Genomic DNA, 72089 nt, shown 5'->3' with positions numbered 1-72089 from the left:
AAAGCACTTGATTGTGCTTAAAGGTACACTCGTACAATCCCGTTCCAAATGACCTCGTCCTCCACACCTAAAGCACGTAGGCCCATAACCTCCCTTAATCCTCTTCTTCACTTTTTCAACACCTTCGGGCATACTTCTCGCCCTCTTACTAGGAGCACCTCTTGATTCCAACTTTCTCTTACCCAAAGAGTGATCCGCAAATTTTGGAGCATGAGATTTAATCCCCATAGTTGCTCCTTTGTCACCGACACCTTGAGGTTTAGGAAACCTCTTTTCTAACTCTCCCTTCACGACCTTAGGCACTTGGTCTCGGACCATCTCGGTCACTATTCCCTCGAACGACTCTTGGAGAACTTGTTTAACCTTGTCGGCGAAAATCGAAATATAGCGTTCGAACTCGGCCTCAATCCTTAACGTTAACTCATCCTTCCCTTCGTGAATAGGCTCACTCGTTCCACATCCATCTTCCGTTTTCATTCTAAGGAATGCAAACGATTAGATCAAGAGTGTGTAAACCATATGCACAACACCGTTCCATCTTGCTAAACACTCGTCGTACATAACTTGTTAGACATGATTTGCACACGTAATAAGGTTTGCAAGTCCTTATTACGCATACACGCCGTATCAACTTGTTAGTACAACGACCGCCCCGCTCGATGATATAAACAAACACAAACAAATTCTACACGACAAATCACACGCGAGAATTATTATCACAACACAATAATATATTAATAATATCCGCATTACTAATATAAACGTTAGTCCACTTACAAACGAGGCATTAACTATAACCCGTTCCGACCCGTAATCCTACAAGTCTCGCAACAAATTAAGCACACACAAAAGTCTAAGTCTAGGCACCTATCTCAAGTCACCTAAATCCCTTAGACCATGCTCTGATACCACTTGTAACAACCCAAACCAAACCACGAACAACCCGTGTAAAAATACAAAACAAAAAAAAAAATTTGCTCGTTCAGCAAATGGCGCGGCGCGCCAAACTGGTCTGTCCCAAAAAGTTTGGAATGCGAAAAAGATCGACTAGTTCACGACATTTTTAGACGAAACTCTTTTAACCACACATTCAAATATGTAAAACTACCACGATTCAAACATAAAAATGATGTTTTACAAGCGGGGCCCACACGACCCAAAATACAAGTTTAATACAATTTATGAGTTTCGACCACCAAAAAGTTTAAGTACCAAACTACACTATGAGCATGGCGTTTGGGATTAAACTACCCACGTCTCGGTCAAACTCCCAAAATTCAACACATCCAAAAGCGTCCCCTACAATAAAGCGGGATCTCTAGTCCAAGGTAATGCCCTTACCCTTGTCCACAACCGAACCTATAAAAATAGTAAACAACGAGAGGGTAAACAAAGCTTAGTGAATGCAATAATTATACGAATAAATATATAATTATACCTACTTGCAAACACTTACACAAACCGCAAACATGCTAGCAAACACAATTAGCTTATCGTCACAATAACAAGCTATAAATCTCCAATACCACAAGCTAGCATAACAACCGCATATAAATATAACTCGAATAATATAATATGCTTACAACACAAATAACCATGGTTAACCAATAGTACAAGGGAACGGCGCTCGCGAAAACGCCATCGGTGTTTGTAACATCCGTTAGGGCACTTAACACCTCGCACCACTAACCCCTAGGGTAGCACCTTAACACCTCGGCACATCACCCCGAGTGGCATCTTAACACCTCGATGCATCACTCATTATTTTTACGGAGTGGTGTCTTAACACCTCGACACTACACTCCTAGGTGGCATCTTAACACCTCGATGCTACACCCGAGTGGCATCTTAACACCTCGATGCTACACTCTTCACGTGAAACGTGGTGTCTTAACACCTCGACACTACACATTTCACGCTACAACAAATAGATACATTATATACCTACACATATAATTATTCCACTCACCTTGTCGCCTTGAAGAATGCTACCGAATAATCTGCAACTCGTCAATGGAAAGTACCCATTCCATTATCACAAATTCAACAACACACTTAGATTGGATTTACAAACCAAACCAATTTGACACTTAGTGCAAATTTGACCCAAATGCACTTCCAAGTACAAACCGCGCCCAAAATTAACCAATAATCACTAACATAAGTGAGAATGGTCTTAATACGCCAATTAAACCCAATCATAGGTGTTAAACACCTATCTTTCCCATAAAGTCACTTAAACCCTAATTTGACCCATAAGAAGTCAATAACACGCCATTAGCAAGTTTTGACACCAAAACATATTTAACTCGGTTTTATACTTCAACTTAATCCATTTTAAGTTTATAAACCTTACTAAATCGACAATTGGGTCATAACCGTCACCAAACCCTAATTTTGACCCATAGTCAAAATTAGTCAACCAAATAACCCTAAATGGGTTCCAATACTTCCATAATCACTAAACCTAGTGATTAAACCCAAATTCAAGTTCTAAACATAACCAATTTGTTCACCAACCCAAAATCCACCAACACTAACAATAAACCCGATTACTAGCATCACTAAACCCACTTCATGAGTCTAAATGGGTTTATCAACAAATCAAGTTCAAACCCTAACTTTGAATAGCAAAATCAACAATGAAATTTGGAGTTAGAACTTACCAATACCGCCAAAATGATGCCGTTGACGAGTAGAACAACTTTAATGCTTGAGGTTTGACCCGAAACAACCTCCTCCTTCTCCAAATGGAGTTCTCTCTCACTAGAACTCAATCTCTCTCTAGGGTTTGAGGATGGGAGTGTTTGTGTGGGTGAGAAATGAGCTCCAATGGAGTTCTAGGTCAGTCTTGATGACCCCAAACCGACCCTAATTGAAAAGACCAAAGTACCCCTCATTTAAACCTTTTAAAAAGGCTGAAATTGCCTCTGCAGCAATCGGCGCGCCGTGCCAGAAGGTGGAGCGCCGCTCCAAATAACTGGAAATTGTGGTCGAGCCCAAAACAGGTTTCAGCAACTTGTTTTTGCCATAACTTTTCGACCGTAACTCCGTTTTCAATGAATCAAATATCGTTGGAAACGTAATAAGATATTATATCTAATGGTAAGGCTTTGAAACATCAACTCAAACTTTATTTGGGGTTGAAAAGATACGTACACACCTTGTCACTTCGGACAACGTCCAGTTTCCTTCGACGTTCGAGCAAGCAACACGTACACTTCATACACGCATCATACACCATAAATACATTATGTACAATAAATATTTGGGTCTTACATCAGTCGAGCGATATTAAGTAAAGTGATCCAAACTTATGTGATTTTAACATAAACGAAAGCTCATTAATAGACTACGTAAACTTTAGACTAGTTGAAAATACATTTACTTTCTTATTTTGAATTTTAATTAATTTATTTTAGTTGGGATTGAGCTTGAATGACAGGTCAATTTTATGTCGATAGATATTAACTGGCGGCTTACTATTCTTGTGCACGTTTTAAATCATTCAATTGATTTAGTATATATTATTATTAATAATATTATATTATCCGTATTAGTTTACTGTTCTCTCAATCAATTGAGTTTGAGATATTTTAAGTATATTATTATACATATGTGGTAGGTGGTATGCGCAGACGCCAAAACCCACATCAATTCATTTCCTCAAACTTGCATTCTCTACATTGATAATTATTATCACAACTCAATTTCAGAAACTAGATAACAATTTCACATACAAGATCATCCTCCCCAACGAAAAACAATTTACAGATTCACCATCTTAATCGTTCATCTTCTTATCCTTCGTTGAACAACCCTCCACCATCACCACCATAAAACCACCATGATCGACCTTTATTGCTATTACATTTTTCTATTATAACCATCACGAAACAATCACCAAACATCTAATATTCTGTTGAACATGTTAAACTACCATAAGATTTACACAACGACTGTTATGCTTCTGTTTTGTGATGATTACTACAACAAATCGAACCACAAAAACATGCAACCCAAGTTTCAACTTCCTGTTTCTAATCGAGAAAACACCCACTTCCTAGATCGTGTTTATATTTGTGATCACCACCTCTCCTGCCACAACCGAATCATCATCCATCACTTCTGAAATGTCCCGTTCTTATTGATTAAAAACGTTCCATATTAATTGATTTCGTTGCGAGGTTTTGACCTCTATATGAGACGTTTTTCAAAGACTGCATTCATTTTTAAAACAAACCATAACCTTTTTTTCATAAATAAAGGTTTAAAAAGCTTTACGTAGATTATCAAATAATGATAATCTAAAATATCCTGTTTACACACGACCATTACATAATGGTTTACAATACAAATATGTTACATCGAAATCAGTTTCTTGAATGCAGTTTTTACACAATATCATACAAACATGGACTCTAAATCTTGTCCTTATTTTAGTATGCAACAGCGGAAGCTCTTAGTATTCACCTGAGAATAAACATGCTTTAAACGTCAACAAAAATGTTGGTGAGTTATAGGTTTAACCTATATATATCAAATCGTAACAATAGACCACAAGATTTCATATTTCAATACACATCCCATACATAGAGATAAAAATCATTCATATGGTGAACACCTGGTAACCGACATTAACAAGATGCATATATTTAAGAATATCCCCATCATTCCGGGACACCCTTCGGATATGATATAAATTTCGAAGTACTAAAGCATCCGGTACTTTGGATGGGGTTTGTTAGGCCCAATAGATCTATCTTTAGGATTCGCGTCAATTAGGTTATCTATTCCCTAATTCTTAGATTACCAGACTTAATAAAAAGGGGCATATTCGATTTCGATAATTCAACCATAGAATGTAGTTTCACGTACTTGTGTCTATTTTGTAAATCATTTATAAAACCTGCATGTATTCTCATCCCAAAAATATTAGATTTTTAAAAGTGGGACTATAACTCACTTTCACAGATTTTTACTTCGTCGGGAAGTAAGACTTGTCCACTGGTTGATTCACGAACCTATAACAATATATATATATATATATATATATATATATATATATATATATATATATATATATATATATATATATATATATATATATATATATATATATATATCAAAGTATGTTCAAAATATATTTACAACACTTTTAATATATTTTGATGTTTTAAGTTTATTAAGTCAGCTGTCCTCGTTAGTAACCTACAACTAGTTGTCCACAGTTAGATGTACAGAAATAAATCGATAAATATTATCTTGAATCAATCCACGACCCAGTGTATACGTATCTCAGTATTGATCACAACTCAAACTATATATATTTTGGAATCAACCTCAACCCTGTATAGCTAACTCCAACATTCACATATAGAGTGTCTATGGTTGTTCCGAAATATATATAGATGTGTCGACATGATAGGTCGAAACATTGTATACGTATCTATGGTATCTCAAGATTACATAATATACAATACAAGTTGATTAAGTTATGGTTGGAATAGATTTGTTACCAATTTTCGCGTAGCTAAAATGAGAAAAATTATCCAATCTTGTTTTACCCATAACTTCTTCATTTTAAATCCGTTTTGAGTGAATCAAATTGCTATGGTTTCATATTGAACTCTATTTTATGAATATAAACAGAAAAAGTATAGGTTTATAGTCGGAAAAATAAGTTACAAGTCGTTTTTGTAAAGGTAGTCATTTCAGTCGAAAGAACGACGTCTAGATGACCATTTTAGAAAACATACTTCCACTTTGAGTTTAACCATAATTTTTGGATATAGTTTCATGTTCATAATAAAAATCATTTTCCCAGAATAACAACTTTTAAATCAAAGTTTATCATAGTTTTTAATTAACTAACCCAAAACAGCCCGCGGTGTTACTACGAAGGCGTAAATCCGGTTTTACGGTATTTTTCGTGTTTCCAGGTTTTAAATCATTAAGTTAGCATATCATATAGATATATAACATGTGTTTAGTTGATTTTAAAAGTCAAGTTAGAAGGATTAACTTTTATTTGCGAACAAGTTTAGAATTAACTAAACTATGTTCTAGTGATTACAAGTTTAAACCTTCGAATAAGATAGCTTTATATGTATAAATTGAATGATGTTATGAACATCATTACTACCTCAAGTTCCTTGGATAAACCTACTGGAAATGAGAAAAATAGATCTAGCTTCAAAGGATCCTTGGATGGCTTGAAAGTTCTTGAAGCAGAATCATGACACGAAAACAATTTCAAGTAAGATTTCCACTCAAAATAAGATTGTTATAGTTATAGAAATTGAATTAAAGTTTGAATATGATTATTACCTTGTATTAGAAAGATAAACTACTGTAAGTAACAAAGGTTTCTTGATCTTGGATGATTACTTGGAATGGATTTAGAAAACTTGGAAGTAAACTTGCAATCTTGGAAGTATTCTTGATTTTATGAAACTAGAACATTTGGAATTTATGAAGAACACTTAGAACTTGAAGATAGAAATTGAGAGAGATAATTTAGATGAAGAAAATTGAAGAATGAAAGTGTTTGTAGGTGTTTTTGGTCGTTGGTGTATGGATTAGATATAAAGGATATGTAATTTTGTTTTCATGTAAATAAGTCATGAATGATTACTCATATTTTTGTAATTTTATGAGATATTTCATGCTAGTTGCCAAATAATGGTTCCCACATGTGTTAGGTGACTCACATGGGCTGCTAAGAGCTGATCATTGGAGTGTATATACCAATAGTACATACATCTAAAAGCTGTGTATTGTACGAGTACGAATACGGGTGCATACGAGTAGAATTGTTGATGAAACTGAACGAGGATGTAATTGTAAGCATTTTTGTTAAGTAGAAGTATTTTGATAAGTGTCTTGAAGTCTTTCAAAAGTGTATGAATACATATTAAAACACTACATGTATATACATTTTAACTAAGTCGTTAAGTCATCGTTAGTCGTTACATGTAAATGTTGTTTTGAAACCTTTAGGTTAACGATCTTGTTGAATGTTGTTAACCCATTATTTATTATAACAAATGAGATGTTAAATTGTTATATTATCATGATATTATGATATATAATATATCTTAGTATGATATTTATACAGTTAAATTCCGTTACAACGATAATCGTTACATATATGTCTCGTTTCGAAATCATTACGTTAGTAGTCTTATTTTTACATATGTATTTCATTGTTAATAAACTTAATAATATATTTACTTATCATTTAACATAATTAACCAAGTGTATCAATATCTTAATATGATTCATATGTACCTAGTAAGACGTTGTTATAACGATAATCGTTATATATATCGTTTTCGAGTTTCTTAAATTAATAGTCTCATTTTTATGTATATAACTCATTGTTAAAATACCTAATGAGATACATACTTATAATAAAATCATGTTAACTATATATATAACCATATATATGTCATCGTATAGTTTTTACAAGTTTTAACATTCGTGAATCACCGGTCAACTTGGGTGGTCAATTGTCTATATGAAACCTATTTCAATTAATCAAGTCTTAACAAGTTTGATTGCTTAACATGTTGGAAACACTTAATCATGTAAATAACAATTTCATTTAATATATATATATATAAACATGGAAAAGTTCGGGTCACTACAGTACCTACCCGTTAAATAAATTTCGTCCCGAAATTTTAAGCAGTTGGAGGTGTTGACGTATCTTCTGGAAATAAATGCGGGTATTTCTTCTTCATCTGATCTTCATGCTCCCAGGTGAACTCGGGTCCTCAACGAGCATTCCATCGAACCTTAACAATTGGTATCTTGTTTTGTTTAAGTCTCTTAACCTCACGATCCATTATTTCGACGGGTTCTTCAATGAATTGAAGTTTTTCATTGATTTGGATTTCGTCCAACGGAATAGCGAGATCTTCTTTAGCAAAACATTTCTTCAAATTTGAGACGTGGAAAGTGTTATGTACAGCCGCGAGTTGTTGAGGTAGCTCCAGTTGGTAAGCTACTGGTCCAACACGATCTATAATCTTGAATGGTCCAATGTACCTTGGATTTAGTTTCCCCCGTTTACCAAATCGAACAACGCCTTTCCAAGGTGAAACCTTAAGCATGACCATTTCTCCAATTTCAAACTCTATATCTTTTCTTTTACTGTCCGCGTAGCTCTTTTGTCGACTCTGGGCGGTTTTCAATCTTTGTTGAATTTGGATAATTTTCTCGGTAGTTTCTTGTATTATCTCCGGACCCGTAATCTGTCTATCCCCCACTTCACTCCAACAAACCGGAGACCTGCACTTTCTACCATAAAGTGCTTCAAACGGCGCCATCTCAATGCTTGAATGGTAGCTGTTGTTGTAGGAAAATTCTGCTAACGGTAGATGTCGATCCCAACTGTTTCCGAAATCAATAACACATGCTCGTAGCATGTCTTTAAGCGTTTGTATCATCCTTTCACTCTGTCCATCAGTTTGTGGATGATAGGCAGTACTCATGTCTAGACGAGTTCCTAATGCTTGCTGTAATGTCTGCCAGAATCTTGAAATAAATCTGCCATCCCTATCAGAGATAATAGAGATTGGTATTCCATGTCTGGAGACGACTTCCTTCAAATACAGTCGTGCTAACTTCTCCATCTTGTCATCTTCTCTTATTGGCAGGAAGTGTGCTGATTTGGTGAGACGATCAACTATTACCCAAATAGTATCAAAACCACTTGCAGTCCTTGGCAATTTAGTGATGAAATCCATGGTAATGTTTTCCCATTTCCATTCCGGGATTTCGGGTTGTTGAAGTAGACCTGATGGTTTCTGATGCTCAGCTTTGACCTTAGAACACGTCAAACATTCTCCTACGTATTTAGCAACATCGGCTTTCATACCCGGCCACCAAAAATGTTTCTTGAGATCCTTGTACATCTTCCCCGTTCCAGGATGTATTGAGTATCTGGTTTTATGAGCTTCTCTAAGTACCATTTCTCTCATATCTCCAAATTTTGGCACCCAAATCCTTTCAGCCATATACCGGGTTCCGTCTTCCCGAATATTAAGACGCTTCTCCGATCCTTTGGGTATTTCATCCTTTAAATTTCCCTCTTTTAAAACTCCTTGTTGCGCCTCCTTTATTTGAGTAATAAGGTTATTATGAATCATTATATTCATAGATTTTACTCGAATGAGTTCTCTGTCCTTCCTGCTCAAGGCGTCGGCTACCACATTTGCCTTCCCCGGGTGGTAACGAATCTCAAAGTCGTATTCATTCAACAATTCAATCCACCTACGCTTCCTCATATTCAGTTGTTTCTAATTAAATATGTGCTGAAGACTTTTGTGGTCGGTATATATAATACTTTTGACCCCATATAAGTAGTGCCTCTAAGTCTTTAATGCAAAAACAACCGCGCCTAATTCCAAATCATGTGTCGTATAATTTTGTTCGTGAATCTTCAATTGTCTAGACGCATAAGCAATCACCTTCGTTCGTTGCATTAACACACAACCGAAACCTTGCTTTGATGCATCACAATAAATCACAAAATCATCATTCCCTTCAGGCAATGACAATATAGGTGCCGTAGTTAGCTTTTTCTTCAATAACTGAAACGCTTTCTCTTGTTCATCCTTCCATTCAAATTTCTTCCCTTTATGCGTTAATGCAGTCAAGGGTTTTGCTATTCTGGAAAAGTCTTGGATGAACCTTCTGTAGTAACCAGCTAATCCTAAAAACTGGCGTATGTGTTTCGGAGTTTTCGGAGTTTCCCACTTTGCAACAGTTTCTATCTTTGCCGGATCCACCTTAATACCTTTTTTGTTCACTATGTGACCGAGGAATTGAACTTCTTCCAACCAAAATGCACACTTTGAAAATTTAGCATACAATTCTTCCTTCCTCAATACTTCTAACACTTTTCTCAAATGTTCACCGTGTTCTTGGTCATTCTTTGAGTAAATAAGTATGTCATCAATGAAAACAATGACAAACTTGTCAAGGTATGGTATACACACTCGGTTCATAAGGTCCATGAACACAGCTGGTGCATTAGTTAAACCAAACGACATGACCATAAACTCGTAATGACCGTAACGAGTTCTGAAAGTAGTCTTTGGAATATCATCTTCTTTCACCCGCATTTGATGATACCCGGAACGTAAGTCAATCTTTGAATAAACAGACGAGCCTTGTAGTTGTTCAAATAAGTCATCGATTCTCGGTAGTGGGTAGCGGTCTTGATGGTAAGTTTGTTCAACTCTCGGTAGTCGATACACAACCTGAATGTACCATCTTTCTTCTTGACAAACAAAACAGGAGCTCCCCACGGTGATGTGCTTGGTCGAATGAAACCACGCTCTAAAAGTTCTTGTAATTGGCTTTGCAGTTCTTTCATCTCGCTGGGTGCGAGTCTATAAGGAGCACGAGCTATTGGTGCAGCTCCTGGTACAAGATCTATTTGAAATTCAACAGATCGATGTGGAGGTAGTCCCGGTAATTCTTTCGGAAATACATCGGGAAATTCTTTTGCGACGGGAACATCATTGATGCTCTTTTCTTCAGTTTGTACTTTCTCGACGTGTGCTAGAACAGCATAGCAACCTTTTCTTATTAGTTTTTGTGCCTTCAAATTACTAATAAGATGTAGCTTCATGTTGCCCTTTTCTCCGTACACCATTAAGGGTTCTCCTTCTTCTCGTGCAATGCGAATTGCATTTTTATAACATACAATCTCTGCTTTCACCTTCTTCAACCAGTCCATGCCAACTATTACATCAAAACTCCCTAACTCTACTGGTATCAAATCAATCTTAAATATTTCGCTACCCAGTTTAATTTTTCGATTCCGGCATATATTATCTGCTGAAATTAATTTACCGTTTGCTAATTCGAGTAAAAATTTACTATCCAACGGCGTCAATGGACAACTTAATTTAGCACAAAAATCTCTACTCATATAGCTTCTATCCTCACCCGAATCAAATAAAACATAAGCAGATTTATTGTCAATAAGAAACGTACCCGTAACAAGCTCCGGGTCTTCCTGTGCTTCTGCCGCATTAATATTGAAAACTCTTCTGCGGCCTTGTCCATTCGTGTTCTCCTGGTTCGGGAAATTTCTAATAATGTGGCCCGGTTTTCCACATTTATAACAAACTACATTGGCATAACTTGCTCCGACACTACTTGCTCCGCCATTACTCATTCCGACACCATTTGTTCCTTTCGTTCTGTTAACCCCTGGTCCGTAGACCTCACACTTCACCGCGCTATGACCATTTCTTTTACACTTGTTGCAAAATTTGGTGCAGAACCCCGAGTGATACTTTTCACACCTTTGGCATAGCTGCTTCTGATTGTTGTTGTTGTTGCGGTTATTATTGTTGTTGGGATGATTGTTGTAGTTGTTGTTGTTGCTGTTGTTGTTGTTGTTGTTGTTGTTGTTGTTGTTGTTGTTGTTGTTGTTGTTGTTATTGGGCCGTTTGTTGTTGTTGCGATTGATGTTGCGATTGTTGGGATAGTTGTTGCGATTATTGTTGTAATTGCTGCTGTTGTTGTATTGGTGATTCTTATCACCGTTTTCTTCCCACTTTCTTTTGACTTGCTTCACATTGGCCTCTTTAGCAGTCTGTTCTTTAATTCTTTCTTCAATCTGGTTCACTAGTTTGTGAGCCATTCTACATGCCTGTTGTATGGAGGCGGGCTCGTGTGAACTTATATCTTCTTGGATTCTTTCCGGTAATCCTTTCACAAACGCGTCGATCTTCTCTTCCTCATCTTCGAACGCTCCCGGACACAATAGGCACAATTCTGTGAATCGTCTTTCGTACGTGGTAATATCAAATCCTTGGGTTCGTAACCCTCTAAGTTCTGTCTTGAGCTTATTGACCTCGGTTCTGGGACGGTACTTCTCGTTCATCAAGTGCTTGAATGCTGACCACGGTAGTGCGTACGCATCATCTTGTCCCACTTGCTCTAGATAGGTATTCCACCATGTTAACGCAGAACCTGTGAAGGTATGCGTAGCGTACTTCACTTTGTCCTCTTCAGTACACTTACTTATGGCAAACACCGATTCGACCTTCTCGGTCCACCATTTTAATCCGATTGGTCCTTCGGTTCCATCAAATTCCAAAGGTTTGCAGGCAGTGAATTCTTTGTAGGTGCATCCTACACGATTTCCTGTACTGCTAGATCCAAGGTTATTGTTGGTATGTAGCGCAGCCTGTACTGCGGCTATGTTTGAAGCTAGAAAAGTACGGAATTCCTCTTCATTCATATTCACGGTGTGTCGAGTAGTCGGTGCCATTTCCTTCAAAATAGTCAAATGGAACAAGTTAATCATACAGAATATTAAGAGTAGTTAATAGTATTTTGTAGCATAATATGAACTCATTTATAAAAGCTTTTCCTTCATATTAGCGTTTTATAAGTTTAAATTCGGGTAGTACCTACCCGTTAAGTTCATACTTAGTAGCTAATATACAATTTAACTACTACAATTCTATATGAAAAACTGATTATAATAATATTTCGCATTCAAACTTTTATACAATATTTTACAAACTTACAATACCGCTTATTTTACATAAAGCATGAAATATAGCACACAATAACTTTGATACAAGATAGTTGTGAAGATAATTCTAGCTAGTACACAAGTCGTTCAGCAAAGGCAATAAAGACACGTAATTCATACGTCCAGAAACAAGTCATGCATTCTGGTTTTACTAGGACTACTTCCCATCCTTGTTCTTGTGGAACATAACCGTTATGGCCGTTGATAAGACAGCGTGTTGTAACGTCGTCAAAGGGACGAGGGTTACGTAATGTCCAACAGTCCTGTAACAATCTAAAAACCTCATTTCTTACCCCAATTACCGACTCCGTTACTTGTGGGAACGTTTTGTTTAATAGTTGTAGCCCGATGTTCTTGTTCTCACTTTGGTGAGAAGCGAACATTACTAACTCGTAAGCATAGCATGCTTCTTTATGTTGTATGTTAGCCGCTTTTTCTAAATCATGAAGTCCTATATTCGGATACATTGAGTCAAAATAATTTCTTAACCCGTTGCGTAAAATAGCATTTGGGTTCCCCGCAATATATGCAGCAAAGTAAACACATCGTAACTTATGGGTTTTCCAATGTGATATCCCCCATCTTTCAAATGAAAGTCTCTTATAAACCAAGACATTCTTGGAACGTTCTTCGAATGTCTTACAAACTGATTTCGCCTTAAATAGTTGTGCCGAGGAATTCTGACCGACTCTAGACAAGATTTCATCAATCATGTCTCCGGGTAGGTCTCTTAAAATATTGGGTTGTCTATCCATTTTGTGTTTTTAAACTGTAAAATAGACAAGAGTTAGATTCATAAAAAAAATTACTTATTAATACAAGCAATTTTTACATATATCATAAAGCATAAGCACACTATATTACATATATTACACCACACGAATACAACTATCTTATTCCGACTCGCTCATTTCTTCTTCTTCAGTTTTGGTTCGTTTTGCCAAGTTTCTAGGGATATATGATGTTCCCCTAATACGAGCCGTCGTTTTCCACATTGGTTTAGAAAAACCTGGTGGTTTAGAGGTTCCCGGGTCATTGTTACAACTTAAGGGCTTCGGGGGTTGACGATACATATAAAGTTCATCGGGGTTGGAATTAGATTTCTCTATTTTTATGCCCTTTCCCTTATTATTTTCTTTTGACTTTTTAAATTCAGTTGGGGTAATTTCTATAACATCATCGGAATTCTCGTCGGAATCCGATTCATCGGAGAATTGGTAATCCTCCCAATATTTTGCTTCCTTGGCGGAAACACCATTGACCATAATTAACCTTGGTCGGTTGGTTGAGGATTTTCTTTTACTTAATCGTTTTATTATTTCCCCCACCGGTTCTATTTCCTCCTCCGGTTCCTCCTCTTCCGGTTCTGATTCTTCTTCCGGTTCCGACTCTTCTTCCGGTTCCTCTTCGGGAACTTGTGAATCAGTCCACGAATCATTCCAATTTACATTTGACTCTTCATTATTATTAGGAGAGTCAATGGGACTTGTTCTAGAGGTAGACATCTATCACATAATATCAAACGCGTTAAGAGATTAATATATCACATAATATTCACATGTGAAAAATATATAGTTTCCAACAAAATTTGTTAAGCAATCATTTTTCAAGTAAACACGGTCGAAGTCCAGACTCACTAATGCATCCTAACAAACTCGATAAGACACACTAATGCAAAATTCTGGTTCTCTAAGACCAACGCTCTGATACCAACTGAAATGTCCCGTTCTGATTGATTAAAAACGTTCCATATTAATTGATTTCGTTGCGAGGTTTTGACCTCTATATGAGACGTTTTTCAAAGACTGCATTCATTTTTAAAACAAACCATAACCTTTATTTCATAAATAAAGGTTTAAAAAGCTTTACGTAGATTATCAAATAATGATAATCTAAAATATCCTGTTTACACACGACCATTACATAATGGTTTACAATACAAATATGTTACATCGAAATCAGTATCTTGAATGCAGTTTTTACACAATATCATACAAACATGGACTCTAAATCTTGTCCTTATTTTAGTATGCAACAGCGGAAGCTCTTAGTATTCACCTGAGAATAAACATGCTTTAAACGTCAACAAAAATGTTGGTGAGTTATAGGTTTAACCTATATATATATCAAATCGTAACAATAGACCACAAGATTACATATTTCAATACACATCCCATACATAGAGATAAAAATCATTCATATGGTGAACACCTGGTAACCGACATTAACAAGATGCATATATTTAAGAATATCCCCATCATTCCGGGACACCCTTCGGATATGATATAAATTTCGAAGTACTAAAGCATCCGGTACTTTGGATGGGGTTTGTTAGGCCCAATAGATCTATCTTTAGGATTCGCGTCAATTAGGGTGTCTGTTCCCTAATTCTTAGATTACCAGACTTAATAAAAAGGGGCATATTCGATTTCGATAATTCAACCATAGAATGTAGTTTCACGTACTTGTGTCTACTTTGTAAATCATTTATAAAACCTGCATGTATTCTCATCCCAAAAATATTAGATTTTTAAAAGTGGGACTATAACTCACTTTCACAGATTTTTACTTCGTCGGGAAGTAAGACTTGGCCACTGGTTGATTCACGAACCTATAACAATATATACATATATATCAAAGTATGTTCAAAATATATTTACAACACTTTTAATATATTTTGATGTTTTAAGTTTATTAAGTCAGCTGTCCTCGTTAGTAACCTACAACTAGTTGTCCACAGTTAGATGTACAGAAATAAATTGATAAATATTATCTTGAATCAATCCACGACCCAGTGTATACGTATCTCAGTATTGATCACAACTCAAACTATATATATTTTGGAATCAACCTCAACCCTGTATAGCTAACTCCAACATTCACATATAGAGTGTCTATGGTTGTTCCGAAATATATATAGATGTGTCGACATGATAGGTCGAAACATTGTATACGTGTCTATGGTTTCCCAAGATTACATAATATATAATACAAGTTGAATAAGTTATGGTTATAATAGATTTGTTACCAATTTTCACGTAGCTAAAATGAGAAAAATTATCCAATCTTGTTTTACCCATAACTTCTTCATTTTAAATCCGTTTTGAGTGAATCAAATTGCTATGGTTTCATATTGAACTCTATTTTATGAATATAAACAGAAAAATTATAGTTTTATAGTCGGAAAAATAAGTTACAAGTCGTTTTTGTAAAGGTAGTCATTTCAGTTGAAAGAACGACGTCTAGATGACCATTTTAGAAAACATACTTCCACCTTGAGTTTAACCATAATTTTTGGATATAGTTTCATGTTCATAATAAAAATCATTTTACCAGAATAACAACTTTTAAATCAAAGTTTATCATAGTTTTTAATTAACTAACCCAAAACAGCCCGCGGTGTTACTACGACGGCGTAAATCCGGTTTTACGGTGTTTTTCGTGTTTTCAGGTTTTAAATCATTAAGTTATCATATCATATAGATATAGAATATGTGTTTAGTTGATTTTAAAAGTCAAGTTAGAAGGATTAACTTTTATTTGCGAACAAGTTTAGAATTAACTAAACTATGTTCTAGTGATTACAAGTTTAAACCTTCGAATAAGATAGCTTTATATGTATGAATCGAATGATGTTATGAACATCATTACTACCTCAAGTTCCTTGGATAAACTTACTAGAAATTAGAAAAATATATCTAGCTTCAAAGGATCCTTGGATGGCTTGAAAGTTCTTGAAGCAGAATCATGACACGAAAACAATTTCAAGTAAGATTTCCACTCGAAATAAGATTGTTATAATTATAGAAATTGAATTAAAGTTTGAATATGATTATTACCTTGTATTAGAAAGATAACCTACTGTAAGTAACAAAGGTTTCTTGATCTTGGATGATTACTTGGAATGGATTTAGAAAACTTGGAAGTAAACTTGCAATCTTGGAAGTATTCTTGATTTTATGAAACTAGAACATTTGAAATTTATGAAGAACACTTAGAACTTGAAGATAGAACTTGAGAGAGATCAATTAGATGAAGAAAATTGAAGAATGAAAGTGTTTGTAGGTGTTTTTGGTCGTTGGTGTATGGATTAGATATAAAGGATATGTAATTTTGTTTTCATGTAAATAAGTCATGAATAATTACTCATATTTTTGTAATTTTATGAGATATTTCATGCTAGTTGCCAAATAATGGTTCCCACATATGTTAGATGACTCACATGGGCTGCTAAGAGCTGATCATTGAAGTGTATATACCAATAGTACATACATCTAAAAGCTGTGTATTGTACGAGTACGAATACGGGTTCATACGAGTAGAATTGTTGATGAAACTGAACGAGGATGTAATTGTAAGCATTTTTGTTAAGTAGAAGTATTTTGATAAGTGTCTTGAATTCTTTCAAAAGTGTATGAATACATATTAAAACACTACATGTATATACATTTTAACTGAGTCGTTAAGTCATCGTTAGTCTTACATGTAAATGTTGTTTTGAAACCTTTAGGTTAACGATCATGTTGAATGTTGTTAACCCATTGTTTATTATAACAAATGAGATGTTAAATTGTTATATTATCATGATATTATGATATATAATATATCTTAGTATGATATATATACAGTTAAATTCCGTTACAACGATAATCGTTACATATATGTCTCGTTTCGAAATCATTAAGTTAGTAGTCTTATTTTTACATATGTATTTCATTGTTAATACACTTAATAATATATTTAATTATCATTTAACATAATTAACCAAGTGTATCAATATCTTAATATGATTCATATGTACCTAGTAAGACGTTGTTATAAAGATAATCGTTATATATATTGTTTTCGAGTTTCTTAAATTAATAGTCTCATTTTTATGTATATAACTCATTGTTAAAATACCTAATGAGATACATACTTATAATAAAATCATGTTAACTATATATATAACCATATATATGTCATCGTATAGTTTTTACAAGTTTTAACGTTCGTGAATCACCGATCAACTTGGGTGGTCAATTGTCTATATGAAACCTATTTCGGTTTAATCAAGTCTTAACAAGTTTGATTGCTTAACATGTTTGAAACACTTAATCATGTAAATAACAATTTCATTTAATATATATATAAACATGGAAAAGTTCGGGTCACTACAACTTCCAATTCCCTAACCGTCATCCACCGTCATTATAACCATTAACAACCAAAAACCACCCTCTTTTCTTTTCGTTCTTTCTTTCTGTTTCTAATATACGAACAAATACAAACAACACCATGAATTAATGACAACTGCGATTATTTCGTGGTTCCTGTTCAGTTTGAAAAGCACCTCAGACCACCACCATCTGTCTATTACTGTTTCAGTTCCGTTTGCAATCACCCCCACTTTGATCAACACCCTCTCCACCACGTAATCTTTTTCTATTACTAACCCGATTGTAATACAAATTCGAAGCACGCCCTTCTCATTTTCTTGATCAACCATCCTTCTCTTTGTCTCTCTGAATCGAAGGCCTCACCATCGAGATCACCTCTACCATAACTACAATCCACAACCACCATCTTCGTGAACTTTCTTCTCTACAACTATCTTCAATAAACAACTATGGTTCACAACCACTTCATCATCACCGTAGTTACTCTTAAAGAAATCAAAGGCTATTACTCTATCTTTCTGTTTCCTGTTTTCATATGAACCCAAAAACAGCCTACACTTCTGCTGTATACATGCTGCCGCTGCTATGCAATCTATTTTCCTGATCGTTGTTCATCAAACCAACACCAAGAACTAGCTACTACTACTGTAACAATTTATCTATTTAAAATAAATGGCTGTTGCTTTGTTTACTATTCGAAAACCCACCTGCAATTTCCTTCGGCTTCTACTTCTATTTTTAGCTTCTGTTTACAAACCCAAAACATCATCAAAGATTATTACGGCTGTATGCACTCGACTGCTATTAACCGATGACTAAAACTGCTATCTGTTTGTTTCTGTTTCCTAACCCAGACCACCGTATACTATTGGAAACATTTTTGTCTTAATAACTAAGCTGCAACAGTGAAATAAATGAAGAAGACGATGAATAGTCGACTTCTGCTACTAATATCTTCTTCTTACTACTGCTACGTTACTTTTATTCTGTTTTTCTGTTTTCCTTTTTCTACTTCCGTCCGAACATCATACACCACCACGACACTCTTGAACACCACCCGTTGACACCCCAAACCCTTGTAAACTGCTGCTACATTCCTTCCACTGTTTCCGGTATGATAATGATGATGTACGGTTATGTGAATGGTGATTATAATTGTGAGAATGAAGATGAGAATTGTTGATGATAATGTACTGTGATGATATAATAATATCAAATATTATGATGATATAGGACCCAGGTTAAATAATCAATCAATTTAAGAAGTGGCAGACAAAAGGGTTGTTGAATTCGTACGTGGATATGATAGAGTCAATAGCTGCTATTGCAAACTGCCGTTCTAATTTTTTTTTATCAAAACAAAACAACGGCTTTTGGATCGTGTTATGTAATGGGCTTATTAATTTTACTAAATGGGCTTGTGAAGCTGATGTTGGGCTGAATTGAAACTGGGCTTCATGAACTGACTGATGGACGGGTTAAGTAAATTTTTAATCCGGATTATAATAGATAAAACAAAATACACGAATGGTTAGGGTGTTTTGTTGTTTAAACAAGAGATCTCGAGTTCGGGCACGGGCATTTGTTTTTAGAAAAAGCTTTAAAGGTAGTTTCAATGTTATTATTATTTTTATTATTATTATTATTATTATTATTATTATTATTATTATTATTATTATTATTACTATTATCATTATGAACATAAGAATTATTATTATTAAAAATTATTATCATTATTATTATCATCGTTATTTTTATTACTAGTATTATCATTATTATTATTTTTACAACAAATAAATATTATGCATATAAAATTATACTTATAATAATATTACATATAATAAACATATTATTTTTATAACAAATGATGTATTTTTAATATGATATTAGTCATATATAAATATTAATATAACTATATAAATCTTAGTCATTCTTAAAGATACATACAAATTAAATATATATAATATATAATTTAAGATATAATAAATTTGTTCGATTACAAATATATGTGTTAATATATATAAATGATATAGGTTCGTGAATCCGAGATCAACCCTACACTTGTTAAATGACATCATATGTATTTTTACTACAAAATACAGTATGGTGAGTTTCATTTGCTCCCTTTTTAATTGCTTTTGCAATATATATTTTTGGGCTGAGAATACATGCACTGTTTTATAAATGTTTTACGAAATAGGCACAAGTACTAAAACTAATTCTACGTGGGTTTAAACCAGAAATATACCCTTAGCTTGGTAACATTAAACTACTTGTCTATGTACGGTAGGCGCGAATCCTAAAGATAGATCTATTGGGCCTGACAAACCCCATCCTGACTATGGGATGCTTTAGTACTTCGAGGTTATTTTAAACACACCTGATCTGGTGTACTTCAGAGGGTAAAACATGAACGTTAAGGCTTGTTACCGGGTGCCTACAACTTATAGAATACTTTTATACACTTGCGCGTGTACATATATTTATGAAACTGAAATCTTGTGGTCTATCAAAATTACTGAATTTTATGATTGTATATGATAAACTTATGAACTCACCAACCTTTTGGTTGACACTTTTAAGCATGTTTATTCTCAGGTACGAGTTAAGTCTTCCGCTGTGCATTTGCTCAATAGAAAGATATTACTTGGAGTCATTCATGGCATATTTCGGTCAGTACCTCGCAATGGGACCAAATGTTGATGCATTCGTCCAGGAGGATTAGGACGGGTCATCACACGTTACTACGTCAAGAGTTAAAACGAATCTCTATTCCCTTATTTCACTCTTTTACGATAACTTCTCTCATACGCTTCGAGTAATTGGATTGTTTTATCCATATTATTCAACGGTGATAAAACTCTATTTATCGACTCATATACGTCATGAAAACATTTTTATTGTTAGCCATGACAACCTCACTCAAATTTCGGGACGAAATTTCTTTAACGGGTAGGTACTGTAATGACCCGGAAATTTCTGACCAAATTTAAACTTAATCTTTGTATGATTAACGTTTTCGACACGATAAGCAAAGTCTGTAAAACTGAATCTCAAAATTTTTGAACTACTTTCACATATTCAATTACCCTTCGACTGTTCTCGACGATTCGCGAAAAATTATATGTAAATAGATACATATATATACGCTATAACTTGAAAACGTTAACAAAGTATTAAATATGTGATACTGTGCATTAAAATTATTGGTTTAAATATCTATTTGAATATATATGATAAGTTGAAATATTAATTGTATGAATAACTTGCGACGTGTATTTAAAACGTGTTTATGAATATTGAATATATATTAACTTAGTTATAAAACGTTTGATAAATACTATTACATTAGTAAATAACAAGACGATGATTTATAGAAGCAAATGACCAAAACAATCAAATGTATAAGTTATATTTCGAATGATATAGTTTATTGATAATTTAAGTCTATATTTTGACAAAGGTACGAGTTACGAAACGTAAAGTACAAGTTTTCTAAGCGTATGAAAGGACGTTCGAAAAACCAAAACCGGGACATAAGTCGAGTGACGACGTACGACTTATCGGAATAAAAATTACAAATCAACTATGCACGAGAATATAATATAATATATAATTAATTAATATAAATTATATAAATTATATATTATTTTATTATGTCGACGAACTACAAAACAAAAACAGATGTGAGCTGGAACTGAAGGCCATGCGATCGCATGGCCATAAGCCTTCAGACCCATGCGATCGCATGGGGTGGCTGGCCAGGAAATGTCTATAAAGCTCGATCGAAATTTGGTTTTGAAACACACGCATATCTCTTACTTCCTCCGTATTTATTATTATTATTATTATTATTATTATTATTATTATTATTATTATTATTATTATTATTATTATTATTATTATTATTAAGATTAATATTATTATTAATCTTATAGTCCGGAGTATTATTATTACATAAAATATTACGACGAGGTTATGAGCGGGTTATTTTCAAAACGAGTTTCGAGCGGGATAGAACTAAGAAAATAATGGGTTATAGCTATGGAGGTTATGGGTAATGTTCGTGGGTATTGTTCGTAAGTCAAACCAAGTGTTTATCATCTCTGTTGCGTCTACGTATTTTCCTGCAATATTGAATCACAATATTGATACGTGAGCATTCATATCTTATCTTTTATATATTAATAGTGTATCCATGTCTAGTGCTCGAGTATATATGTTTATTCATGCTTGTATGCTTTAATTTTGTCGTTAGCTAGTTTATGATGAATCACAAAATTGATACATATGCTACTGATATAAAGTATATGATATGCATGTCGTTAGAAAGCTATCGAAAAATTAATAACTTTTCATTTAGATATCGTGTGTTTTCGAGAAACGGATTAAAAGTTATGGTCAACTGAATTATGATTAATATTAATTGAAATTGTTTTTGAATCTACAATTGATATTTAAACAACTTGTTTGTGAGATTGATAAATTGAATTTCCAATTATTATTAGTCGAGTAAACAAAATTTTATATAAGGCACGTTGTAACATCCCGCCTTTTTCCGTTTACTTTCCGTTTAAATAATTTAAAGTCCGTTATTTAATTATAAAATCTCCCGTTGATACGCGTTTTAAATTAACTCGTTTAGGTAATTCACGCACCCGAATGAAACTTGATGGACCAAACTCGCCAAGGGACCAAACCTTTGACTAGGTCAAAGGGTCAACCCTTCACTCTCATCAATTCATTTCTCCTCTTTCTGTTTTTACTACTTCAACTTTCTCTCAATCATTCAATCCAAAGAATCATCATCCAAACCCGATTTAGCAAGTGTTTTACAAAACAAATTACATATTTTGAATCCTTGCATCTTCCTCTTCGATTCCATACCGATTTCATTACATTTGGGTAACTTTCTAAAATCACTAGATTTTGTGTTCTTGATGTTTTTAACTTATAAAAGTGTTAATTAGTGTATATGGCTCAAGTCTAACATGAATATATGATTTGTATGCTCGATCTTGTTGTTTTGAAGTAACTAGCATGAACTTGAATTTTGGTGTGTTGTTCTTGAGATTTAGTTGCTTAAAAGTTGCTAGATGTTAAAAGTTCATGTTTTAATTGTGTTACTAGTATCACTAGCTTCAATTTGATGTGTAGGTTGCTTTAGAAAACTTCATAAACTTGATTATTGATTTTGGTGATGTTGGTTAGGGTTTGATAGAACTAAATGTGAATATTTGATGCATTGAATGCCATGAATTGTTGTTGGTAAGTGTTTGGTTGGATTGTATGCTTGATTACCTTCGGAACGGCATATCATACATGTAAATTGGTTGCCCGAATCATGAAATGAGATTTATGAACTTGGATACAATTAAGGATGAGCATTTAATGCGGTTTTGCTTGTTGTAAGTGGTAGATTGATTGATGAAATATGCTTAGTTGTTTTGCTCGTCAAAATACCTTTCCGATGATATAAGATACATGTTTTGATTGTTTGCGGGTCATAAATTGGGATTGTTTGGGTTTTGGTTCGTGCACTTGAGAGTTTCAGCAAACAGGACCTGGATACTAATTTGGACGCCGTCCAGATATTGGGACATCGTCCAGTCCTTCAATACTAGACGCCGTCCAGCATATTGGGATGCCGTCCAGATGAACTGTCAGGTTCTGATTTGGTTGGTTATTTTTCGTTTAATTCTAAGTATGCTACGCACCTCCGATTCACATGTAACTTGTTCTAACATGCTTATATATGATTAAAAACCTTAGAAAAATAGTTCAGGACTCGACCTGAACGTGTTGACTTTTTCGTTGACTTTTACCCTACCAAAGTTGACTTTTGATCAAACTTAACCAAATACTTACGCAATCGTTCTAACGTGCTTTCATACTTGTATATTGCATGAAACTTGACAACATGACTCACATGCTATATCATCGAGTCGTAACGAGCCATAAGACTAATTGAACACTTTGACCAATCGTGTTTACCGTTATTGATACGACCTACTTGTTTAGGTCAAGACTAGCATTCGTTCTTGCACACGTTTACTTGCGAAGTACTTTTATACGCTTGCACTCAAGGTGAGATCATAGGCCCACTTTTACTCTTTTGAACTTACATTTGGGATGAGAAAACATAAACGTTTCTTTTTACTAAGTGAACACAAGTACAGGAAAACAAACATTCTACATACGAGTTTGAACAAAAATCCTCAATTCGATTATCATTAGTTACACTTGCCGGGTGTAAGCGAGAACTTATGTTATATGGCCATATGGGTTTGACAAACTCTCATTCGGACGGTTCGCTACCGTTATTCGGCTCGAATATATTTTCGAGAAACAGTGTATGTTCTAACACTATTGTGGTGGGGTTCTATGGATGGAAAGTTAAGCCTTGATAATTGGGTGCTCGTGATAAAAATTTTAGAATGGTTTACTATTATTTCAATGATATAAATCTTGTGGTTCATTTGTACTTACTTACTTAAACCTATGATTTCACCAACGTTTTCATTGACAAATTTCTATGTTTTTCTCAGGTCCTTGAACGTTTTGTGATACATGCTTCCGATCATTACTTTTGATACTTGCTTGGATGTCGAGTATACATGCATACGTGGAGCGTCTTTTAACTTAACTTAATTTGTGTCGCATAGGTTTCAATTGTACTTATAACATTGTAACATGTTTGGTCGTCGAACCTACTTTGTAAACCTTAAAACATCCTTATAATTGAAATGAATGCGACATATTTTGGTCAAACGTTATTTTAAAGACTTATGACCACGTGACGGGACCTAAGTAGACGGCGCCGTCAATGACGATTTTGTCAGGTCGCTACACACGTCTCGTTGAACAATTGTCAAAGTTGACTGTTTTATCATATTTCAAAGCCTTATAAACACTATAATCTGATTTTACAAGTATTGAAAAACTATGTGAAATAGTAAAATATGTTCGATTGCCATGACAATTCAAATATAACATAGCTCCTGAAATAAATAATATTTTGAGTTTGATAAACTATAAATTCATTCAATTATTAAGACTTATACTATGTTAATAGACATGTATAGATTTAAAGATCATATTGGGTCAGGTTAACTTTTGAGATGTCTTTTGTTAACTTTTGTATGACTATCTCCAGCATTAGGATTGTGATACACTATGACCCGACCTAGCTTATTAGACATGTATTGACCAACATATGTTCTCTAGGTTGAGATCTACGGTTATTTTGCATTCCGAGTTTCGGTCACATTTCAGTGAATGACCTTATGTGCTGCTAAGGTGAGTTTCATTTGCTCCCTTTTTAATTGATTTTGCAATCTATATTTTTGGGCTGAGAATACATGCACTTTATTTTAAACACAATGGATACAAGTAAATACTAAATTCTACACCGAGTTTGAACCGAAAATCCCTTAGCTTTGATAACTAGTAACTACCAGTTATAAGAACTGGTGAGCGCGAGTAGTTGTATATGGATCCATAGGGTTTGACATCCCCGTCTGTTCCAGGTAGAGAAACCCTAGCCTGAACTATAAAACAGACGTATGCTATTTGAGTTTAATACACGTTGGATTACGTGTATTGTACATGTTGGTTACATGTATGTTAAAACAGGGGTACTTATTATAACATTAAAGCTTAGTTACCAGGGTGCTCAATTTGGTAGAATATTTTGATAAACGTTTCTGGATGAAACAACTGAAATCTTGTGATCCACCTTTATATACAGTTTATGCGAAACATTAAAACTATGAGCTCACCAACCTTTGTGTTGACACTTTCAAGCATGTTTATTCTCAGGTTCCTAGAAGTGTTCTGTTTATACGTTATACAAGCTATGTGCATGGAGTCATACATGCTTTATTCGAGAAAATGTTGCATTCACAAAATCATCACCATGTATCTATTTTGACTACATTGTCAAAGGAAGTATTATTGTAAACTATTATTTACGGTGATTGTCTATATGTAGAAATCATCAGATGTCGAAAACCTTGGATTTAAATATTCATTTATGGTGTGCCTTTTCAAAAGAATGCAATTTTTACAAAACGTATCATATAGAGGTCAAATACCTCGCAAAGAAATCGATGAATGATGTATTCGTCTATATGGATTTGGACGGGTCATCACAGAAACAGATGCATCTGGCATTGGAATTGGGGCAGTCTTACAGCAAAATGGTCATCCTATAGCTTACCTCAGTAAGACTTTATCTCCTAGATACCAAACTCTTTCCACATATGAAAAGGAGTTTCTAGCTGTTATCTTGGCATTAGAGAAGTGAAAAGGTTATCTTTTGGACTTTAAAATTAAGACTGACCATATAATTATTAAATACTTGTTAGATCAAAGGATTTCAACACCTACTCGAATGAAGTGGTTACCCAAGTTACTAGGGTATGATTAATTTACAAGAAGGGAATAGATAATGCTGCTGCAGATTCATTATCAAGATTGGAGCATAGTGTACAGTTGTATGAAATAGTGGTCTCCACAGTTCACACTGACATAGTAGATAGAATTCAAAGAAGTGTTGAAAATGATGCAGACTTGCAGCAACTAATTACTAGGCTTATAGCTAATCCTACTTACTCTGAGCATTATGTTTGGCACAATAACCAGTTGAAATGGAAAGGCAAGCTTGTGGTGGGCAATGATGTGCAGCTAAGGCAAGACTTAATGAAACACTATCATGATAGTTCAAATGGTGGACATTCAGGGGTTAATGCTACTATACAGAGGCTTACTAGTTGTTTGTATTGGAAGAAATTGTGAAGACAAGTTAAGAATTTCATCAGGGAATGTGCTAAATGTCAAAGGTACAAAGCTGATTTGGCAGCCTACCCAGGTTTATTACAACCTTTACCTATACCAACTAGTGTGTGGACTAAAATCTCTATGGATTTTGTAGAGGGATTGCCCATATCACAGGGCAAAAGTGTCATTCTAGTTGTGGTTGATAGGTTAAGTAAGTACAGTCATTTCTTACCACTAGCACACCCTTTTACAGCTCAACAAGTTGCTTATGTGTTTCTTAACAACATTTACAAGTTGCATGGCTTGCCTAAGGCTATAATAAGTGACAGAGATAAGGTGTTTCTTAGTCGCTTTTGGCAGGAGTTATTCAAACTATTGAGAGTCAAGCTGCACATGTGTACAGCCTATCATCCTCAATCTGATGGCTAGACTGAGGTTGTTAACAAATGTTTAGAGTGTTACTTGAGGTGTATGGCTGGAGACAATCCAAAAGAATGGGTTAATTGGTTATCATTAGCAGAATATTGGTACAATACCAATTTTCACACTGCCATCAATGTTACACCATTTGAAGTGGTGTATGGTCAACCACCACCTGCTACAATCTTGTATACTAAAGGGGACAGTCGAGTTGATGCTGTGGATAGAACATTGGTAGCTAGGGAGGAAGCAATCAAACTGCTTAAATTTCACTTGGCAAGAGCACAAGATCGAATGAAGAATGTGGCTGATAAAAGGAGGCCTGATAGGTCATTTACTGTGGGAGATTAGGTTTATCTCAAGCTACAACCATACAGACAAGTTACTTTGAGGGGGTCAAGACACCATAAGCTCATGCCTAAATTTTATGGCCCTTTTCAAGTTACAGCTAAGATTGGAGCTGTAGCCTATAGATTGGTGTTACCAGATACTTCTCAGATTCATCCTGTATTCCATGTCTCCCAATTGAAGTTACATAAAGGAGTTCCACCTAAGTTTTCAGGTTCATAAAAAATCGATTGTGACTAAAGAGAACGGAAAAGAGTGAAAGCAAATGATAATGACGCTAGTTTGTCTTCCCAATCGCAACAAATCAAATATGAAAACCAAAGATGAAGAGAGAACTCTTCATTTATCTTCCGAATCATAAAAAGTAATGAATGTGAAGGTTGTAAAACACCATAATAAAATGACGATTGTGTTATGGTTATGTCGTTTATAATAGTGTCTTAATACTCAAACGACCAAAATTCAAGTGCTAATTAGTATATAAGAGTAATAGCCATCCCTGTTCGACATAGATTCAAATGAAGAGGCAACTTATTGAAACAAAAACACCATAAAAACATATTTACTTTACCCAGAAGAATTTTGTACCAACGTATGTGAGGACCTTGCACAGGTCACATAACTTGGTTCATATGTCTTTTAGCCATGCTAACAGAGTACACTCCATCGCCTGTAAGGGACTATCTCTAATAATACATTATTAGATCGATTTCAATTCCAAACCTACAAGCCTTGGGAGCATCAACTAGCAACATCATCTTTCTCAGCTTCCAAATGAAACTATTTATTATAACGAATTCATAACGAGGCACTACCAATCTACAAATCCTTCCATAAATGAATATGTCTAACATCTCCAAATTTCTTGGCAATAACATCATTCATGATTAACCTTTTATCCGTTAATGTTGCTGCATTGTTATATAATATTGGCCCAAACTCCCTTGATAGTGTAATAACACGTTAAAAGTCATGTTTTTACATACATTATCAATCACAATTTTAACTTAAATAATGACATTATGATCCAAAAATTGGTGCTTATTCTTAATAATATGTCAAAGTGGTTAAAATATATACAATATTTGAATAATCACTAATACCGTGCAAAAAACGAGTATAATTGAGAAAAACTGATGAAGCATATCTTTTAAATTATCTAAACATAGCCCTATTTGTACTCATTTTGTACATCATGAAATTACATATGTGTGGATTCAATAATCATTGAAAAAGTTCAAGGAATGAAGAAGTTATGACCAAAACAAGAACACAAACACACGAGAAGATAAAGAACTGTATATGGTCCGTGACAAGCCGTGTACGGCCCGAGACTTTCCCTATGTGTATATGGCCCAGGCGTATACGGCCTCCACATACTATATACGACCCTCCATTAGCCGTATACGACACAAGCAATAACTGCACACACCGTATATGGTTTAGAACGGGTCGTGTACGCCCACTGTCAGCCGTATGCGCTAGGGATGACAATGACCACCCGATCCAGTGGAAATCGGCTCGATCCACCCGCTTCGTGATGGATATGGATGAACCTAAATGGATATGAATATGGATATAGATGAACTTAAATGGATATGGATATGGATATGGATGAAAAGTTTCATCTATGGATATATCCATTAACACCCGAAATACATATACAAATACATAATACATAAATATAAATAAATGCTTACTTATTTACTATTACAAATGCATTTACCGTAAGATTTACATTTTGCTTTCAACTTTATAAGAAAACAATCATGATATGTTACAATAAACACGTACATCTAACAAAATTAACATAAAAATTACATATTTAATTTTTCATAATCTATGTTTAATAGTAAATTTAACAGATTGTGGTCTATCTTCGACAAAGATTACATATTCTTGTGGATTATATTTATATTAGTTATACTACGCTTTTGTTTTCATCGTATTTTAGGAAATAATATAATACTTTTTCAATATCTAGTGAATATTCATTAATCCACTTAATCCAATGGATATGGATATGAATGGATGAACTTTTATTAAATGGATATGGATGCAAAAAAACTAAATGGATATGGATATGAATACGGCATCACCGATCCATATTCGATTCGTTGTCATCCCTAGTACACGCCCCGTATTGGGCCGTATACGATCGTTGCCTTTATACCCTCAACCGTATACGGCATGTTTCAGGTCTTATATGGCCATGTTAGTTTGACGTATATTCTCCACAAATAGGAAACCCTGTTGTTTCCATATCAAACAATTCTCATATACCAAAAAACACAGATAAACATGTTTTCTCTCTAATTTTGTTCTAGGTAATTTTCTTTTGGTTATATCTCTATTCTCTCTATATTAGTAATAATAGTAGCTAGTTTAGTATTGTAATGTTTTGGATATTCAAAATACATTTTATTAATTGGTCGACGACAACCAGAAAATAAAAAGATGTGGTCTTGTTATCGGCGACAATTTCCCATCAGATGACAAGGGGTGGTGGCCAAGTTTATGTTTGCAGCATCGGTTACTACATATGGCAGAAACAAAACAACTATTTTTTAACAAAACATCTTGTAGGACAAACAAAGTATTTAAAGTTATATATTCGAATGTGAGGTTGAAGCTTATGTCTCAGCGGTTAAAGGACTCTCGCAAAGTACAACACGTGAAGCGTATATGGAATATTTCTTAGTGTTAGTTATTGATAGTTGTTGCGCCAGGTTTATTTGTTCACTTATGGTAATTTTGTTAGTTTGATTGTTTTATTGTTAAGAAATTTTCAATTTTATTATTATTTATTAATTTATCGGGTTAATCCCTTAAAAAACATAAACACATATTATAAGATTGTCTGCACTAATATCGGACAATTTTTCGTCGTCTATTATGCCAAAAATATTTTCTCGATTTAAGATGAAATCTTAGGGTTGGTTTGGTATATCATTTTAAAAACCTACCAGAGATTACAATAGCTCGAGCTTATAATTATATTAAGCTACAAATTATAAGCTTTATTTGGTACATCATAAAAAATAGAGTTTATGTATGTTATAAGCTCTTCATAAGTAACTTATTAAAAAAAGTAGAGCTTTTGAAATCTAAAAATACTTAAAGCCCTACATTTAATTATTTTACATATTATACAATTGTCATTATCCCTATATACTAAAAAACTCCCGAAATTTTGTCATATACTAAAAAACGCCCGAAATTTTGTCGTTTCTGATTGTTGTTTTGAGTTTGCGTTCACACTGTACTCGGCCCCTCAACTTTGACTCAGTTTACACAACGGCCCCCAGGTTTTCATTTTCCTTAGGGTAGAAAGTGTAAATATATAATTTTATTAAAATAAAAAAAACTAATTCCACCCGATTTTTTTACGGGCCGTATCTTCTCGCTCGGTGCGAGTTAAATTTTTCCGAGACCACCGTTCAACTTGAAATAATCTAACGAACTCAACGGGACTAACTATACGCGAAACGGACAACGTTAAAAAAAACACTAAATATTTCGGATTATATTTCATACATATACATAAACGTACAACAAACAACCCAAATTATTAGATATATTAGGTACCAAACAACGTATATCCAAATTCGACCGCGCGTTGAATATAACCGCAGCAATGCGCGGTCGAATTTTTTTCTAGTTTTAGTCATTTTACACAAATAAACTTCAGTTATAACTATGGGATCAAACATTTATAAAAAAAATAATAAGCTCTAGTAGACAACTCTAGCTCTACCTACTTTATTTAAGAAATAAATTTTATTTTCAAGTAAATGGGTTAAAATTGTCAATAATTTTTACCTGGAAAGACCCACAGGCCCAGATTGTTACCCAACTGAACCGGGCCGCCCATATTCAGTCGGATCATCAACCCTTGTTTGGATCCTAGTACTCACAAAGAAAATGGCCTCTTCATCATCACCGTCAGCTGCTGCACGAGATTTACAGAAGGACTTGGAAGCCAAAGCCAATGATCTTAGCAAAATTCAAAAGGGCAAGTCTTTTACTCTTTCTTTGTTCTTCCATAATTTTAAAGTAACAAAAGTTATTACTTACGGTATATCGATCGATGATATATGTTTTATTGGATGGATATTTGCTTGATAACTATTGCTACAGATATATCAAAAAATCACCAAGTAAGAAAGAAGTACACTATCCAGCTTGGTGAAAATGAGCTTGTTCTTAAGGTACCCTACTTTATTTTATTTTTTTGAACGGCAAGCTTGCATCAGTCCGGACCGAAGCCTAGTCATCATTTGCGCACACGCGTTCGGGCAGGAAACCCGAACCACACTCAGGGGATCCGACCCTTAAACCATCCCATACGGGGCAGGCGGGCCGGACCTTAGTCCCGGAGCGGGTCGGTAAAATCTTCGCTTTGGGCCACCCTCAAGGAATTTCTTTCAAATAATATCCTTTGTAGGTGACGAGGCTCGAACCTGAGACCTCTAGCCCGGCGGGGGTGCTAGGCACCACCACATGTCCACTGCCAAAGCTGCGGGGACAATACCCTACTTTATTTTGGGATTATTTATTCAAGTAATCGAATTTGTTAGTTTTTTGCTTGATGGGTACGGGAATGAGTAATGAGTTTGGTATTAGAAAATAAATAAACACCCATAGAGATTCCATATTTTAATCTAAACATCACCTTTTATTTTATTGTCTTCAATTATATGTAGCATAGAACATGAGTGTCTGGGATTGCATATATTGATTTTACAACAGCTAGAAAATAAATTTTTCAGCTTTTGGTTTTGTTTCTAAAATGTTGTCTTAAGAAAATTAAAATAAGAAAGGATATTAAAATTGATGATAATGGGTTTCAAGTTTCAACAATTCATAGTTTTTGGAATTTGAGAGTTGAATAACATTGTTTTTAATTTGTTCCAAAAAATCCATGTTGAGATGAATTAAAAATAAAAATAAAAATAAAGTTTTTAATATTTTTTTAATGCTAGATACTACAATCTTTGATAAATGGTTGCATTTATTTTTAACTGTTCACTATTTTATATTGTGGTTTCATAGGAACTGGAGCTGTTGAAGGAGGATGCAAATGTCTACAAACTAATAGGACCAGTGCTGGTAAAGCAGGATCTTGCGGAAGCAAATGCAAATGTTCGAAAGAGAATTGAATATATCTCTGCTGAACTGTATTTTAACAGCTTATCGGTTTTTGTTTTAATAATTAAAAATTTAGTTACGTAAATCCTTGTTAAAGAGTTCTATTAATTAGTTTGATGATGATGTGATTACATCGTGTAATAGTTTTGTGGAGGCATCATTATGCACTTAAGTCGGCGTCTTTTTTTTTTTTTTTTTTTTTTGGATTTACGTTTTAAATAGATATCCAACCATCAAACAATTTAACAATGCTATGCTTGAATTCTCATTTATGTTTGTTATTTTAGTTAATTTTTTAAACTGTGAAATTGAATTTGATATAATTATTACAACAGGAAGCGTCTTGATTCAACTCTTCAGGATATGGAGGAAAAGCAAAATAGCAAGAAAGAAGCGGTGAGTTACAACCTTTTCTCTTTACATGATGTAATATTTTATATTTTTTATATCTGTATCTTATATATACAATGTATGAAGATTCATGGGGGTCTCATTATCACGTCTATACGTGAATTGTATGCATCAAATTTAGCGTCACATGGTTTACGAGAATACTAGGGTTCTATAGATTTGAATTTTGCATTTCATGCTGTACATCTCTAGTGTGCAATGCGCTTATTTGATTCCCCGTTACCGTTTTCATGAACTCTTATATTGGTTAAAATTTGTTTTGTCATTAAAATTTGTTTTGGGTGACATTCAACGCTTGCCTGTGTTGACTAGTTCTTTTGACTTGACGCATTTGACCCGTTTGGGGTAAGACGCAACCCATATCGACCTATTTTTTGCGTTAGTTGGTCGAAATTTGCATCATTGCTTGAGACCATAGTGGTTTTTGTAGCAAAACGGTTAGTTAACGAAGCACCTGCCGTGTTATACATTGTGGTGTTACTAAAAATACATTAGCAAACCTAACACTTATCACCACATTTTTTGTTTCTAATTTAGGACAGTTTTATTAGTGTTTTTATATCATTTTTCATTGTTTCTTTCTTCATATTAATAATAAAACAAAGTAAGTAAATTGTAAACCATCATTTATACCAGGTTTGTTATTGAGTTCGTTTAAGTATTAACATTAAGTGGATGTTCATGTAGATAGCTACAAATATCATCATAATTTGACTTGTCATAAGATGAAGTTTCTGTTGGAGATATGGAGAACTTTAAACAATTAGAGGGAAAATTTCAGGAAACTCACACGAAGCTTCCACGAAGTTGTTAGGAAACTCACATGTAGCTTCCACGCAGCTGTCAGGAAACTCACATGTAGCTTCCACGAAGCTGTCAGGAAACTCACATGAAGCTTCAAGGAATTGTTTTTAGCTTACTCCTTAAACCATTTTATAAATAGACGCTCTTGTAACTCATTGTAAACACACCACAAATATTCAGTAATACATTCTCTAGTTGGTCCGTGGACTAAAGCAATCACAACGATTGCATATAACCACGTTATCTCTTGTGTCGATTTACATTTCTTGCATTTATAATCTTTCGTTCATTAAGTGGGTTAGTAATCTTGTAGAATTACTATCGGTGAGTGATCTTGTTGAATCACTTGCGTTGTTTTGGGTCCTAATATCCTTACAACTGGTATCAGAGCAAAAGGTTTCGTTAAGGGAACGATGGCGGAAGACGGGGAGTTTAGAATCGACCGATTCGATGGGAGAGACTTTGGCTTTTGGAAGATGCAAATTGAAGATTACTTGTATCAAAAGAAGCTACACCAACCCTTGTTAGAGACCAAGCCTGAAAGCATGAACGATGCCGATTGGACGCTTTTGGATCGTCAAGCTTTGGGCGCTATTCATCTTTCACTTGCTAAGAACGTTGCATACAACGTTGTGAATGAGAAGATGACGTTTGCTTGCTTGAAAGCACTCTCTAACATGTATGAGAAACCTACCGCTTCTAATAAGGTATTTCTCATGCGTCAGTTGTTCAATACAAAGATGAAGGAAGGTACGAGTGCAACGGATCATATTAATGAATTTAATAATATCGTTTCAAGGCTTGAATCGGTAGAGATTAAGTTTGATGATGAACTAAAAGCACTAATCTTGCTTTCATCATTACCGGAAAGTTGGTCGGGTACGGTTACCGCGGTTAGTAGCTCTACGGGAACTACTATGCTAGCGTTTGAAGCAATAAGGGATTTGATTCTTGGTGAAGATACTCGTAGGAGAAACTCGGGGGAATCGACATCCGGTTCTTTGTTAAGTACCGAAAACCGTGGTAGGAAATTTGATCGCGGTGAGAAGAAGGGTAGAAAGAAGTCTAAGAAGAGGTATCCATCGAAAGATAGAAGTGAAGCTGTTTGTTGGGGTTGTAATCAAAAAGGGCACTTTCAAAGGAATTGTAAAAATGGTCTGGCGAAAGGTGTGAACTTGACCGAGGAAGAAAGTGATGATGCACTTTTATGTAGTGTTGAAAATTCTATGGAGTCTTGGATTTTGGATTCGGGAGCTTCGTTTCATGCTACTCATGTCAAAAGCATGATGAAGAATTTTCGTTCATATCAAGGCAAGGTGAGATTGGCGGACGACAAACAACTCAATATAGAGGGCATTGGAGATGTTTTATTGAAGACTACTCTTGGCTCTAATTGGACCTTGAAAAACGTAAGGTACATTCCTAAATTAAAAAGGAAACTTATTTCGGTTGGTCAATTAAATGATGAAGGTAACGCGGTTACTTTTGAAAACCGCCAATGGAAGGTGGTTAAGGGTAGTTGTGTCGTGGCTCGTGGACATAAAAGGGGAACTCTTTATATGGTTGAAGTGTTTGATGAAGACACGGTGGTTGCTATGGTTAATGTTGAGTCTGAATCAACTCTATGGCACCGAAGACTCGGGCATATGAGTGAGAAGGGTATGAAGATGCTTGTTTCGAGTGGGAGAATTCCGGATTTGAAAAAGATAGAACTTGGGTTTTGCGAACCATGTGTATATGGGAAGCAAAAGAAGGTGACTTTTGAGAAATCGGGGAATGATCCTAAGTTGGAGAAATTGGAGCTTGTTCATACGGATGTATTTGGTCCAACGAATGTAGAATCACATGGAGGTTCTCGCTATTATGTCACCTTCATTGACGACTCCACTCGAAAGGTATGGGTTTATCTTCTTAAAGCTAAATCTGATGTATTTAATACATTTGTGAAGTGGAAAGCTATGGTAGAAAATGAGACTAATTTGAAAGTCAAGTGCTTGAAGTCGGATAATGGAGGGGAATATGGTAGTCTTGAGTTTAAAGACCATTGTGCAAAGCTCGGTATTAGAATGTTGAAAATGGTACCAGAGACACCGCAACACAATGGGGTCGCCGAACGTACGAATCGTACGTTAAATGAAAGGGCTAAGAGTATGAGACTACATGCCGGTTTGCCTAAAATATTTTGGGCGGATGCGGTTAACACGGCGGCTTATTTGATAAATAGGGGACCCTCAACACCGTTGGGTTTCCGAATTCCCGAAGAAGAATGGCAAGGTAAGAAGGTGAGTTATAATCACCTTAGGATCTTTGGGTGTAATGCTTATGTGAAGACCAAAGATGCGGATAGAGACAAGCTTGAAGTTAAGTCAAAGAAGTGTATTTTCGTAGGCTACGGGTCGGATGAAATGGGTTATCGTTGTTGGGATAACGAAGCTAGAAAAGTGATTCGTTCTCGTGATGTTACCTTTGATGAAGATTCGGTTTATGGCAAACCGGAAACGGGGAGTTCTAAACCGGGTCATGTTACTTTTGACGATGTTTCTATTGATGATCTTGCAGGTTCTAGTGGGAGTACGGGTAACAATGAATTGCCAATTAACGGTGAGGCGTCGGAAAATGCTAATGATGGAGATGGTTCGGAAAGCGATGATGATTCCGAACATAGTGCGAGTTCTAGTGATGAGGAGGAAACAAATGAAACCGGTCCAACCATTTCGGTTGCTCCTACACTAAGATGCTCGACTAGAGTGCCCAAACCTAATCCTAGGTATTCTCCATCAGCAAACTACTTGCTCTATACCGAGAATGGTGAACCCGAAAGTTACTTTGAGGCAAGGAAGACAAAAGAATCCATACAATGGGAGCTTGCCATGAAAGAAGAGATGGGGTCACTTGAGAAGAATAAAACTTGGTCACTAGTGAAATTACCTCATGATAAAGGGGCGTTGCAAAGTAAATGGGTGTATCGAATCAGGAATGAGTTGGATGGCAAGAAAAGGTACAAGGCTCGTTTGGTGGTTAAAGGCTTTCAACAAAAGAAAGGAGTTGACTACCAAGAGATATTTTCACCGGTGGTGAAGATGACTACTATTCGTTTGGTACTTTCTATGGTTGCATCTGAGGACTTACATCTAGAGCAACTAGATGTGAAGACCGCATTCTTACATAGTAACCTTGATGAAGAGATCTATATGAGGCAACCCGAGGGCTTTGAGGTAAAGGGTAAAGAGAAGTGGGTTTGTAAGCTAAAGAAAAATTTGTATGGATTGAAGCAAGCACCTCGGCAATGGTACTTGAAGTTTGATGATTTTATGAAGAAGATTGGTTTCTTAAGATGTGAAGCGGATCACTGTTGCTACTTGAAGAAACTCAAGTCTTCTTATATAATCTTATTGTTGTATGTTGATGACATGTTACTTGCAGGTCTCAACATGTCCGAAATTAACAAGTTGAAGGGATTACTTTCCCGTGAATTCGAGATGAAAGATCTTGGTGGTGCTAGGCAAATACTTGGCATGAGTATTGTGCGTGATCGTGTGAAAGATACTCTATACTTGTCTCAATCCAAAAATATTGAGAAAGTAGTAGAGAGGTTTAATATGGAGAATTCAAAGGCTCGTTCTATGCCTTTGGGTAGCACGATTAAGTTATCAAAAAGTCAATCACCAAAGACGGTAAAAGACAAAACGGATATGGAAAAGGTTCCATATGCATCGGCCGTGGGTAGTTATGTCATGGTTTGTACAAGACCCGATATTGCTCAAGCAGTGGGAGTTGTAAGTCGTTATATGTCTAATCCGGGGAAAGAGCATTGGGAAGCGGTCAAATGGTTGCTTCGTTATTTAAAAGGTACTTCTAATATGGGATTGTGCTTCTCTAAAAGCAATGTCATACTTAGGGGTTATGCGGATGCTGATTTGGGTGGATGTGACGATTCGGGGAAAAGCACTACCGGTTATGTTTTCACAATAGGGAAGACGGCGGTTAGTTGGATGTCTCGACTACAAAAGAGTGTTGCTTTGTCAACCACCGAGGCCGAATATATGGCTATTGCAGAAGCTTCTAAAGAGCTTGTTTGGTTGAAAAACTTCTTAGGTGAGTTGGGTAAAAGACAAGACTATTGCGTCTTGAATTTTGATAATCAAAGTGCGGTTCATCTTGGGAAGAATTCGGTGTTTCATAGACGTACGAAACACATCAAGATAAGGTATCATTTTATTCGACAACATATAAATGATGGTACTTTATTATTGGAGAAAATCCTTGGTACGAAGAATCCTGCTGATATGTTTACTAAGGTTGTTACGACAGAGAAATTGAGGTTTTGCATTACCTCAATTGGTCTTCTAATGAATTGATGAGAGAAGACCCCAACTAGAGAATTAGAGAGTTAATGTTTCAATTCTAACAAGTAGTGTTGAAGACCTTGTATCGAAAGTCTGCTCATCCAAAGTATGTGTTGAGTGTGCGTGTCCCAAATGGAGTTTGGCGGTATAATGGTGGTTTAACGTTCTTGGTTAGATCGTTGATATATTGGGTTGACGAAGGTTGGGTTTGTTCAAAGTCTCCAAGTGGGAGATTGTTGGAGATATGGAGAACTTTAAACAATTAGAGGGAAGATTCCAGGAAACTCACACGAAGCTTCCACGAAGTTGTTAGGAAACTCACATGTAGCTTCCACGAAGTTGTGAGGAAATTCACATGTAGCTTTCACGCAGCTGTCAGGAAACTCACATGTAGCTTCCACGAAGCTGTCAGGAAACTCACATGAAGCTTCAAGGAATTGTTTTTAGCTTACTCCTTAAACCATTCTATAAATAGACGCTCTTGTAACTCATTGTAAACACACCACAAATATTCAGTAATACATTCTCTAGTTGGTCCGTGGACTAAAGCAATCACAACGATTGCATATAACCACGTTATCTTTTTTGTCGATTTACATTTCTTGCATTTATAATCTTTCGTTCATTAAGTGGGTTAGTAATCTTGTAGAATTACTATCGGTGAGTGATCTTGTTGAATCACTTGCGTTGTTTTGGGTCCTAATATCCTTACAGTTTCGTATGCTATTATCCACTCAGTATGTCAAGTTGAAACATGTTATATACGATGTATGGGTAACGTAGTAGTGGGATCATGTGATTTTAGTTGAATAATGATAGCATTATTTTCTAAAAACCATTTACACTTACAATGTTATAATGATAATATTATTTGTTTTTGACTTTATCATTATGGTGTGACTTATATATGTATTAATCATGATCCATCAGTTCTTAAATCTTGGTGCTCATGCATTTGCACATTTACCATATGACGACAATTACACCAAAAAATTAAAACCTTTTTATGTTGCAGATATTCAAGCTACAGCAAAGGATTCAATCTCTCCAAGCTGGAAAAGCTAAGACCTAATAATAATAATAATAATAATAATAATAATAATAATAATAATAATAATAATAATAATATAATAATAATAATAATAATAATAATAATAATATGTATCATTAGAAGTGTGCTCTTTCTTTGTTTTCTTGTATGTTGATTATGATTGAACTTCTATTTTTAATCAAGAATGTTATATGTAAGTGAGATCAATGTGACATCTTGTTCTCATATTTTGAATAGTGATCTTACCTAGGGTGATATGTCGTCTCTTATTTCAAATTTCAAAAACTGCTGCCGTAATTTCAATCTTTGATATTTATGTCAATATACTCTTACATATAATTCAAGCATCCATCCATAGTAACCCAACCATTATTTGTCGCTGTTGAATTTGCTACTCAGGTTCAGGAGCCAAGGCTTTGGCTTTTGGTGGTTCATATAACTTATCGTATGTGTAAAGTGAATAGTGCACATCATGTTGTTATATGGGCGTGATTAGATTTTAATCCAACAAACCAGGGAGCTAATAAATATAATCAGAGAATAATCAGGAGTGGCTCAATTTATTTCTTAATAACATTTTAGTTCAACATGTGGAAGTAAATCTAGATCGATGTTAATAAAAAAATAAACAAATAAAAGAGGTTTGCATCTCATCACTGTCGAGTCATATATTTTAAGACAGATCAACTAAAATTTCATCAACATAGATATTTTTCTTTCCCTGACATATTTATTAAACTTTGAAGCACTAAAGTTCCTATAATAGTTATTATTCTGAGACAGTTTCCTACATCTGTTTATCCTAATAATAAGAACAGGCAAAAAAGACTGAAGATAATTAATTCAGAGTGAGTTCTTCTTCACTTGGTATAACTCAGCAGTTTCAACTATTCGTCTTAATGCTTCCGCACCCAAATGCACAAGAACCTATATATATGCAACAGACATATATTACCATACAATGTCAATTTCAGGTGTCACATAAGTTTTGAAATGAGTTGGTGAATAGATAATGTGTAACCTCATTAGCATCCTTGTAACAACTGAGATCGTCTTTCTTAGGCCACGTTACAAGCCAACATCTGGAAATAGTTTAAAAAATATGAAAAGACAAGATGTTATATCATATATAGTTTCAAGGAGAAAAGAGTAAATATCAGTTAGTAAACCAAGAAAGATGAATAAAAAAAGAAGTTGAAAAACAAAAAAAGTCTTGCATAATAGAGTCCCTATGTATTCAAATATAAATTATATGTGGACAATAAGCAGCATATCACTAAAAGTTAGAGGTGTGAAGATGAACATATCAGGCAGGTTGAATCACAAGTTAAAATGAGTCGGACCAAGTTGTGTTGATCGACCATCTTTTTTGTCCATTTCTAAAATTCTATCTATTATATACATCAAAGCAATATGTATTCTAACAGAAAATGGTATTAGTTTTCAACGTTAAATAAAGTGAGACTTAAAGATAACCTTTCTTTTCCAAGGCGGCATGAAAGTTCTTCAGCTAAGGCTTGACCAGGTCCATCACCATCTGTTGCCAATACAATTCGAGATGCCTACAACAAATATTATATTATGTATACATATAATAATTTACATAAACCTTCACCTTATCAGCATGAACTAACAAAAGCAAAAACATCAAGAATACATACCTTATCAAGATGTCCGTTGCAGTCCGTTAGATACTTAAATCTGGCTTCCTAATTGGATGACAAAAAGTTGTATCAATTGCCATCTGGATATATAACTATGAAAACTACTAGATAAATTATGGTAACGGTTTCAATGACTAGGTGGAGGGAGCAAGATAGGGATGACAAGTTTGATAACATGTTTGGGTTGAATCGTGCCATATTTTTTAGTACAGGTCAAACATTGATCTTCTAAAAAACTAACGGTGTACTTATGATTGCAGAAGCAATACATTCACAATAGCAAGTCACTCTTTAGATAAATATGATGTAGGTGTTTGTGTTAAAAACAAAAAAGTTAGGCTATCCATTCAGCCTATTCCCTTCTACCTTAAAATTTTATATTTGACCCGTTTGAGATAAAGCACAACCCAAAATACCCATTCATAAGTTTAAATTGCCACCTCTATGTTTTTGTTAACAGGGAAGTTTGTTCCTCATATTATTCCTATTCGGAAACGTACTTCCTTAACGGCTAGAAATTAAATGTAAGTCAAATATTTCCCATAGTAGAATTGACTCTTTTTAAGAGATGTACATTTCATAACAGCATAAGAGAAAATAAATAAATAAATCAGAGTCGGTATAAACCTGTTTTTTAGATGGTAAAAATCCAATGGTTGATACTTGTTGAGGTGCACCGTCAGGAACACTAACACAATTCAGTATTCCAGCCTCTTCCATTGACAGTTTATCAATTTCACCTTCAACCTACATGGGAAAAATATTACGCATACAAGTTTCTTTTTCTATAGAGTAAAAATTAAAAAAAATAATAAAATAAAAGAATTGGTTTGGGTTATTACTATAACAATATCATTTCCCTCCTTTATGTCATCAAGTCCATACAATATCCTTTTTCCATGCTTTGCCTGAAGTTAATCAATCATGTATGACACAAAAAAGAAAATACTTGTGATGAACTATTAATCATGAAGCACCAAAAAAAAAATTAAATATCCAATCGTTATTACCTGCCAAAACTTTCTGTTAGTTACGCTTCGAAATTTACAACTTACAATTTCACCATTCCTTCTATATGTATAAGCTATCACATTCTGTTGACACAACAATTAACAAAAATACCAAAAACATTACTGTAGCTTAAAATTAAAATTATGTAACAGATGTAGCATACCATGAACAAGTAATGTAGAAAATAGCAAGACTAAAAGAGACTAAAATGGCAATATATACCTTATCATCTGCCATTTGCATCACAGCATTTTTATGCAGAGTTTCCACTGATATCATTCGCTTAGAAAAGTAGTCAATCAACTAAAGCATGCAAAAAATAAAAACAAATAAAATTAACACAAGTTATTATCAATTAGTTCTCATTATCACATTTTTGCATGTTCGCGTAATACATGATTTCAAGGATTTCTGTTACATCCATTCAATGCTCAATGGTTATCTTTCATAACATACATGAAATTAAGGTGAACATATTTGCTTATAACTTGTGTTAAAGCACTGTGCAAAGATAGCTCAAATAGCTTTCGTATCTATCAGCTAATCAATGTTTGTGGGATGGGCTAATATTTTAATTATAACATGAAAATAGAGGTGCTTAGTATATATATATATATATATATATATATATAGTGGTAGGATCAAGAGGGAAGTAACCAATCGGGGAGAAGCGGGGGGAAGCAAAAACTTTTTTTTTTTTTTTCGTTTTTTGAAAAAACTTTGTTCACGAACATTATAGATGGGATGAAAATATGAACATTTAATAAAGACACTTTGTGATAAATGTTTTTATTTTGGCGGGAAAACGCTCGTAGAAGTAATATATAACAATTATCGTGTTTTTCGAGCGTATGTTGAGGTTTTAGCTATTAGGGTTTAGATATTAGGGTTTAGATATTAGGGTTTATAGGGTTTAGATATTAGGGTTTAGAAATTTAGGGTTTAGGGTTTAAATTTAGGATTTAGATTGAGTTTCTAACACGAACGGTTTAGAGTTTAGGGTTTAGGGTTTAGGGTTTGGTGTTTTGGGTTTATGGAATAAACCTAAAACACCAAACCCTAAACCCTAAACCCTAAACTCTAAATCGGGCTAAATTTTACTTCACAAAACATGAAAAAAAAAACGTTCACATTTTTCACGAACAATATTATCTTGAATGTTATTTTTGTCGATCGTTTTCCCGCCTAAATAATAACATTCATCACGAAGTGTCTTTTCTAAATGTTCATATTTTCGTGCGATCTTGATGCCAGAAAAAAAAATAAAAAAAAACGAAATTTTTTTTTTTTTTTGCTTCCCCCGATTGGTTACTTCCCCATTGATCATGCCCATATATATATATATATATATATATATATATATATATATATATATATATATATATATATATATATATATATATATGTATATATATATATATATGTATATATATGTATATAGTAGCTCATTCCTGATAAGTCTCAACTAAGAAATATGATGCAAACTTACCAGATTGTGTCATTGCTTTATTTGTTATTGTGAGCAAACGATGCGTATACCAGTTCACTATCTTTGTAGTATCCCATTAAAAATTATTTTGGGCAGCCATTATATATATGTTTTTTCTAGGTGTATTGACATTTTCTTAAGGACATCAAACAAAGAGAGGCCAAATTTCTTATTTTTGGATTACAATTACTGTGCCAAAGTTCAAGAAGCACCGTGATTTAAATGGGGAAGTATAAAAACTGCAATGGCACCAACAATATAATTATAAATCATGATTATATAACTAAAAAGTCTATGCCTAAAGTAATGGAAAAAGTGAAATTCACACTTAAAAAAGAGGATCTTTGTACTTTGAAAAAAATTGTGTCAAACACCAACAAGAGACTTATTATGAGAGTATTGCTAAAAGACCTTTTCAAATCCTTAAAATATGATTGCTGGATACACTGATATATGCATAGATACTCATCAGGCAAGTCTATATTTGATTTTTCAGAACAAAATTTATTAAATTCAGAAAGAAATCAATCTTATGAAGAAATTATAATACAGATTTTTGTCCATCTAATGAAAGAGCGAGTATAAAGTATATTAAAGTACCTCATCACCTAGTGGCTCTAAGCCCAACGTCTCTTCACTAAGTTGTTTAGGTATGTTGACCTTGTTGACTCCATCTTCTGCAGGACCTACATCTGCTAAAACCTGTGACACCATTATCTACCTCATAGAAAATATATATTTGATAATGGATGACCAAAGCAGCTAGGCAATCGAAATAGTAACAGGTTCACAAATAATATATATTGTGAAACCTCAGAAGCCCATTGGCTGTTTTTATTTAATAAACGTAATCTCCAAAAAAACTTAATCAAACCAATCTCCAGGGAAGGTTTAAATAATAGCAACAAAATAAATTAAATAATACATACATGACCAGCCCATCCACATTCAAAGTTGAAGCATCTCCATATTGCAACTTTCCTGAATACAAAAGAGGAAAAACAACTATATAGTTCCGAAATCTTCATATGAATTTTCTTTTAAATCTAACAAATAAATATATACTACTTGAAATGTGGTGAATTTAGTAAGCTTACTCATTTTGGGTTATGTGAAATGATAGACTCCTTTCTTTGGACTGCCCCCCTTTGCACTGTGACAACAAACATGTTATAAATAACAACTCTTTGAAACAAATTAATAAAACAGAAGTTTGTCACCAACATCAATAGATATTATATCCTGCTAATTGACTTTTTCCCCCAATTTTGGTCTATCCTAACTCCTAAGGCATTAAGATTTCTTAAAATGGTATAAAATTTACAAACTCAATGACTTAAGATTGTATATTTCTGTAAGAGTAGGCTATTGTTCCATCTAAATTCTGTTATTCGCGATGCCATTAATCTACAGAACGAAATTCTAACAAAAGGTGAATTTTTCTTTAAAAAAAGCTCAATGTAGTTAATGTAATTTCATTCAAAACATTTGAAAGGACTCCAAGTTCAGCTTTGCTAATAAAAAGTAAAGAAAATTCAATTTGATTAACAAAAGGGAGTAAAAGTTCAAAATTTATCAGCAAAAATGCAAGGTAATAACAGAAAATTTGGTTTACTTTACTTTTTTTTTTTTTTTTTTTTTTTTTTGAAAAGCAGAAAATTTGGTTTACTTACATAGAATTTTTCAATATGCTATTGAACTTAGGTTGTAATTTTCTATTAAATATATCATCCCTTTACAAATACATATGACCTAAATAAAAGCTTTGAAAGTAAGAGGAAAAATCAAATTAACTAAAGTAATCAATTACCATAGGGCAAATTAGGTATTCGTATTCTCCAGGGTTACAAGAACCGTAATTAATCCCAACATTAACAACCTTTTGCTTTAAACCATTTCCTTCTTCTTCTCCATTAACTTTCGCTAAATTTGAATAACAAAAAAGAAAATCATTTATTCAACTAAGAATATCCAATTAAATAGAGAGAAATAATAAATAAAAAGGTATGCATATATATATAATAAATATAAGAAAGAAAACCTGAAGAAGATTTAATTGGAGAAAATTGTTGTTGGTGTTGAATGAAAAGGAAAACACGAAATCGATGAGAATTTCGTGTGCTGTAATTCCATGTTTGAAACAAGCTACCTGAACGTAGTAGCTGCTGCTGCTGATGTAAACAGCAACGAAGAATCATTTGTTTTTTATTAAAAAAAAATGAGAAACTGTGGAAGACTCAAGAACAAGATAAGGAGGAGTGTGTTATTTAGCGGGAAATATATATGTATTTATTTTTGACTATACTCTTTATATATTTATTATTATATTATGAGTTAAGTTAATCACCTGGGTCTGTGATAACAAACTCTCACTTGTACCCCTCCACTGTTTTTTTTCGTTCCACTTTAGTTTCTCCCAACATTGAACATTGAGTTCTAGCTCACCTCGTAGTGGTTTGCTTCTTTTAGCGACAGGTCGGGAGTTCGACTCCGAACTGCAATATTGCACTCAATGTTATCCCTAACCTGAAGTATCCACCTGATCGCATTTCGCTTAGTGCGGGGGCAGCGGGGAGAGGGGTTTTACCGGCCATGCCTTGGGATTGGTCCGGGTTTCCTCCAAAGCATTAGTTGGGGGTGGGTTATGCAACTACGAGAGATGAACGCGTGGGTGGTTAAGTCCCATAGGCGATCCCAAACTCATGTAAAAAAAAAAAAAAAAAAAACTTTCGTTTCTCCTACACCTCACCTCCCACTAGTATCGTGAAACGAATTGTTTTTTCATGATCATTAGTTTTTTTGAGTCAATCACATAGGTCTATAAAACAAAAGTTTTTTTTTGTTGATCATTTGATCACGAAACAAATTATTTTTGATAATCATTTGATGAGGAAACAACTTGTTTCTGATTGTTCTTGATCTGGAGTGTGTGAAGCTTCAGTTGTTGTAATTAAACACAACTATATTCTTTAAGTTTATTATCATGCGACTGAGTTCTTGAGTTCATATTTTGTGATTGTACTTGGTCCTATAAAAGTTTAACTTTAATATACTGAAATTTCACATAATATTATGTACACGGATAACTTCTTAATACACAACTTTAGTTATCAACTTCATCAGTATGCTCATCATTTTATATGTTGCAACTGTTTGATATATATTTTTCAGTTGTCTCAGCCTGCATTATTAAGTTTATTCTCATTCCATAAATAAGATAATTTAGGAGTAAAAAGACATCAATTGGCAAATCTTGCACATGAAATATATACACTTAACCTGGATCTTTATAAAGTTCGATCAGAACCCAATCTTGCATCTTAATTTGTTCATCAATATACAGAAAATGTTGCAACTACAACAGATAATGTGTTTAAGATGTGTGTATACTTTGACGATATTATTAGTTGCAGGATGTAAGACCATTCTTCTCTTTTTCACACATCAAAAAACTGCATGCTAACAAAGCTGCCCCAACTGCAGGTTCAACCTGCAGGAAGAACAAACAAAACTTAATAATTCAGAAAAAGAAGCAAAGTCGTTTCACTTTACGAAATGAAGTTAATACACAGAAAATATCAAATCTTGGGGTAATATTTAACATTTTGACTAAAAATGAAGCGGGTCAAATAGGTTGAAAGCTGCTCAAAGTATATCCAAGGGCATGTAGCCTCCTAAATTAGATTTGCCATAGGAAATTAAAGTTATAATGCTAGAATTTTAGTTTAAAGATTCATCGTCTTGATACTAAATGCATCAATCAAATTCACAAGGAATAAAAGAATAAGGATTAAATGTTACTTTCTTGTTCAGCAATGGTTAAAATTGAATATTTTTACAGAAATTTAGGTTGACCCACATATTTTTTAATCCTTTGTATATTCTAAAAAATAATTACAATTAATTTACAACAACAACAACAACAAAACCCAATACCACATGAGTAGTGTATGGGGAGGTGAGATGTAGACAATCCTTCCCCTATCCGAGAATAAAAACAAGCCATTTCTCTACCAAGAGTGAAAACACTCTCAAAAGTAGAGAAAATCATCCCTCTCTATTCGACGGATAAAGAGATTGCTTCCGAGTGGACCTCCGACCAATAAGTAGGAATATTTTTAAAAAAAAATAGTAAAATAAAATTAAAAATAAAATTGAGACGCCATGAAAATGGTAGAATCAAATTTCCATGGGTTTTAAATCCTGCCTGGAATTCAATTTAGGCTCTAAACGGCAGTCAAAATGCCAATAAATCGACGCTTGTTGTTGACTCAAAAATAGAGCCGAATTACAATTACTTTACTATATTATTATTACAATTGGAGTAGAGGCTTATTCTAGTAAAGTGATTTAGGAGGTTTTATGCATGTAAATACACTTGTTATGCCTTTTAATAACATTACATTTGGCCCGTTTCTATTTTAGCTTACCCAATTTGACCCTCTAGGCATATATAGAACACTACCCATTTACAAATAAGCATGTCAGAGTTGCAACCTTAATAATCCATATAATTAATTTTAATGCAGATGGAAACTAACCGTTGGCCAAACAGGAAAAGCACCAGGGTAGGTGTTGGTAAGACGATCAGCAACCTTGTGTCCTATATCCCATTTTTGGTTAGCAGCTACAAGGACACCACCAACCAACACAATCGGAAATTCACTATTACCATCTGCAGTCAGTTAATCATCAACTTGTAGTTAAAATCTGTTTGTTTTCCATAATAAAAATAAAAATATATTGCATAACAATATCATCATAATTCACTATAATTCAATAATTCGACCATTTAAGTAACAACATAGTTGTCTCAATCATAATTATCATGTAAATCATCATACTGACTTAACTGAAAAGAAGCAAAATTATTTTGAATGTCAATTCGAAACAAACCTTTTCAACTAGCTAGTACTAGACAGTAGTAACATCGATTACCCAACCTGCCCATATTGCCACCTCTATTAAAAGCAAGTATATACTAGTTTTTGCTAGTATATTAAATCTTGAAGAAAAAAGTCACACCTTGACCACACAAACCTAGTCTTTGAACTACGGCTTTTACAGTTAGAGCCAATTCTGCTACAGCATCATTTAATATCTTGTTTGCAACTCCATCACCAGCTTCAGCACATGTGACCACTACTGGAACCAGGGCTGCAATACGGGCCCAAGATGGATCTGCATACGTCCACCTACAAAAGAAACACACATAAATACATACATATATTACTAAAGTCTTAATAGTATTTCTAATAACTGTTACCTAAAAATAAAATCTTTAAGGTGTGTGTGTGTGTGCGCGCGCGCGCGCGTGAGAGAGAGAGAGAGAGAGAGAGAGAGAGAGAGACCCAATTAATTCATCAGGGGAAGAAAGAGAGAGCGATTTCAAAATAGAATCCGTAAGCATTGTTAGAGGGCCTCGACCATCATGAGCTCTCACAACTGCAGTTAGTGCCAGAGCACCGATCCCGTAACCACTGCACGTAAACGTTCCTCATCACATCTTTCCACAATCGTTTTACAGTTACAAATTCTTTTTGGATATATATACCCAACAAGTGAATAACTTAAAACAGGAAATGAACAATCAATAATGTTACTTAAGAAATATAGGCACAGAAAAATCTACTTCTTTTGACCAAACACTAAACACTGAATGCCAAACTAAAAAAGATTTACTAAAACTAACTTGATTTAGCCAATTACGAAATATAAACCTGCATCTTCCATTAGAACCATCGATATTTCAATATATTTACTTCTTTTGACCAAGAATAACACGGAAACATTAATGCTTACTTATTGACATTTGTTTATAGCAGATCTACGCATGTTTACACATTACATGGTACATCGGCCAGTCAAACCAATATCCTAATTTTATTTTCCATGTCAATCTAGAAGGGTATGTACCAAATATATCTTAGTTCAATGGTTCCAGTAGAAGTAGCCATTTTGAACCTACTTATCTACAGATAGGTTGATATGTGTAATGTTTCATCTCTAGAAGGATTCAACTATTACACTATAGAAAAAAGGATATGGGTCAAAAGCACTGTTGTAAAGGTCAGCCGACGCGTCGATTTGGGAACTAGCCCGTCCCAACTCACCCAAAAACACCTTAAAAGTCATTCAATGCTAAAAAAGCGCCTCACATATGCAATATTCGACTTGCTATTTTCTTAATTCCAGGAAGTCTGTATTAGTTCAGTAGGGAGGTGACTTTACCCGAAAAAGTTACCATATCTTCAATAAAGGTAAATTACACATCATTAGGAAATAAGGCTTGCTTCACAAAAGCAAACAATTTTTTTTATTTATTTTTTTAAAAATTTTATAAAAAAGGAAATTAGAATTAGCTACCTTCCTCAGTCACCCAAGATGGGCCCACCACCAGCTGCACGAGCCTCCTTTCCATCTTCTGATATACCGTAAGCGATACTCCCTGTACCTGCAATCAAAACACATCCATGAAGTTTCCCCATGGTCCCACTTGCAAGAGCTGCTACCGCATCATTTCGAACGTACATCTTCACATGCATCGGGAATATGCCCCTGCCAACATTCATTATATATTATTCACACGAATTAAAATTCTACGAAAAGGGGCAAAAAAAAAAAGAGATTTATAAAAGGGTGGCTGCCTTTTTGCATTTCTAATGATTCAACATCACATAAGCCTTTAATAAATTACGTTATCAAACACCACATAAGGCCAAACCTGAGCCAATTTAATATCCTTTCTTGATCTTTTGGATGATTGACACCAGATACACCCAAACAAACAGCTTTAACCGCTGATTGCTTTTTCCCTGCATTCGAGAGTGCTTCCATCATTACCTTCTCCAAAGTGTCCCTGGCTAATGTTTCTGTAATTCCAAATTCAAAATACAAAAAAATAAATAAATAAAAAATTCAAAACCATTGTAAGCAAGTTGTCGTAATGAAATCCGATCCCTGAAAGTTTGAGGCTACGCGTGCAGCCCATTTGGTTTCTTAACTGACTTGGTTACACCCTTCATAGGGGAGAACCAGTTAGCATTGACGGTTATCAACGTTTTGCGGATTATGAGTGTTTGATGTTATGAGTGTTGCTAGTAATGAGTCATCAACATCGATATCATCATATATATAACGCTTCAGAGGCTCAGAAGACTAATAATAAGGTACGTATTAAATATGCAAGACATCAACAATCAATATTTCGCATTAACAGTCTTTTTTTCCTTCCTACCAATCATTTGTACCAATGGCATTGTAATCAATCAATTATTTTTATATATCTAACAGTTTCAATACCCCCATTATCTCTTTGATTGCTATTATCTTTTTTTAGAATGGTCAACCTACATCTACCGCATATGCTATATACAGTCAACACTAAAATTAACATTTCACATTGTCTTAAGGCTTCAATCCCCAACTTCTTGGTTGAAGGGTCTTGTCATACAGCTAGGCCAAGGGCCCTTTGGGGTTTAATTGTTACATTTGGTTACATTGATTGTTATAATAACTGATGGATTACTAACTTTGTGGATTAAAAAAAAATAAAGTGAAAGAATGGGTAAGCACCTCCAACGCTGTTATGATTGGAGCAACCAGCAATTGCGCGACCAAGAATATGAGGAGAATTAGCAAGGGTTGTTCAGTTGTGATTGTTGCATATGATAATGGAAGAAGAAGAAGAAGAAACAACACAAATGGTTGATGTTGTTCCTCCATCTATACCCAATACAACTCCTCCTCCTTCTTCATCATCATTATCAACATCTCTGTTGTTGTTTCTTGTCATTGATTTTATGAATTCAATTCCCAAATGTGTTCAATATTTGATATTTGATGATGAAATTACTGGTGAGTGGGTCCTTATAAAGGGTCGGCAGAGAGTCAACTGAATAACAATTCTGACTTTGGACAAACATTATACGGAGTAATAAATTATTTTTTATTATAATATTTATATTTAATATTTATGTTTATATTATATTTATATTTATATTTATATACAGAGTTTATTTTAAGATTTGAAGATAACTAGTTGTGGCGCCCTCGCGATGCGGCGGAAGAACGTTAGCTAAATTCGATTATGAAAAGTAAAGAAAAAATAGAAGCAAATGACATAAACTGAAATGGGTAAAAAAACTAAAAGTATAAAAAAAAATCAAATAATAACAATAACATAAAAATAACAATTATATTAATAGTAGCAACATTAACGATTTGTAATAAGTGAAATGTTATGTAGTTAATTATTAGTAAATGGAATGTTATGTGTTTGATTTCTAATAAACGTAAAGTTAAACCATAATGATAATAATGGTTGTGGTTGAATCACGGAAGATTGAAAGTTTGTTGTAAAATTATAGAAACCATAAAGTTCACTATTTATAAGGTTTTACTTTTTAGTAAATAGGTATAATATAATTATGTGGTCGATTTAAAATGAATGAGAAGTTTTATATTTAAATTATAAAATGTGAAAAGTTTGTGGTAAGTTTATAAAAGCTATAAAGTTAACTATTATAAAGTGTGTGATTGAATTTTTTTTTTTTAAAAAGTTTATTGTAATTTTGTAAACCTTATGAACTTCACTATTCATTTTCCCTATTACTTTTGGATATATAGAATATAGAATAATAATAATAATAATAATAATAATAATAATAATAATAATAATAATAATAATAATAATAATAATAATAGTAATAATAATAATAATAATAATGAATAGTTATTAGATAGTAAAAATTGTGTGGCGGGTTTATAATGAATGAGAGGTTTTGTGTGTGAAAAGTTTGTGAAAATCATAAAGTTAAGTGTAAGGAAGGGTAGGGTTGAACTGTAATAAAGAAAAAGTTTATTGTAAGTTTGTGAAACCTATTTAGTTTACTATTCATTTGGGCTTTCTTATTTAGATATATAGATATAATATAGTACTTCGTAAATGTCTAATCTTGGTATTACAACACTGTATAGGTTCAGTTTGCCGTTTGGAATCGTCACTTAAAAATAAAATTGACTTTTATTACAAATAAAAAATTGACTTTATAAATATATTTGTTTTAGAAAGAGTAAAGACGACATACTTAATCCAAATGGCGTTCTCAGCTCCTATTGTTATCAGGATTGTTGTTATTACGAGTATTATTGTTTGCAAACAAGAATAATGGAAGTACTGTATTTGCGAAGAAGGTAGGAAGGTAGGAAGTTACGGAGTGAAGAAATTAAATTGCCCGAGGTTTATCATATTAACTTTAATTTATTTTATTGAATTAGTAAAGATAGAGTCGAACCTTAGATCATTTCTTAAAGTGACGACGACAGTTTTGCATTTTTTGCCTAAAAAGTGCAAATTGCCTGTGAGTCAGAAGGGTCGGTTTCTGACATTTTTTAATAATGGGTGTCAGTTTTTTGTGTCAGTTTTATTTTTACATTTTCTTATATATTTTTAACGCATTATTTAATAAAACTAATAATATAAAATTCATTAAATTAAAAAAAAATTATAAATATTAAATAAAAAAGTACTAAAAATTAAAAGTCCTAAAATACGATTACACTTTTATTAAAAAAGTCCTAAAATACGGATACATTTAAATTCCTAAAATTAAAAGTTACAATAGATGAAAGTCCTAAAATTACATATTAAATCATCAAATTACTTATTGTTCAACCGGCAAGTTTGACAATTGTTCAATGATATGTTATAGTTGATGAATCAAATTTTACCAAAATGTAGATACTATAAAAAGAAATAATTCATCCAATTAGCCAAACATTGTAAAACAACAATGTTATAATGAAAACAACAAACAAAAATTGTCATTCAAAATAATTCTGAAAATACAAAAAGCTTAGCAAATAAAATGGAAAACAATTTTAAGAATTCATTACTTCCAACCATCAGGACATGTTCTTCAAAAACACGGGATTCTAAAGGTTTTTTTTTAATGATATGATATAGTTGACAATGTTATTTAACCAAAATGTAGATGTTATATAACTAACGTGTAGATAAAATATAATACTTCATCAAGTTTGACAAAATATAAAAGAACAATGTTTTAGCTAATAATCAAAACAACCGCAATCAAAATGTACAATGAAAACCATAGTCTCAAAATACAAAACCTTAACAAACGAAAAGAAAACAACCTTATGATTTCATTACTTCCCAGAATCAACACATCTCATTCCTTATACTTGCAAGGTCATTACTTCAAGTTCATCAGTCATTTGAAAGTTAAACGTAGATTTCAAAAACATAAAGATGTGTGCATGTGGGAGGCTACGTTTTTGATATTCCATTGTGTAAGCAACTACAATTGTACAAACTAATTAAAATTAATTTATTTTGAAAAATATTGAATATATATCTAATTAACTAATGAAAGATATTGCTAACAGTGAGGGATTTTTAGTATCTGTTTCAACCTCCCCAAACACATCATTGTTGATGTGTGAAATCGCGTCTATAAATTAATTATGAAAAATACCGGTTAAAAGGATTACTACACTAACGGGCAGTGTACCCGATCGTGCAATAGTATAAAGTTGGTAAATCCAAGATCGTTCCAAGGACAGTTTAGACGTGAAAATTAAGATTGTAACTAATGGAATTAAACTAAGTTAATCTAGAAAATAGAAATTACGAGATAATTTGTTTGGTTGGCTATTTAACGATTAGCCAAATCAAGATAGATTTAATTAATAACAGAAAAGAACAATATTTTTGGTATTTTAAGATTTACGCTTTAAAGCAAACAAACAAGTAAAAATAAGATAGTTGTAAACAAATATGAAAACGAATGTTTGTCTAGACCTTTTACACCTAGTATTGGATGCATTTAGATTAAGCCCCAGTTATTATCTAACTTATGTGAATTATCTAGTCGGTTCACCTAGAATTTCCCAGCGCAAACACTTCAATTAAGATTACACGACACGGAATTCCCCGTAGCCTAAGACCTCCTAATTGTGACTAAGTAATTCAACTGAGATGAAGACTCAAATCACAATCATACCAACTCTCGTTGCGTATAATTCACCCATATTTCGTCTAGCCTTTTGAATTCAATTTACTCCCGTCTCCGAGTAAGCAAACAACCAATTAAGACAAACCAATTGTAAATTTATGCACTAAATTAATGAACTCTCGTCATATCAAACAAGTACACAACCAATTGAATCGAAAAATCTAGCTTTAATAAGAATCGTTCTTTAATCCAAACATCAAATCATCATAAATTAATCAAATAACTGATAAGTAGCATCCAATATAAAGGTTTATAAGTTTAGACAAACATTAAAAGTTTAGCCTACAATCATGGCTAAAACCAAAATCACAAATAAATTAAAGAAAGAATTCATTGTTTGGAAAAAGAAATCAACCTAATTAAATAAACAATCGTGGATGATAAACGAATCGAAGGTTGAATCTGGAATGATTAAAGTGATTGAATGGTCTTGGAGTTCTCCAAAAATCACCAAAAATCGTCCAAAAGCTGCCACAATTCGTCTGGATGGAAGAATGATTAATTAGGGTAAAATTCGGGCCTTAAATACCTTCCAAATAAGCCTGGACCGACAGATGGTCGCGCCGCGACATAAATCACCGCGCCGCGACAAAGCACACAACCTGGAACCTTTTTCAAACCAACTTCTGATCTGGAATTAAGTTACATATCGCGCCGCAGAGCCAAATGTCGCGCCGCGACAATACTCTAGTTCTGATTCCTTCGTTTGTTTTCCTCTTTTTACTTGCTTTAGCTAACACAAAACCTCGTAACCAATAAGTACTTCACGTTTTAATCCTCGGTGCACTAACAATAACATCCGATCAACAAAATGCCTCAAAGACTCCATAAAACACCACTTTTTAACAATTAACTCTTCAAACTCGAACCTTCTCAATATTATCAATATAACCGCCAAATCGTATCCGAATGGACCAAAATGTAACCGATATCGCTAAGGAAAACGTGTATAAAATATGCGATATCAAACCACCCCATACTAGAGTTTCGCTTGTCCTCAAGCAATAGAACTCGATAATAATCTTCTACCATATAATAACTCTTCAAACATGTATGTAGAACCAAACGAACAAGAAACCGAACAAACAACTAGCGTGGGCACGATTTGGCATAAATAACACCCATGGTTCCCACTTGCATTCCCCCGATGTAACTTCCCAAACCGCAATCAATGTGTAATGAATATAGTAACCAAGAATAATCTCGAATAACGTACCATACTGATGAAGTAGAGAATCTCGAATCATAATATAAATCTTCAAAGAAACCGGGAATCAAGTGGGAACTGAGCACCAAGGATATAACAATTGAACATATGTGCCAATAGAACGCACGGGCTACCCCGCAATTGGTCAAGCCAAGCCTCCCACAGTACCTAACATCGCGAGATGTCGGTAAGAAAATAATGTGCTTAGGAGGATACACATTACGTCCGGATATCATCGATAATTATGAGGAAATCATCTAATCCGTTAAGTCAATCATAAAGATTGAAGTTCATCAGGCTTAAAAGCTGATATATTACCTTTTCGGAGGTTATCCACTGGGAATCTGATCAATCACTGACATTTTGTGTATCATGGTGCGCTTCCCATTTGGCTAGCAAATATCCCTCATTGAGATAAGCTTTGACTACCAGTTTCCCTGTTTGATGTTGAGGCCTGGTAGATTTCCAGTCGATCATAGCAATGACTTTTCAAGTTTTTCGTCACCCTACAACTGGTCTGGACTACAACTTCTGAAATAAATCTGCAAGTGTGTCGTTCGGGAGACTTGACTCCCTTTAGGATGGAATGGATACATCCTGTAAGGTCATATTAGGTGGTCGGGCGCATCATTGTCCGTGTTAGGAGAAACAATGAAGACCGCCCTGTTTGAGTTTTTGATCTAGCGCATGGCCCGGCTTTGACCACACGATCCAATCACCGTTCATACGGTTGACACCCGTTTTTGTACAAGTGACCTACGTATGAACTGTTATGTTCATGTAGGATTTCACATTCAAAATAATGAACATGTTTTGAAAGTTCAAGACTTTCTCCTCTAACGGTACCTCATCGTGAAATGATGGGTAATGAAATGGCACGCTTAAGAGGTATACGTACCAAGTAGAACGGTCGGAAGACTTTACTTCCTTATTGAGTGGATCTGAGTCACTCGGAAGTGCCAATCTGTTTCAATTGACACCGGTTTTGAAACAACTTTCGGAAGACTTTACTCCCGATAAATCCCGAAAACCTTCGGGTTCCATAGCTTTTGACTATGGGTTGTGTTGTCTAAGCAAACACAAGCACGTAGCTATTGCTCCTGAAAAGGACAGCACTGGTGAAGCTCAAGGCTCCTCTTCCCACAGTATCACATCATTAGATAATGTAATAATAAAATGATATAGTTTCAGAAGTCTGCTATACCAAGTAACCAAAAGTTTTTGATCTGGCACGTGATTCGGTCACAATCACGCTATGCAATCACCGCTCTCTCACGGTTTACACCCGTTTTGGTACAGGTGACCTACTATTGAGTTCTTTGAACTAGTAGGATTTCATGTTCAATGGTAATGAACATGTGGAACACTTTCGGCTTCTTCAAATTCACAAAATAGAAATACCAAGCCATACTTAAACAAGGGTTTTAGTCGAATTTTTAACTATTTTTCTATTTTTTTTTTTCCTTTTTCTCTAACTAATTTTTTCATTTTTATTTTTATTTTCCCCTAAATTTTTCAATTTTTTTTTTACGACCAAAACCCCGTGAAACGTCAAGTCTTTTAAATATCAAAATCAGTATGATGACAATTCATTAAAAACCAACCCGAGAGATTTTTATATCCCCACCCCACACTTGAGATCAAGTAATGTCCCCATTACTTGAGATCAAAAATAGATTAAAATCGAAAGGGTAAGAAAAATAAAAACTTATCGAGTTAACCACTGATCGTGGAATGACAGTGACAGATGGCGCTGAACTGACTGCCAGCATAAGAACATCGTCCATTCCCGATCCTTACACCAATATCATCACTCAAGTAGTTGTAACGACCCGGAAATTTCCAACCAAATTTAAACCTTAAACTCTATATGTATCCGACACGATAAGCAAAATCTGTAATGTTGAGTCTAGAAAAGTTGAAATCTATATTTGGACATTAGTTACCCTTTGACCATGCTCAACGATTCACGAACAACCTTTTCTCAAATAAATGTATATTTATATTCATATAAACATGTGTATGTATATGATAAATTGAAAACATTAACAAAATATTTAATGTATAATATTACATTTTTATGTTTATGAATTTCGATATATAGGTATATTTAATCCATATATATATGTAATAAAAATTTGTTATGTAATGGTTACATTTATGGTATTTTAGAAACTTTTAATACATTATCTATGAAATATTTGTTTTATATGAATATTGAAACTGAGGTAATTTATAAAGTTATATATTTATAAATTTAAATTTATTTTCATTGTACGGAAATAATTATGTGTGATTGATATCTGTTAGTATTATTGTTATTATTATCATTATTATATGTATCATTAATATTAATAAAATTTTTGTTATTTTATATTTTTACCAGAAATTATAAAATTAAAAGTATTAATATTATTAATTAATATAGTTATTAATTATTAAGATTAATATATATAAAATGCAATTATATAAAATATATAAATATAAATATAAAATACAAGTTAAAAGGAATGCAGATACTGATAAAACGCATGACAGCTAGCAACCTATCACTATCTACATATTGAATTTTTTTTTAATCACTATATACCCGTGATTATATGTCGAGTTTTTTTTATATAATTACACATCAAACTCATCAAATAAAGGGATATCAGATTTAGATGTATGAAAACGGATTCTAAAGTTTATTACTTATCAGTTCCAACTAAATCAAGCCTGCGTTTTTTTAAAAAAAAAAAAAAAAGAAAAACAGAACCTAAAAATTCTGAATTGATTTCAGATGGGGTAGAACACCCTCTGTGGCCTCTGTTCTGATTTCGATCCCAGGAAAACACAAAACGAACCAGAATTTCGGGATGTATAATTGTTGTTCTGCTAGGAATTTAATAATTAAACTATCTTTAGAGTATCAAATCCTAATCTTTATTATTGGTTGCGAATTATCGAGACAAACTTGTAAGTTTTAAAAAAAATTAATTTTCGTGTTCATCAAAAATTTGTTTTTGATTTAATGATTCAGTTGAAATTGATACTTGAGAAAGTTTATAGGATAGATTTAGGATATCTTTTGTGTTATATATTTTTGTTATAACGCAATACAAATCAAAATCAGATTTCTTCTTGATTCGACGACAGTACCTGTGTTATTATTTTTTATTTTCGATACAAACAGAAGTCGGATTCTTTTATATATATATATTTTTTTTTTAGTTCTTTTTTTTATAAACCTGTCGAGACCGTATCTGATTGCAAGGAAAGACAGAAATTTGTGGGCTTTTGTTGGGTTGGATTGAGGAAGAAGAAGGGATAAATGTAAAACACGGGTTTTATTAATTAATTTGGGGGTTATAATCAGATAGACATGGATAGCGTAATGGTTATGTGGGTTGTTGGGTGTGCAAGAGGTCTCGGGTTCGATCCCCGCTTTGGACATTTTATTTTTAAAGAAGCTTCCTAAGGTAGATTCAATGTTATTATTATTATTATTATTATTATCATTATTAATATTATTATTATTATTATCATTATCATTATTAATATTATTATTATTATTATTGATATTTTTATTGAAATGATTTTTATATAAAAATATTATTATATTTAATATTATTATCACTAATTTACAATATTATTAAAATCTATCATTATTATTATCATTTTAACTATCATTATTAATTCAATTATTATTTTGTTATTTTTTTTTATAACAAATGAATATTATATTTATATTACATATAATTATATACTAAACATAATAACATTATTTTTTTTTAATATTACAAATAACAGATTTATTGATAAAATACTAATATACATATTAAGATATTTATATCTATTGATTATTTTAAATATATACAAATTAGATACATATAAAATAAATTAGGATATGTTATATATATGTTTGATTGCAATTATGTGTGTTAATATATATACAAATGATATAGGTTCGTGAATCCGAGGCCAACCTTATACGTGTTCAGTGATGTTATATGTATTTTCACTACAAAATACATTAGGTGAGTATATAGATTCCCTTTTAAACTTTAAATATTTTTGGGCTGAGAATACATGCGCTGTTTTTATAAATGATTTACGTTATGGACACAAGTGACTAAAATTACGTTCTACATGGGTTTGAATCAAAAATCCCCTAGCTTGGTAACTTTAACTATTGGTTTATGAACTGGTAGGCGCGAATCCTAAAGATAGATCTATCGGGTTTTACACCCCCACCCAGATGTTGTTCTAGTGAACTAGAAGAACGGGTGTTTAGTACTTCGAGGTTAACGGAACGCACTTGATTCGGTGCACATATTATTATAACTCAGGGGTACACACTCTTGTTAAGGCTAGTTACCGGGTGCCCATTGCTTGGAATGCTTTTCATACACTTGCGAGTGTATTATGTTTATAAACTTAAAATCTTGTGGTCCATAGTTATAACGCTGCTAGCATCAAAACTATATATCTCACCAACTTTATGTTGACATTTTAAAGCATGCTATTCTCAGGTACGAATTAAGTCTTCCGCTGTGCAATAGCTCATATTAAAGACCTTACTTGGAGTCGATCATCGCAATGGGACCAACTGTTGAAGACGTCGTCCGGGAGGATTAGTTTCGGATTCTTACAGTAGTTTTGCTGAACTTAATGTCAGGCTTGAAAAATCGTTTCACCAAAATACCTAAGAAAAGAAAACATAAAAACTACATAAATGGGACAAGGTGGCACCACCCGGTAACCTAAACGCCTTGCCCCTAAATAAGGTTTCAAAGTACATCACACAAATAAAATTATCCAAGTACAGACCAAAAGAAACTGAAATAGTTTAAAAACAAATACAACAAGATCACGGGCTTGCAGGCCCTCCTCACTGAAAACGGTCATACGGCCAGTTTCCGTATGGATACTGCTGCTGATATTGTCGTCTCGCATCATCCAATCTCTCCTGCTCATCATAAATAGGGGCCTGAACTCGTGGCCGAACGTCACTTCGGTAATAAACCGGTGTCTGAGCAATAGTACCGTAATAGTTCTCCGGGTCATAGTAGTAAAGGCGATCATTATGGCGCTGCCAGTCATTCCCGTAAGCAATCCACTGCTGATCATGTACTGACTCAGCCAACCTTTCCTCCTGCCTTAAAGCACTCGCCTCTACTCTTTGCTGGCTTCCCCACATGCGGTCATTATGTTCCCGCATATCATCCCGAAAATCATTAAAATTATTCGACACCCCGATTTGAACATTACCGACTTGCGAAACCAAACCATCCCAAATCTCTTGGGAAATACCCCACTGTTGACCCCCTGCAGGCACATTCGGAGCAACCGGCTCCGCCTCATTACCACCTTGATCAGCACCACCAGCTTCAGGCGCTTGTGGCTCAACATATGCTACCACACCAACACGATTTGCATCCCACATTACATAATTAGCATTAAGATAAAACCTCAAGTTTAAAGGTTTCATCACTTGTAAAGGATCGGTCAATTTAGTGCACCGGCTAAAATCAATATCGAAAAACTTCGCAATTTTTGTAACAAAATGACCACCAAGAAGTGGTCGTGTTGCTCTTATCTCCCTTGCATGATTCGATAAATATGTAGCAATTAAATTACACAAATCTACATGCGCATTCGCCCGAAACCTATGCATGATCCATAACTCGGTAGAATTGACCTTGTCGTTCCCATTTCTTCTTGCACAAAAAGTACTCGACAAAAGTTTCTGGAATAACCGTAAATCCCTGCTGCGAATATCGGAGCCCTTCGACTCATTAGACACAAACGGAACCAAACCCGATATCTCATGCCAAAAATCACGCTCATTATAACCATCCTGATTCCCAATAAACTCTGTTTCTTTCTTTAAGTACCGTTTTAAAGACTTCTCGTTCAACCCTTCATACAAATTCAATGCTCGAGCCAAATCAATTCGACTCATGGCCCGACTTTCTCCTCCTAAGTGAAAAGTCATAAACGCTTGATCCTCCCCATCCCTTCTAGAACGGTAACTTAGAGAGGAGAAAAACTCAACAATTAACTCTCGATAAAGATCGTCCCTTAAGGACATAGCACGTTCCCAAGAGTCTAGATCGACCCCTTGTCTCGACATCGACAACAAATAAGCAACATCCTCCTTTACATCATCCGAAGCTCTATCCAATTCATCCCAGCTAAAATACCAAGTAGCTTGAATATTCCTAGCCGAAATATATTCATAGTGTTCCGAGAATTGTTCCTCCACTTTTTGTAACCAAATTTCTGGATTTGTTCTTCGCTCTTCCTCCCTACGGGCTTGAGCCGTTGAGGATGATGGAGCATCAACTCTGCTTCTTTACACACATTAAACAAAAACCAAACCAAGCACAAAACATTGAAAAGTTAGCGTTAAGCAAAATCAACATGTTCCACATACTTGCATCAACTACCATCAATACTCGTTTCAACTTCAAGTAGGCATTTAGACAAAAGCAAATATCCAAAACATATGTTTGTGTTCCATTTAACCAAATTCAAACCAATTCTCAAAACATAAGTGCCTCATTGAATAACTCCCATTTAACTCAATCTAACAAACTCATCAAGTCAATTAACCAATCTCAAAAAGATCAACCATTCTAACAACCAAAAAAACATATCACAAATCACAAAAATCATCATGCTTTACCAAACTTCCAAAATCACATAAAACCCGCCCAAATCACCCCACACTATCTTTAGACATATAATTACTAGCAAACAACTCCCCCTCAAACAAAATCCCCAAATATTCAACATCAAATTCGGATTTAATCACAACCCTAATCTCAAGAATCATTATTATGCATAATCTACACAAGAATCCATGAATAGAACACAATAATATCATATTCATCAACAATTCATCACATATTAAAGCATAAAAGATTCAATTAAACAAAACCCTTAAAATTTCAAACATGAACCCTAGAATTAACAAAATTAATCAAGAGACATGAAGGAAAAAGTAAGAGATTAGTTAAAATCGGACCTTAACCGGCATGTTTGAGCAAGTAATTGAAGAAATTATGCAAGAATTAGGGTTAATTGCAACTAGGGTTTGAGAGCTCTTCTTTTGTTTGAGAGATAAGTTTAAGATATGTGGGTGAAAACTGATATCAAACCCCTAAAAAGAGTTATATTCCCATCGGGTTTTGATGTCGTAGGGGGTGTATACAAAATAGTGTTATATTTTTACTACGGAATGCTACAAAATATTACACAAGTTTTATTAATTTACGGATGGGATATACCTAAACCTTGCTACAACACTATAGGCAGTGTACCTAATCGTAGAGTAGTGTAGTTTTTAGTAAGTCCGGTTCGTTCCACAGGGAGCTAGTTATGTTTAACGCTATATTTTTACACACAATATTTGTAAAAATGCAAAAATATATATATGTACTAGTAGTATTATTATTATTATAAAAGGGGGTTTTTACCGTTTAATGACCGGTTTGTCGATTTTAAGCGTAAAAATAAATGAAGGAATTTAAAGTGCATAAAATAAATAACAAAATTAAAATGTCAATAAATAAAATTACAGTAAATGAAAGTACGATGAAAAAAACAATAAAACAATTATGCTTATTTAAACTTCCGTAATCATGATGTTCGACGTGTTAATTTTTAGTTTTAGTCCGATGGGTTAATTGTCCTTTGTCCTGGATTATTCAAGATGTCCATACGGTTTTGTCCATAATGATCCAACGGGCATAATTATAAATGCGAGTTTCTTCGTCAAATAGTCCTTATGTCCGAAGTCAAATATTCCAACTAATTGGGGATTTAAACTGTAACAAGGTCTTAATTCTTTGTTTAATGAATACACCAGGTTAGCGACTGCGTGTATTCCAAGGTTTTAATACTTTGTTAACAATTACACCCAAGTTTCCTTAAATGTAATCCACCCCTGTTTCAACTATTCTAGTGGCCAATAATTCACCCCCCGTGTCCGGTCAAATGAACAATAATATGTACTTATAAATATCCCGCCCACCGTATCCGATTAAGCGTATATGGATATTTATAGATACATAAAATTATAACCTTTATATAAAATTAACGAGGTATCGTTAATTAAATATAAAGCCCATTAAAAGCCCATAGTCTAATTTCCACAAGTGTCGTTCTTTTGTCCAAACCCCAATTATGGTCCAAAGCCCAATTACCCCAATTTTTAGTATTTAGCCTAACATCACGATTACTTCGGTATTAAATAAGCATAATAACGGCTTAGCTACTATACATTAATGAAAATAATATAAACATAACTTACAGTGGGTATTAATAGCGTAGTATTACACGGGCAGAGCTTCGACTTAAAACCCGTAAAACATTTCTTACAATAACCCAATTATTATTAAACTTAAATTAAAATTAAAATTATAAATATATATATATATATATATATATATATATATATATATATATATATATATATATATATATATATATATATATATATATATATATATTATATACGTAAAGAGAAAGAGAATTGAAAAAGGTGTACTCAATTCATTGAATTACATCGCCTTTTATAGGCAAAAGATTAATTTGAATTTTCACTTATGACCCCTGAACTATGCTCAATTAACAACTTTTTATTATTTAATATTATTCTTATTATGAATTATTTAAATATTATATTATATTCTTGTGCATAGTTGACTTGTACTTTCAGCTCCGTTGCGTCGAGCGTTGAAAGTTGGTTCATGCCTCGGTTCCGGATTTTCGAACGCCTTTTCGTACAATTTTATATCGTGTACTTTGCGTTTTGTAACTTGTACTCTTGTCGTTTTTAGACGTTCTTCATCAATAATTTGAACCTTTTTAATTGTATCTTGTACTTTTTAGCTTTTTGGACCTTTTTGTCTTTGAATCTTCGTTTTCGCCTTTTGTCTTCGCACTTATTTAATATAAACGAATATTACTTGAAAATGGAACAATTGCAACTAAAATCTTGTCTTTCTTGGGGGATAATGCTATGAAATATATGTTCCTTTTTAGCCTTATCAATATCCCCACACTTGAGCGTTGCTTGTCCTCAAGCAATACAGTCTTGAAATAAAAACATACGAATCACTTCTTTATTCTTCACACTTTGTACATCAGTGATTTTAATACGGCGGTATAAACAATGATAGTAATGATAGAACCATGGTTAAAGGTGGGTGTGTCATCCACAGTTGCCTCGGGTTTAGGTCAACGACACTTGCAATCAAATAGCCGATTTACTTTCGGTTTCCAAAGCAAAGTGCACATTTGAAAGGCGGTTTAAAGTCCCACATGACTTATGAAAATGTAGATCCTTAAGGAAATTGGATCTTTATGAAAACATTTGATCTTTTGAAAATTCAAGCTAGATTTTACCCTAGACAAGTTTTCCGGAATAACCCTTCACCGGTGTTTGCAAAATGATTTTTGTGGGTTTTGTGGGTTTCAGATTTGAAAATTTTAGCTCAAAACTTATGGTTTTGTGTCACCCACTTGCTAACCTTGTATTAGGAAAGTAACACGTCCAGTTTACTTGTCCCGTATATTACCTTTCGGTAAACTACCGTCCGGTTGTAAAGGAAAGCGATGAACAAGAAACTGTTAAGGCAATGTCTAATGACATGCAGATGATTATGGTCTTTAAACGTGTCGGATGCTAGAACTATCCTTGGTAGGAGCAATAGTAAAGATCATCCTATAATTTTTCGGTCTGGCACAAGGTCCTGTCTCCGACCATGCTATGCAACCACCGTTCTTACGGTTGACACCCGATTTGGTTCAGGTGACCTAATGAATTCCAGATGAATTCCTAGGATTTTACGTTCAATGGTAATGAACGCATTGAAAATGGGTTTTCAGAAAACAAATCGGTTTGTATTTTTGATCAAAATATTTTCTCGTTCAAGCTCGAGTTTAGATATCATCGAATTCCATGAGTTTGTAATTCTCAATCTTTAAGGTCAATCTCAAGGATTGAGTAATATCAGTCTTAAAAGCTGATTTTTAATCTTTAAGGAGATTATCCTTTCTGGGGATCTGATTCATTAGTCTTATCAAGCTAATTTGCACGGTGCCTCCCCATTGTACGAGATAAATCCTTCTCATGGTTAGGATAAATCTGACCACCTGGCGACCCTGTTTGATGCTGAGGTCCGTGGATTTCCTGCTGATTTTAGTGATGACTTTTCTAGAATTTTCGTCAACCTACAGCTGGTCTGGACGACAACTTCATGACCTAAATCAAGAAGCGCGTGTCTTTTTCGGAAGACTTTACTTCCTTTTAATGATGGAATTGATTCATCGTGTAGATCCATCTCTTCTTTTCTTTCATCGGGTAAAACAATTAATTTAGTTCAAAACAAAAGAACCTGAAATAACTTTACAGAAACATGTGATAGATAGTTTTTAATTGAATAACTTGGTTCATTCTCCCCACACTTAGTTTCTTTCTTTGCCTTTTTATTCTCCTTTATTCCATTTTAAATGAACTCAAGCATTTTTGATTGTTTCTCAATTTATGTCCTTTTCGAGGTAACGATAATTTCGGTATTATCACCTAGTTTTCATCGTTCATAAATATGTATAAACATGATTTTAAATTCATTTAGTTGAAAATTTTTCAAATTTTCACAAAATTTGGCAATTAAACTAAGTATAAACCCGAGAGAATTTATAACCCTTCCCCACACTTGAGATCATGCAATGCCCTCATTTGCATAAAATCAGACTCTAATTATAAATTCATGAGGGTGATTAGTGTAGAAAAGTGATTAAAAATACCTAATTTGTACTTACAAAGCTCGTCGAATGATAGATGGCGCGCCTCATCGTCCATTTCTTCTATTGTTTTATCACACATGTTTTTCTTCAAAAATGGTTGCTTTTCTGAACTGTTTGATAATTTTTGAAAATGCGTATTTTACCCTAACTTATCATGCATTTTTATTAACGAGTTATGCACTAACCCGAACCCTAATTTAACGTTAAGTGGGGTTAGACTTCCCCATACTTAGCTGACGACATGTGAAGTCGGTGGAATAAGTTCCTCGAATTAGAATAGTGAGCCAGTTATTTACATCTCGGGAGGTGTATAATATATCAATGGGTTTAAAGTTTAGACTCACCCGATCTTCACTACTTAATTCTTTTTTAAGTGTAGCTTTTAGTAAATGGATATGTCTCTTTTCTGGTTCTTGGTCAAATGGATCGATATATACCGACATACTTATATCTATAGGGTGAACAATTCCTAAAGTTTCCTTCCGTTTATTCTCGGGATTAAAGTTTTCACCTCTATTACCCAATTGGGTGAAATTCGAGGTGTCATTATCTATTACAGCTCTTAGCTCATCTTCGGTGGATGACTCGTCTATTAAGAATATTGGGTTGGAAGGTTGTGGAATGGTGAAGTTCGGTTTGGTCTCGGGGGTAAAATTTTCAACGTTATTGTTTTCCCAAGAGTACCAATTTGTTACCCTTATTTCTTCTTCATCATCCATTGATGGATTGATGATTTCGTCGGTAGAGGCTAATGTGTCGATATTTTGTGAAATTGGTAAGGCTGAATAAAAAGTATCATCGGGATAGTTGGTGATTTCGGAGCTCTCGAATTCATCAAAATTCGATGATTTGAGATTTTCTTGCACAATACTCCTCAGATTAACAGGTGTGTAATCTGATAGAGTTTCAGCTTGCCGGTTTACAAACTCTCTCATTTGTTCCTTTTGAGCATCAAGTTCTTCGAGTTTGATTTTTATATGATCTAAAGAATTTTCGGACACGTAATTTTCCTCGTCTTCTGGTTGTTGAGTTTGGATATATTCTTGGGAATAATCCCAGTTTGAATTGTGTTCTTCATAATCGTTCCATTCAGGTTCTGTGGGTGCATAATTTTCCATAGGAACGTAATAATAACATTCCCATGTTGAGTGATAATCTCCACAAATTTCACAACCAGTTATTGTTTCGTCGTTCGCGATCCAAGATTGACTGAGCGAATTGTCATCAACACTCGGTTGAGAGTATTGATTTAATTGATTTTGGAGTTCAAAAAGAGTTTCCAAGGCCTTGTTTTCAAAATTTTCCATTTTATTGCGATGGCCCAATTTTAGCTACAATGTGGTGCATTCAATAATCATCCTATTAGTTATAAAAATAGAAAAACTTATATAAGTTGTCCAAATAATAGACTTTTCTGATTTTTGCCCACGTTTCGAATAGCCAAAAGATGTAGCAGGTAGCCAGGACCCTTTAAATCGGAAGCCCACAACTAGCCACTAACAAATCCAACTATTACTACGAACCAGAAAAATGTCAACGTCCATTAATTTAACCACTTAAATAATTTTTCTTTCCGTTTGAGATATTAGATAAGAAATAGAGAAATTTCTAAGTCCTAAAAACTAGAGCGTCGAGAAATAAGAAAAAAATAGATTGCGCGTCGAAAAATGTCGAAAAATAAAAGGTCGAAAAATAAAAATAAGAAGGTAGTGCGAAAAAACGGCGTCGCAAAATTCTAAAGCACCTAAATCTTAGTTTAAGGAATAAGCACTTAAGGGATTTTACGGCAAAGCCTAAAAAAATCTAGAAATAAAAATAACTATGGCAAAACTAAACTTAATACTAAAAATTGTAACTAGAGTCTAAAAATCTAAAGGTAATAAAATTTAATTTTTTTTAAAAAAAAATAAAAAATTTAATTTTTTTTTAAATTTTTTTTAAAAAAAAAGGAATTTTTTTTTTTTTTAAATTTTTTTTTTTTTTTTTAAAAACGAATTTTTTTTTTCTTAAAAAAAACGTTTTTTTTTTACACAAATATTTTTTAAGATTTTTTTTTAACTCATTTACTATTCATGAATAGTAAATGAAAAGAAATTAATTAATTTACTATTCACATGAAAGCGACATGATAGTAATTATTAATTACAAGTTACATAATATACCCCTGAAGTATTTAGTAAATACGACTTTATAAAACTTTTACGATTATTAATAAATTTACTATTCACATGAAAGCGACATTATAGAAATTATTAATTATAAGTTACATAATATACCCCTGAAGTATTTAATAAATACGACTTTTTAAAACTTTTACGATTTAAAAAGATTCTAAAATATTATTATATTATTATATTCTATTTCAATATTATTATATTATTATATTCTATTTCAATATTATTATATTATTATATTTATTTCAATATTATTATATTATTAAAAATATAGCGTTTTAGCGCTCCCCAGCAGCGGCGCCAAAAACTTGATGTCGTAGGGGGTGTATACAAAATAGTGTTATATTTTTACTACGGAATGCTACAAAATATTACACAAGTTTTATTAATTTACGGATGGGATATACCTAAACCTTGCTACAACACTATAGGCAGTGTACCTAATCGTAGAGTAGTGTAGTTTTTAGTAAGTCCGGTTCGTTTCACAGGGAGCTAGTTATGTTTAACGCTATATTTTTACACACAATATTTGTAAAAATGCAAAAATATATATATGTACTAGTAGTATTATTATTATTATAAAAGGGGGTTTTTACCGTTTAATGACCGGTTTGTCGATTTTAAGCGTAAAAATAAATGACGGAATTTAAAGTGCATAAAATAAATAACAAAATTAAAATGTCAATAAATAAAATTACAGTAAATGAAAGTACGATGAAAAAAACAATAAAACAATTATGCTTATTTAAACTTCCGTAATCATGATGTTCGACGTGTTAATTTTTAGTTTTAGTCCGATGGGTTAATTGTCCTTTGTCCTGGATTATTCAAGATGTCCATACGGTTTTGTCCATAATGGTCCAACGGGCATAATTATAAATGCGAGTTTCTTCGTCAAATAGTCCTTATGTCCGAAGTCAAATATTCCAACTAATTGGGGATTTAAACTGTAACAAGGTCTTAATTCTTTGTTTAATGAATACACCAGGTTAGCGACTGCGTGTATTCCAAGGTTTTAATACTTTGTTAACAATTACACCCAAGTTTCCTTAAATGTAATCCACCCCTGTTTCAACTATTCTAGTGGCCAATAATTCACCCCCCGTGTCCGGTCAAATGAACAATAATATGTACTTATAAATATCCCGCCCACCGTATCCGATTAAGCGTATATGGATATTTATAGATACATAAAATTATAACCTTTATATAAAATTAATGAGGTATCGTTAATTAAATATAAAGCCCATTAAAAGCCCATAGTCTAATTTCCACAAGTGTCGTTCTTTTGTCCAAACCCCAATTATGGTCCAAAGCCCAATTACCCCAATTTTTAGTATTTAGCCTAACATCACGATTACTTCGGTATTAAATAAGCATAATAACGGCTTAGCTACTATACATTAATGAAAATAATATAAACATAACTTACAGTGGGTATTAATAGCGTAGTATTACACGGGCAGAGCTTCGACTTAAAACCCGTAAAACATTTCTTACAATAACCCAATTATTATTAAACTTAAATTAAAATTAAAATTATATATATATATATATATATATATATATATATATATATATATATATATATTATATACGTAAAGAGAAAGAGAATTGAAAAAGGTGTACTCAATTCATTGAATTACATCGCCTTTTATAGGCAAAAGATTAATTTGAATTTTCACTTATGACCCCTGAACTATGCTCAATTAACAACTTTTTATTATTTAATATTATTCTTATTATGAATTATTTAAATATTATATTATATTTTTGTGCATAGTTGACTTGTACTTTCAGCTCCGTTGCGTCGAGCGTTGAAAGTTGGTTCATGCCTCGGTTCCGGATTTTCGAACGCCTTTTCGTACAATTTTATATCGTGTACTTTGCGTTTTGTAACTTGTACTCTTGTCGTTTTTAGACGTTCTTCATCAATAATTTGAACCTTTTTAATTGTATCTTGTACTTTTTAGCTTTTTGGACCTTTTTGTCTTTGAATCTTCGTTTTCGCCTTTTGTCTTCGCACTTATTTAATATAAACGAATATTACTTGAAAATGGAACAATTGCAACTAAAATCTTGTCTTTCTTGGGGGATAATGCTATGAAATATATGTTCCTTTTTAGCCTTATCAGGTTTAATAGTTATTCGGGTTGACCCATTTTAATTAAAACAATTACCGTCGGTTCAGAGTCTGCGCAGCAGAAATGTCGCGCCGCGATGTAAGTGGCCGCGCCGCGGCAAACAACTAAACCTGACTCTAACCTTTAAAATTTGTGAACCTCAAAAAACTTTGAAAACTCGCGCCGCGATCCCAAATGTCGCGACGCGGTAATGAACGTGTTTAAAAACCATTATTAAGTGACTTTCTGATCCTCAAATCCTCATTATATCGCGCCGCGACCCCAGTTGTCGCGCCGCGGCGATATGCTGAATCCTGACACTTCGAATTTTTTATTATACAGCAGCCTTCAATTCACTTTTAAAACCCCAAACAACCAATAACATCAACAAGTAATCAACATAATCAATCGTTTAGCATTTTTAGACCCAGCAAACCCGTGATCACACCTATTTATACAAACTATACAACAATGATTATAACCACGATTATTACGCGTCGTTAGAGGTAAAGATGAGTTTAATCTCATCGTCCACCTCTTGCGGTCCATCGACATAGTATTTTAACCGATGACCGTTAACCTTGAACTCTTCCCCCTTCGAATTAACCAAATCAACCGCCCCATGGGGATATGCCTTACGCACAACAAAAGGTCCCGACCATTTAGATTTTAACTTCCTGAGAAACAAACGGAACCGTGAATTGAAAAAAAGCACACGATCCCCTTCCTTAAATTCTTTAGGATCTTTTAAACGACTATCGTGCCACTTCTTTGACCTTTCCTTGCTAATCAATGAGTCTTCATACGCATCGAGCCTTAGCTCTTCTAACTCATTTAATTGACTCAACCGAAGGCGACCCGCCTCCTTAAGATCAAGATTGCTCGTTTTTAGAGCCCAAAAAGCTTTGTGTTCAATCTCCACCGGAAGATGACACGCTTTACCATAAATAACCGAAAAGGAGTGGTTCCGGTTGGCGTTTTGTACGCCGTTCTAAATGCCCATAAGGCATCATCGAGTTTAAACGACCACTCCTTAGGATTAGAACCAATAGTTTTCTCAAGAATCCTCTTTAAAGCTCGGTTGGTGTTTTCGACTTGCCCATTCGTTTGAGGATGGTAGGATGTTGAAACTTTATGGGTTACCCCATATCGTTTCAACACCTTTTCAAGTTGGGCGTTACAAAAGTGAGTTCCCCGATCACTAATTAAAGCTTTCGGGGCACCAAACCGAGAAAAGAGCTGTTTTAGGAACGAAACTACAACCCGTTCATCATTAGTGGGCAAAGCTTGTGCTTCAACTCATTTTGAAACATAATCAATAGCAACAAGAATGTAGAGCTTATTATTCGACTTCGGGAACGAGCCCATGAAATCAATCCCCCAAATATCAAAAACCTCACAAACTTGGATGACATTTTGAGGCATCTCATCTCGTTGGGTGATTTGGCCCGCCCGTTGACAAGCATCGCACGATTGACAAATCCGGTGGGCATCCTTGAAGATAGTAGGCCAATAAAACCCGGCCTCAAAGACT

At 33.9% G+C, this 72089-nt stretch overlaps 4 protein-coding genes across 4 annotated transcripts; 1 reads left to right on the top strand and 3 right to left on the bottom strand.

The window, feature by feature from the left end:
- Nucleotides 1–31135: 31135 nt before the first annotated feature.
- LOC139877680 (prefoldin subunit 6-like) lies at nt 31136–39076 on the top strand. The gene is made up of 5 exons (XM_071865110.1): nt 31136–31297; nt 31423–31493; nt 32338–32462; nt 32769–32829; nt 39010–39076. Exons 1-5 carry the CDS (start codon nt 31207–31209, stop codon nt 39064–39066), a joined length of 405 nt encoding a protein of 134 aa, XP_071721211.1. The 5' UTR covers nt 31136–31206; the 3' UTR covers nt 39067–39076.
- Nucleotides 39077–39769: 693 nt separating this feature from the next.
- On the bottom strand, nt 39770–45440 carry LOC139877564 (primase homolog protein-like). Its single transcript, XM_071865000.1, has 13 exons — nt 45251–45440; nt 45020–45132; nt 44307–44362; nt 44139–44190; nt 43810–43911; nt 41943–42023; nt 41720–41803; nt 41552–41617; nt 41337–41456; nt 40707–40754; nt 40522–40607; nt 40067–40127; nt 39770–39972 (listed from the first exon to the last, which is right to left on the bottom strand). Exons 1-13 carry the CDS (start codon nt 45405–45407, stop codon nt 39889–39891), a joined length of 1110 nt encoding a protein of 369 aa, XP_071721101.1. The 5' UTR covers nt 45408–45440; the 3' UTR covers nt 39770–39888.
- A 1075-nt stretch (nt 45441–46515) lies between these two features.
- LOC139877529 (uncharacterized) lies at nt 46516–51028 on the bottom strand. The gene is made up of 7 exons (XM_071864966.1): nt 50785–51028; nt 49934–50081; nt 49576–49767; nt 48561–48689; nt 48235–48404; nt 47751–47884; nt 46516–46699 (listed from the first exon to the last, which is right to left on the bottom strand). Exons 4-7 carry the CDS (start codon nt 48617–48619, stop codon nt 46613–46615), a joined length of 450 nt encoding a protein of 149 aa, XP_071721067.1. The 5' UTR covers nt 48620–48689; nt 49576–49767; nt 49934–50081; nt 50785–51028; the 3' UTR covers nt 46516–46612.
- On the bottom strand, nt 49581–51004 carry LOC139875475 (uncharacterized). The gene is made up of 3 exons (XM_071862812.1): nt 50941–51004; nt 49934–50081; nt 49581–49767 (listed from the first exon to the last, which is right to left on the bottom strand). The coding sequence occupies exons 1-3, from the start codon at nt 51002–51004 to the stop codon at nt 49581–49583; spliced, it is 399 nt and encodes a 132-aa protein (XP_071718913.1).
- Nucleotides 51029–72089: the final 21061 nt, after the last annotated feature.

Source organism: Rutidosis leptorrhynchoides, chromosome 11 (genome assembly GCF_046630445.1).
Source record: "Rutidosis leptorrhynchoides isolate AG116_Rl617_1_P2 chromosome 11, CSIRO_AGI_Rlap_v1, whole genome shotgun sequence".
Taxonomy (NCBI): Eukaryota; Viridiplantae; Streptophyta; class Magnoliopsida; order Asterales; family Asteraceae; genus Rutidosis; species Rutidosis leptorrhynchoides.
Note: the sequence above shows the minus strand (reverse complement) of the source record. Positions and strands in the feature narration are given on the sequence as shown.

Excerpts from the sequence above, each read along its gene's own strand:
- LOC139877680 (XM_071865110.1), top strand. The coding sequence starts at position 31,207 with ATGGCCTCTTCATCATCACCGTCAGCTGCTGCACGAGATTTACAGAAG. Across the intron at positions 31,494-32,337 it reads AAAATGAGCTTGTTCTTAAG|GAACTGGAGCTGTTGAAGGA; the intron begins GTACCCTACTTT and ends GTGGTTTCATAG. Across the intron at positions 32,830-39,009 it reads AAAATAGCAAGAAAGAAGCG|ATATTCAAGCTACAGCAAAG; the intron begins GTGAGTTACAAC and ends TTTATGTTGCAG.
- LOC139877564 (XM_071865000.1), bottom strand. The coding sequence starts at position 45,407 with ATGATTCTTCGTTGCTGTTTACATCAGCAGCAGCAGCTACTACGTTCA. Across the intron at positions 42,024-43,809 it reads TAGAGCCACTAGGTGATGAG|TTGATTGACTACTTTTCTAA; the intron begins GTACTTTAATAT and ends TGCATGCTTTAG. Across the intron at positions 40,608-40,706 it reads GCAACGGACATCTTGATAAG|GCATCTCGAATTGTATTGGC; the intron begins GTATGTATTCTT and ends TATTTGTTGTAG.
- LOC139877529 (XM_071864966.1), bottom strand. The coding sequence starts at position 48,619 with ATGCTTACGGATTCTATTTTGAAATCGCTCTCTCTTTCTTCCCCTGAT. Across the intron at positions 48,405-48,560 it reads TCCCCTGATGAATTAATTGG|GTGGACGTATGCAGATCCAT; the intron begins GTCTCTCTCTCT and ends TTTCTTTTGTAG. Across the intron at positions 46,700-47,750 it reads CTTTTCCTGTTTGGCCAACG|GTTGAACCTGCAGTTGGGGC; the intron begins GTTAGTTTCCAT and ends TTCTTCCTGCAG.
- LOC139875475 (XM_071862812.1), bottom strand. The coding sequence starts at position 51,004 with ATGACAAGAAACAACAACAGAGATGTTGATAATGATGATGAAGAAGGA. Across the intron at positions 50,082-50,940 it reads AGGAGGAGGAGTTGTATTGG|AAACATTAGCCAGGGACACT; the intron begins GTATAGATGGAG and ends TTGGAATTACAG. Across the intron at positions 49,768-49,933 it reads AGGATATTAAATTGGCTCAG|GGGCATATTCCCGATGCATG; the intron begins GTTTGGCCTTAT and ends GAATGTTGGCAG.